At 37.2% G+C, this 72,089-nt stretch overlaps 1 protein-coding gene across 1 annotated transcript; it reads left to right on the top strand.

Annotated features, from left to right (window-relative positions):
- Nucleotides 1–16,086: 16,086 nt before the first annotated feature.
- Nucleotides 16,087–60,333, top strand: LOC113253470 (glutamate decarboxylase 1-like). The gene is made up of 16 exons (XM_048218578.1): nucleotides 16,087–16,188; nucleotides 17,431–17,584; nucleotides 33,100–33,216; nucleotides 33,843–34,085; nucleotides 36,543–36,633; nucleotides 39,449–39,561; nucleotides 40,089–40,204; nucleotides 41,773–41,852; nucleotides 44,809–44,863; nucleotides 45,380–45,496; nucleotides 46,654–46,718; nucleotides 46,821–46,899; nucleotides 50,862–51,011; nucleotides 56,160–56,267; nucleotides 58,107–58,196; nucleotides 60,160–60,333. The coding sequence occupies exons 1-16, from the start codon at nucleotides 16,087–16,089 to the stop codon at nucleotides 60,331–60,333; spliced, it is 1,854 nt and encodes a 617-aa protein (XP_048074535.1).
- The last annotated feature ends 11,756 nt before the right edge of the window (nucleotides 60,334–72,089 follow it).

The raw sequence follows: 72,089 nt of genomic DNA, 5'->3' as shown, positions 1-72,089 counted from the left end.
AAATGACACATTTGGTTACCTAGATGTTAACCCCCTCCCCTCATGGGACAGCATACCTACCTCATCCTGATGGTCAGGGTCGATTACCACGGTCAGGGTAGTGACTGCTTTCTTTGCAGTGGCCAGGTGGCAGCTGTAGTTTGAGGGCATCTTGCTAACATTCCTTGGTTAAGTATTCCCCCCCTGGGAGGTAAAACTTCCCACCCTGCACAGATAAGAGTTCCAGGGGAGGAAGCATAAAGTCTCCAAATGGCTTACTGGAAGCGATGATAGTCTGGCTACTTCTGCCTGTTTCAGAACTTTGTGTTCTGATTGGTGACATCATTTTGTAAGAGAATTGTTGACTTATAGTAGACACGTTCCCCCAAAGGAGAACATTAACCTCACAGGGTATAATCTCCTAGCTACCCATCAGCTGGACCTTGGACAGATTTTCCCCCGGCTCTCTCAGGCTAGAAGCTGATGGCTAATGCAGTGTGTGATTAGAGCGGCAGATCCCCTGGTGGCATGTGACTGCTGCCCCTCCTTTGCTATATAAAGTGGGTTCTTGGGTTTGACGAGATGTTATATGGAATTCCATGTCAACAGAGAAAACACTTAAGACAGTAGGGCTGATGGAGGCCCCGTGACTGAGAAGGAAAACCCTGTAATATATGTCTCTCCCAAACAAAACAAATCACTGCCCTTTTGAGGCTAGAAGAGGTCCAAACTGATCGACTGCCATAAAGAGATTTTTAAAGTTCTCTAAAAGTTCTGGGAATAGAATAAGGGAGATAGTCATGAAAAATAAAAATTATGAGACATTGTGATTGGTGAACTAAGTTCATGTAAAGAAGAATTAATCAATCGAGTTCGAAGATTCAGAGAAGTGGAGGTTTATGAGATGGGAACTTTAATTGGTTAGTACTCTTTTTATTTTAAAGATTTATTTATTTTATAGTGAGAGAGAAAGAGAAAGTGGAGGGGGAGGGAGAGAGGGAAAAGGGAGAGAGAGAATCTCAAGCAGATTCCCTGCTGAGTGCAGAGCCAAATGCAGGGCTTGATTCCACCACCCTGAGGTCATGACCTGAGCCAAAATCAAGAATGGGATACTCAGCTGACTGAGTCACCCAGACATCCGTGTCAGTACTCTTGGTGGAATGAATAATTATGTTGAGAAAATGAAGTCTCTTACATTTTCATACCTGACTTTGGGAATTCATCAATACTGAAGGTTCTAGAATGTAAACATACTTAATTCAGTGCCTGGCCAAGTAGCTGATGCCCCATACAAACCAGTCTCCTTTTTCTTGGCTGTTGCTGTGATAGGTTCTGTTAACAAATCCTGTATTGAGTAGATCCATTAACAAAAGTGATTATTCCCCAAAGTGGAAAGAATTCATTCTTAAGGTTAGAAATATGGTTTGGGGGAAGCTGGTAATGAGATAGGGCCAAGAAAGTCAAGCTTATTGAAATAGAAATTTCTTTTTGACTCAGGATTATATGCTGTGTTGACAAAGTCATTTTATCTTAAATTTGGTTTTGAACCTAAGTTTTTGTTTTCTAACGTTTTGGTCTGAACTGGAATTTCTAAGATCTATAGTAATTGTAGGTGCTGAGTACAATATGTTAGCATGAGTATCCACCTCACAAAGAATATAATTGTATCTCCAGAAAAATCTAAGAACTACGTAAAATAAATTTAAAAAACAAGAAAAAGATCAAGAACAAGACAAAAATGAAATCATTTTTTTCAGTTTCTTAATTTGAATGAGATGTGCACATTTGTGTCTTATTAAAAACTTGACTTATCCATTCATCAGTCAACGGACACTTGGGCTGTTTCCATAATTTTTGGCTATTGTAGATAGTGCTGATATTAACATCAGGGTGCATACATCCTTTTGAATTAGTATTTTTGTATTCTTGGTGTAAATACCTAGTAGTGCAATTGCTGGGTCATGGGGTAGTTCTTGTGATGAGCACTGGATGATGTATGGAAGTGGTGAGTCAGTGTATTGTACACCTGAAACTAATACTACATTGTATGTTAACTATACTGGAATTTAAGGAAAAACTTAAAAAAATTAAAAATTCATTTATTATATCTGTTAGAATAATAAGGTATTAAATATGTTTAATTAAATAATATATTTAAGCAGAAAGTATTGGGGAAAAAAGAAATGTAGGATTTCAGATAATACAAAATAAATGCTTTCAGGTTATGTATATTATAATTTTTAGAACGCATAAATTTAACTTTAAATGGTAAAATTTGAATAGTCAAGTCGCCATATTTTTTGTTTGTTGTTCAATTCAACATGGATGAAATTAAATAAAAATACTTGAAAATGTAAAGATCAGATAATACATTTATAAGATTTTATACCAAAAAGTAAACTTTAGAAATAAAATATTATAGTTTTTACATGTGGACTTTTTCTTCATTTAATTTGTGAAATTATACAAATAACTCATGCTTGTTTGTATAATTGAAAATTCCAGTTTTGACAAATACGGAAATACATAAAAATATGTAATCTCTCTCTAATTCTAGCTCATTGGAGTTAACTGTTTTCTATCTACAAGATTTTCTCTACCTTCATTAAAATGTACTCATTTTCCCTCGTCTTTCCCTTCTGTCCCCAAAAATGTATTTTATTAGAAATATTTAACCTGAACTTTATTTCATCCTTTCAGATATATGTATTTAATAAGCAGAGTGATGTGCTTGATGAATTTTTTAAAGTCATGCCTTTTAAAAACTGCATAGTATTCAATAATATGAAGCTACCACTATGTATTTAACCATTTCCAAACTGATGGAAAATTGGGCTGTTTCTCATTTCCTGCCACTAGAACAATTTATGATAAACACCTTTATAGATCGTGCAAAGTGGAAAGGCATTGCATATCTAGATATTCTTTTTTTTTTTTTAAGATTTTTATTTATTTATTTAACAGAGATAGAGACAGCCAGCGAGAGAGGGAACACAGCAGGGGAGTGGGAGAGGAAGAAACAGGCTCCGAGCAGAGGAGGCTGATGTGGGGCTCGATCCCATAACGCCGGGATCACGCCCTGAGCCGAAGGCAGACGCTTAACCGCTGTGCCACCCAGGCGCCCCCAATATCTAGATATTCTTAACTACAAATATTCCTTAGTACAAAGAGCAAAAGAACAGAGAGGCTTCATTTTGACTATTAATGCCAGACATGAACAAAAACAGTCTCTCACTTTGAGAATCCAAAAACATCTGCAGAACAGAAATAACTGTAGTAATTATGTACATTTTGAGTGCATAGGGTCAAGTCCTATGCTGGTTCCTAAAATCGTAAATATGGGTAATACCTAGAAAGAAAAATCTGTTTAATTCGAGATAAAAATTGTGGTAGGAAAAGAAAAACAAGAAAGGGCACACAATTTTATTCCACACCTGCTATTCCGCACCAAACACTCTCACTTACGTGAAGTTAGACTTCATGGTGACCTAGAGGGGATGGTATAGTCCGCATTTTGGAGATGGGAAAACACGGGATGTGAGTAATAGAGGTTAGGGTAAGAACCCAGTTCTGTCGGACTCCTGAGCCTTCCTCTTCCGCAGATTCCAAGACATCATTTGTAAAGGCTGATAAGGCCGTAGTTAAAGTTTGTGGTTTCACATTAAGATGGGATGAACATCCATCCCATGGCCCAGGACAGTTCTGATTTATACCTATCATAATTTTTAACAATATCCTTTCTATTCTCAGAGTGTTTAAATGAAAAATGGTCTATTTCCTTTACATAAGGAGGACCATCCCAGGTAAAATACCAAAGTGAGATGTAGGTCACTCAACTGGTGGGAGAGGGAAGAGAAGCCTCTGGATATGATCACAGGGGTAGAATAAGGGGGCTAAAAATGGAAGATAGATTCTGTTTTACTTTGGCAGATGTGGGCCTTGCCTGGGCCTCTAGTCAGGAAGGGCTCTTAGCTAAGCCCAAGAAGGACACATTTCTGATGTTGGTTCTGGAGTCTCTGGACTGAGGCTGTGTGAGGGTGGCTCTCAGGAGTCTAGCAAGAGGCTGACACGTTCACAGATGACAGTAAACAGCAGACATGCTTTGTGAGAGAAATAAAGGAAGCATGATTAGATTGCAGTGAAGAAAGAGACTTTGTAAGTCACAGGTACCAAAAGAGTTGGGAATTAAGATGGAATTTTCGTTGACTGTTAGTGGTTTGGCAGGATTTTGGAGTAAGGGGAAGGGATGGGATAGAGAACACTCATCTCCATTAAAGGGGGCACTTAGTTTCTAACACCTGCATCAAGAAATGAGTGTTATGAACAAACTGAAGATTTTACTAGGAGTGGATTAAAAAAGGATTTATCTTATTGTGGAGATCCTGGATCAATCATATCGCTTCTCCCTGAATTTGACTTCTCCAAGCCAACACATATCTTACCCTGGATTGAAAAACAGTACTGCTTGACTCACTGTAAATCTCACCACCTTATTTTATTTTACTTTATTTTATCTAATTTTATTTTATTTTATTTTAATTTTTTAAGTAGGCTCCATGCCCAGCATGGAGCCCAATGTGGGGCTTGAACTCAAGACCCTGAAATCAAGACCTGAGCTGAGATCAAGAGCTGGATGCTTATCCATCTGAGCCATCCCTCACCACCTCATTTAATTAATAATTTTATTAATGATTTCATTATGTTGTAAGAAAATTCCTGTATAACTTATACAACAATTTGATTTTCTGACTATACTGTAAGAGTTAAAGTATAATTTGACTATCAGATAGTCAAAAAATACTTTTGCCTTTTGTTCTGGTAAACAAAGTGAAAGAAACTGATCCTGCTGAATTAACTCCTTGAATTTTATTATGCATGGGCTTCCTACGTCTGATTCTAAGTACAACAGTGCCCTCTACATCCCATTCTCTGTACAGAATTCTAACAACATATAAGGATCAAGGATCAAAACCCTATTCTCAGATTTACAATTTATGTCCTCTGTAATAAGAAATAATAAGAAAATTTTAGTCATGTAATCTTTAATCCAAAATACATATTCTCAGTATTTTCTTTCAAAATAACAATATCTTCTGGTTTCCTAAGAAGACAGATGCCAGGTAGAGCTTATATTTTGTATTTATTTATTACTTATAATATTTTCAAAGCTGTATTTGAACTTCTGGAAATTTTGGAATTTCTTCCTTTAAAAATATGATCTCTAAAATTTTTCACTGCTGTGGAGTGAATAAGTCTTGGGACTAAAAGGCACAACATAAGGAATATGGTCCATGGTATTGGAGTAACATTGTGTGGTGACAGCTGGTAGCTACACTTGTGGTGAGCACAGTAAAGTATAAGAAGCTGAATCCGTACATTGTATGCCTGAAACGAGTATTACATTGTCTGCCAACTAACTCAGTTAAAAAAATTATGAAGTTTGTCACTGCTAAGAACTAATGGAACTGGATTTTCAGAAATTCGTGAAGTTGAAATTAGAATGTAAAAAACCAAAGATATCAACTCAGACTCTTTTCCTAGATGTAGTATTTCAACTTACTCTTTAGTTCTAACCTTTGGTGGATTAAGGGAAAGTGATTTTAATATTTGATCTGATAGTTCACTCGTTAAAAGAAAAAACAACAACCACCTGTTTTTAGCCTTTCAGTTGACAAGTCCCACGTTGGGTGGGAAGGAGATGAAGGGGACATAGGAGATGTAGACATATTTGTAAAGCTGTCTTCCAATTGTAACAACTTTGTTTTGTCTGATAAGGACACCAGTTTGACGCAGCAAGATATTTTGTTTGAAGCTTACTGTATGATAACCGAAGTGGTTGGTTCTATATGATGAAGGGTCTGAACTGCTAAAATGCCATTTGTTCAAATTTTATTTGAATAGTGACTAGTTTCGAGATATTAAAATTTCTAGTTGTGATTTATGTGAAGGTAACCAAGTGGGGGTAGGAGGAGAGAATGCGTAAAGAATTTGAATATCTCCCATGGATTTTGTAAAAGTTTGGAATTCAGATATTTTAGCAGTTGTTCAATTATCCTTTTTAGGGGGGGGGGTGAATAATTCGTAACTAGATTGTTAAAACCACATGTAAATGGTTTGACTGAGGTCTTTCGTTTGTATTGAATTAGTGAGTTTTAACTAAAATCTGGTACCATAACATAGGTAAAGCTAGGTAAATTTAGATAATCTAAGTAAACAATCAAATATCTAATACTTATTCTTGCTTTAATTATCCTCTATTTATGTTTACTTCAAAATAGTCTTTTATTCTTAAAAATAATGTTTGAGTGTAACAGCCAAATGGAAATTATTTGCCATTAGCCACACCTACTCACTGATAAGGTTGTAAGGACGGATCTGTTGCTCATCTGTAGACATTGTGCTTGACGTCAGCAAAGTGCCTAAGTAAAAGACATGGCTATTTCTATAAGACCCACAGTTTACATTTTAAGGAAAAGAAGCCTAAATTTAGTCCCAGCATTTTTAATACATGTTGAAATTGAAGGTTTATGAAAGTCAAACTACAATCCTTTCATGAAAACCAATAATTTATTCTATATTTTTCTAGGCTGATTAAAAAATTACAGCTATTCTCCAAAACAACCATAATCCACCATGTGGAAATTGAGAGTTTCAAGGGGAAGACTGATCTAGTATTCTCACTGCTGCGTAGAGGATGAAGTTGTTTGGGTACCAGAGAAACTAACAAGAAGGCAGATTCTGGTGTAAGAGAGGATGATGTATCATTTGACATCAAGTATTTCAGAGGAGATGCTTTATCTTTGGTAGAATAATTCAATGAGATTGATCTCATGACAAAATGTGTTGCTAACTTATTTATACTAAAGATATTGGCTATAAAATTTAAGCTAAAAAACTTGCTGGGTTGATATAGGTGACCTAATCAAACTATTCAAGTTTATTCTGTTCTATTATTCTCTCTCTCTCTTTTTTTTTTCTTGGAGACCAGGCTTCAAAAAATAATGGAATATAAAGCTAATTATAATTACAGGGTAACAATGCCAATTATATCTCTCAACTGGGAGACACTCTATTTCCTTTTCATTTGTTAAATTTTACAAAAGAACAAACTTGTATAGTTCAAACAATACTTGAATGAACAGTAATTGAATTTCATGCCCCATCAGCCAGTCAAATTTAAGGATATTCCCAATTATTGTCCCCGAGCACAAAGCATGGATTTCATTATATTCAACATAGAACAATGTCCTTTAGCGCTGTTAACCTGAGCTTTGAGAGACTGCATAAGGACAATTGCCTTTTAGAATTCAGCAAGCCTTCTGATGTTTCATCTAATAGTAGCCTCTGGTAGAATTAAACTCCACCCCAACATTCATCCTTCTGACACTGAAAAAGTTAAGATAAATGCCTGTGTATTTTCAGCATTAGCTGTAATTTGAAGATAAAATAGGCTCTAACTCTCTGACCTTCCAGACACCCGCTTGCACGCTTTCTGTCTCTCCACTCTGTGTGTGTGTGTGTTAGAGGTCACTTCAGCTTTGGTCTTCTTCTTGGTTCTCATGGTAAGAAAAATGATTATTGGGACACCTGGGTGGCTCCGTCAGTTAAGCGTCTGCCTTTGGCTCAGATCATGATTTCGGGGTCCTGGGATCGAGTCCCACATTGGGCTACTTGCTCCGCAGGGAGGCTGCTTCTCCCTCTCCCTCTGCCAGCCCCTTCCTCTGCTTCTGCTCTCTCTTTCTCTCTCTCTCTGTCAAATAAACAAATAAAATTTTTGAAAAAAGAAAAATGATTACCTTGGCTCTACAAACAGACTAATCTCTTCTTATAAGGACGCCAATCATGCTGGATTGGGGCCCACCCTAATGATCCCTTTTAACTTAATCCCTCTTTAAAGATCTGTTTCCAAATTCAACTCTAGCAGGGGTTAGGACTTTAACATGAGTTTTATGGAGACACAGTTCGACCCACAACACACTTCATTGGAGCTCTGTTTCCAGTAAAAGGGAAGAGGTGGGGGTCATAAGAGAAAGAGGGGGTTCATGAGAGTGAAGTCCCTGCAGGACGTAGGCTAGAACAGGGTGCTGAGGAGGGTCACCCATAGAGGAGCGACGTTGCTCTAGATACTAGGGATTGAAAAGTAGGTAGAGGCGAAGTCAAGCTTATGGAGAAATCGCAGTCTGATGGCTTTTATCTTTGTTGGGAGAGGAAGTATGGTAATAGTTGGGGTGAAGTTTTGCGGAAGATTTGCTGAGTGGGAGAGGGCAGAAAACAGTAACAAGAGGTTGAGACTCTTGGCAGGAAGTAAAACCATGAGCCATGGGCCTGATGCTGGCTGGGGAAGGAACGGAAGATGGGAAGACATTCAAGGGAAGGTATTGACAAGAGTGTTGAGGGCCTAGAGATCTCAGGATTTAGGATTAATTTGAAAAATAAAAACCTAAAGGATGATGTTTTCTCCTTACTTTTATTATTACCTAGATCTGTCCATGTTTTATCTTCTCCAAACATCGTTAAACTTTCTACATAAGAAAGTTGCTTGTTCTTTCATAGAGGTTAATATGATCACTCAGTACATCCTTTTATACCAGGTACAAATATAAATAAATGTTAGGCATGTTTACTCACTGTCTTATGATGTTTTGAAAGATGTTGCCCTTGGGTAAAAGAATATAATACTTATTTTGAAGGAATAGAACTGAGGGTTGACATGTCCGTGACTAATAGAATGAGGATTGTTGCCAAGAACAGATTGCACAGTATACCTCCAAGTGGAGAGCAGAAAAACACTTCTGGAAGAAATGTCTGGAAAAGAAAAGAATGGTGCGTGGGGGAGGGGGGTGGTCAATCTCACTTGCAAGGGCACCAAAGTAATTCAAATGAGAACTGATGAGTGATCACAATGATGTCTGCGTTATAAAGGGTCTATTTTAAATTTTCTGCCTATAGTTTAAAATGTTTAACTGTTTCCTATATGCAGTAATCATAAATCAGTACTGCACTATTATGAAAGTCTGTTAAAATTCATATACTTTAAAGCAGGAAAAGTAACAGGTGAATTTATTAAATATGTAAGTGTCAAATGATGAATTCTGTAAAAAAAAAAAAAAGGCTTTATTTTCCAAAAGTATAGCTAATGTGTCATGAGATACAAAAAAATCACCCTGATTATTCATCACTCCTACCAGCTTCCCCTATGGCTCACCGCTGCCTTTACATGTGATGTAAATTCACAAAACGCTGTAATGAAATATGGATCCTTCCGCAATCTATTTAGTAGCTCCACTCCTGCTTCAGCTGTTCTACAGTGAAAAAGACCAAATAAATTATTTTGATGATTTAAAATGGAATAAATGAATTGTGCACATTCATGCTCATTCCAGTCTTTCTCCCTCAAGGAGTGTCATTTCTTTTTTTTCAAATCGGTAGTGAACTGCACTGTTAGCTTTTACACAGTGAAAACCAAGCAGCCTGTAGCTCTGATCATTCTCAAAGAGCATCACTCATATTTTCCACGTTCCTTCAGATTCCTTCCTCCTGTCTTTTCTTTGCCACCCTTCTTCAGCCTTCCTTAGACACAAGGGTACCGCGAATCTGCTGACATGGACACAGGTGGAATGTGAGACTCCGAGTTAAGTAATTTTGGGAGCCAATGTTCGTTTTAAAAAGCGGATTTAGGATTTAGGCCCAGATCTGTCTGGACACAACCACATTTGCATTATGGTGGCTGGTTTGGGAGGGGGCTGCTTTGGGAAAGATGGAAAAAGCCAGGTAAAACTCGTCAATAAAAAGAGGATGACATAGGGACCCTCCTAACAGCTTCTTTGAGGGGAAGCGATTCTTACTGTCAGAGATTCAGTTCTGAGGCTAAGATAATTTTTTAATTCATTTTGAAGGAGTCTTAATGGAACACTTATTATGTGCTAGGCATATGCTGGAGGCCAGAAATACAGAATAAAACAAGCACCCTTCCTAACCCTGAAAAGATCATATTTAAGTTGGGGACATTATTAGGTTTGTGCTTTCTGGTTGGTATGACTCAATCAGTTATGTGATTGTTGTGGTTCGAAGGTCTCTTGGGAGAAGTGGGTAAAGTGCAAGTAATTCTAGGAGAGGTAGGGAGTTTTCACAAATATGATAAGATTATGATTTTGAAGTATGAGCAATTGGTTTGATATAAAAAAGGGAAAAGTCCAGGCAGAGGCACTAATATGAATAAACACGCACAAGGAGACGTTTAACTGCTCAAACATAATTTACATCTGCTCTAAATGGGTCAGATTTTTATTTCCCCCATGATTTTTCTCCAGAAAGAAACAACTAATCTTTATGTGGCTGTTTGGATACATTTTAAAAATCTTTAAGATGATTCTCTTTTGAAGAATTAAACGTAGCAGGAAGGGAAAACTGATGGGGGCGCTATAACAGACTGGTGGAAACTAATCTGGAATAAAATCAAGCTGATGAGTCCTCTTCTAGAATAAATTGTGATTTTATCAGTTAAGTATATAAAATACTATCCATGTATGGAAGTCTCTCCTAAATATAAGGAAAAAATGGTCACTAGTGCATTTACAACACAATCACTTAAATAATATTTACTACAATTATTTTGTATGTTTCATAATTAAACTTGGCTGTCAATAAAAGCCACAATTAATCTAAAAGCAATATGGGTGGGAAAGTCTAGATTCCATGATTGCCTGAGGTAGGTAATCAAAGAAAATCGGTGTAAATGTAAATGTCACTATTTGACTGATTAGAGTGTCTCTGGTTTATAGTAGCAGCAAGGAATTCTACATATTTGATGTTATCTATTTCAAAATTTTGAAAAATCAAAGAGCAAATCTATAGCTGTTTTTGCAAATCTATAGCTTGTTAGGAGGAAAATAACTGCTCCACTTTGCATAAACTCCAGGTTGGTTTCTCATCTGGAATGCTCATTGCTGCTTTCTGTGAAAGTGAGAATTTGCTCAGGAAGTTTGTCAACAGGATAGTGTCAGAGGACGAGACCTTTCCAATGGGAGGGTGTGGATGATGAGACAGAAGACTTGTGGCAGAATGAAAAAAGTAAAAACAAACAAAAACCCTATATTTTTTGGTAGCAAAGGGATAGTCATAATAATAATCATGGTAGGAGATTGGAAGCAATCTGTGCTCTCAGATCCGAAGAACTCCAATATGGAATGAAACAGGAAGACAAGTTCACCTTACATTTTTTTAAAGGATAATGATGTAATTCTTCAAAAATTAAAGAATTCATTGATTTGCATTGTAATAACTATTTCCTTTAACCTGTTTTTTAAAAAAGATTGATTTATTATTTAAGAGGGGTGGTGAAGGGCAGAGGGAGAGGGAGAGAGAGAATTTGAAGCAGATTCTCCAATGACCACAGAGCCTGATGTGGGGCTTATCCTAGAACCCTGAGATCATGACCTGCGTCAAAATCAAGAGTTAGATGCTTAACCTACTGAGACACCCAGGTGCCCCTTCTCTGACCTGTTTTTGAGAGCAGGGTATTTTCCCTGTTAATTTCTCTTCATCTTGTTCTGTAATGCATCTGATAAATTGAAGACACGTTTCCATTTAATTATCCCATTGCAGATTCCAGCTCAGTTTCATTGGGTGGAAATTTCTTGTCACCACTTGATATTGCCAAGCTTTTACATTTCTGCCAGTTTAGAGTACAACATTTTATCTTCTATGGGTTTTAACTTGCCCTTTGACTGATCATTAATGAGAATGAGTAATTTATCAATGCTATTGGTATTCAGGTTTTTGTTCTATGGATTATCTTTTCATATTTTATGCATTTTAATTAAACTTTTCTCTTTCATACTTAAGTCATTAATAAGTTCCATATTGTTATTTGTGTATTGTGTAAAAGATCTAACTTCTAAGTTTTCTATTTGAATTTGACTGTTTCAGCCTCATATTGTTGAATAGCCCATCCTTTCTCCACTGATATGCAGTGTTGCCTCAATGGTGCGTCAAATTTCCACGTATGTATGGGTCAGTTTCTTGTCTCCTTATTCTATCCCAATTGTTTGTGTATCTCCACATGAGTAAGATGCTTCTGTAATGTTGGCTTTATAATAACTATTTCTGCTAGGATAAATTCCCTTGTCTTTTTCTTCTTTAACATTGCCTCATCCATGTTGGATCCTTTGTTCTTCCTTACTAATTTTAGCATTAGCTGGTCAAGGTAAGATTTTATTTTTATTTTTATTTTTTGTAGAGTGGGCTTCATGCCCAGCATGGAGCCCAACACAGGGCTTGAGCTTACGACCTTGAGATCAAGACCTCAGTTGAGATTAAGAGTTGGACACTAAACCGACTGAGCCACCAAGGCACCCCTGGTCAAGTTAAGTTTTTGTTTTTGTTTTTTTTTTTTATAATTTTTATTTTGTTATATTAGTCACCATACAGTATATCCCCAGTTTTTGATGCAATGTTCCATGATTCATTACTTGCATATAACACCCAGTGCACCATGCAATATGTGCCCTCCTTAATACCCATCACCAGCCTATCCCAACCCCCCACCCCGCTTCCCTCAGAAGCCCTCAGTTTGTATAAAGAAAGGGGGAGGGGTAATCAGAAGGAGGAATGAAGCATGAGAGACTATGGACTCAAGTTAAGTTTTTGATGATAATTCCAGTGAATGTATAGATAAATTTGAGAAGAATTGCCATCACGAGACTAGGTCATCTTGTGCATGAGGCAAATAATTCTATTTATTTAGATCTTTCCTTATGCCTTCCAGTAAATGTTTATTATACTCTCTCTAGACTAATTGCATCATTTCATTAGATTTCTTCTTAGGTAGCATTTAATTTTGTTGCTATTATAAACGTCTTTTTTGAAAATATAATTCTTAGGAGTCATTTGTGGTATATAGGAACATAACTGATTCCTGTAGATTGATTTTAAATGCAATAAACTTGAATTCTTATTAGCTCTGATAGTTTTTCTATATATTTGATTGGATTTTCTGTATTGACAATGATACTGTCTGTGAGTAGTGTAAGTTTTAATCTTTAGAACTTATTTTTGTTTTACTATGTTTTCTAGGACCTAAGAAAACTTGGAACACAGTGAAAAAATTCATCCTAGAAACATCCGATTATTTTTTCCCCTTACTCTAAAGCCTATTTTATCTGATACTAATTTAACCACACAGTTTACTTGTAATTGTCCTCTCCTAGTTTTTCTTTTCCTACCTTTGACTGTTCATCTTTGGTATCCCTATACCTTTATGTGTGTTTCTTGTTAATAACACATATCTGGATTATGTTCTTTATCCAATTTGATTAACCACTGTCTTTTTTTAAAAAATAGTTTTATTGGGATATAATTCGTAGAACCATAAAATGCACCTGTTTAAGTTTACATTTCATTTTTTGTGGTGAATTTATAGAATTGTGTAAGCATCACCAAAATCTAGTTTTAGAGCATTTTCTTTTCCCCTGAAAGATCCCCTTCAGTTGTTATGGGTAGTGCTGCAATGTACGTTCACATACAAAGCTCGTGTGGACATACCTTTCATTTCTTTAGGAAAATGCCAAGCAGTACAGTTACGGGGTCTGATGGCAAGTTTATGTTTCACTTTTTGAGAATCTGCAAATTGTATTATGAAGTCACTGCACTGTGTTACATTCCCATCAGCAACATAGGAGGGGGTCTCATTTCTCTACATTCTCCAACATTTGTTGTTGTCTGTCTTTTTGGATACAGCCATTCAATTATTTGTGAAATAACATCTCATTGTGGTTTTAACTGGAAATTCTCAGATGACTCATGATACCAAACATCTTTTCATGTGTTTATTCACCATTCAAATACTTTTGGTGAAATGTCTATTCAAATATATCCCCCATTTAAAACATTGGGTTGTTGTCTTATTATTGAGTTGTTAGTGTTGTATGTTTTACAATAAGTCCTTTGTAAATGATATGATTTGCGAATATTTCCTCAGAGTAGGTGGCTTTTTTTTTTCTTCATCTTAATGGTGCCTTTTGAAGAATGTTGTACTTTTGATGTTATATATTCAAGAGCTCTTTGCCTAACCGAGATCACGCAGAAGGTCCCGGAAGGTCCTGTATTTTCCAGTGCCTCTCTTTGGCTGATGACTTTAGTCCATCTATTTTCATTTTTTTCCTGTCAGATTAGTTTTTAGATCTATCCTTTATCTTTTTTGTTCTTTAGTGTCACCTTGTCAGCAGTGAAAGGATTCGTGAGTTGGAAGGATGTTCGTAATATTATAAGAGAACAATAATATTCCCTATTGTTCTCTTACAAGTGGGCAGCACGGGTTTTTCAGAGGCCACATGACTGATACTGAAGGCAGAACAACATGTGAGGATCTGTTTCTCTTCTCTTAAGTCATCTTTAAGGAGATGGGCAGAAATGTGAAACAATGGCACCCTTAGTAGTTTTGGAAAATATAGTTATTTTCATATGAGTGTTTGTGTTAACATGGAAGAGGCTTGTTTTGTTTTCTCCAGTGACTTGTAACACTGCAGGGTACTGAGGCCAAGGTGTTTGAGAATTGCTGCACTGCTCGTGTCGTGCAGAGTGGGCTTTGTGTGTGTGTGTGTTTGTTTGAGTCCTGCTCACGACGACATGTTCTGTGGTATGAGGGCCCAGAGCTTCCTTCTCTTTCTGGAACATCGGCCGTGATCTCTTCCAACAGCGTCTTCCCCTTTCTCCTCATTCTAGTCTTCCAGCCTATTTGCTAGAAATATTTAAACCCTCACGTGCTGCCTTCTGTACCTCCCCATCTCTGTTGTAGTTTTCACTTCCGGGTCTCGGTAATACATCTCGAGTGATTTCTTCATGTCTGTTTTGAAATTTGTTAACTTGTCATTTGTTTTTTTTCAACATTTTTTCTTTGTTGAGGTGCAACTGACAAATTAAAAAAGTATATATTTAAGGTGTATGCGGGGTGGTTTGATATCCGTATACCTTGTGAAAGAATTACCACAGTCAAGCTAATCCATCCATCACCTCACATAGTTACCTTTTGTGTGTGTGTGGTGAGGATCGTTCATCATTAGCGGAGCTGTATCAAATATGTTGTTTAATTGTTCCACTTGATTTTAAATGACTGTAGATTCACTTCTAGGAATAATATTTGGTTCTTATGAAAATCTGGTTGTTTTGGTAGTGTTTTCTTTTGCCCATTTAAAAAAAAAAAAACTTCTATTGAGTGATTTTGACCCCTTTAAAAAACGTTAATAATTTAATTATTAAAATTCTCAAAATACAATCCTTTTATATATCATTTCTAGAGATTACCATTCACAGTGGGCTGTTCTTTCATATTTGTTGCAATTTGAGACTGGAACTCATCTTCTCTGGGACTTAATTTGGGAACACTGCATGGCTGGAGTGAGGACTTAACTTGGGGATACTGTGTGGCTCTGAGTGAGTCTATCTCCATCCTTAGGAGTTTTGCCTTTGCTTCTGCCAAGTCCTCTCCAGTTATATCCTTATCCAGGGATTACTATCCTATACGTTTTAGGCATTGTTATTCCTATCAAGTGAATTCAAACCCTAAGCTCGAACATAGTCAGGACTGTGGTTCTAAATTCTCAAAGAAGACTTTTTTCCCCCCACAAGAAGCCCAGGATGAGAAGGACATTTTGTCTTCTGAGCCTGATGGACAAATAGTTTCTAGTTCATCTTTTACTGAAGGCTTCTAAGGGTCTCAGGTTTCAATGATGGTCTCAGTTTTAACTTGCAGCCTTAAGAGGAGTCTATCCCTACCAGTGGGCGGACATATAAGCTCTTGGTTCCTGAGATGAGCAAAGGCCACATCCTCTAAACTTCCTTCCCAGTGATATGACATTGTCAGCTCATGTGCATGTCTGTATTCTTTCCAGACCTGCAAAAATTTCCCTAGTTCTTTGAAAGGGCTCATGAGACTCCAAAGGCCATAATTATGTAAGGCTTTTACTTAAAGGCAGAGAATGTGGTGTAATAAGAGAAAGAGAATGCAGCAAATATCTGAAGTCCTAGACATCTCAAGGGCAAGATGTCCAAGGGTCCTATTCACTCCTACATGGACTGCACCGTGTCTCCAGGTTGAACCCCAGAATCAATATGAGAAATCATGGCTTTGTGAAAGTTCAAAGAGAAGCTTTCAAGGAGGCCCTGCAAGTCATCAAGCCAAGCTTATCAAAGCAGGTAGGCCACCTGCAAAAGGTAGGTGAAGAAGCTGACTCTGAAAGGTACCAGGGAACCTAAAATAGGGCATCCTAAACAGTGCAATTAAATTCCACTGCCCTGATTGTGACTCAGAGTAAAAACCAGACATGCACACTTCTCTTGAGATAAGTGCAGAGCTTTTTCATTCTATCAGAATGAAAATAGATCTCCACAAGTTCTCTCTTTCCTTTGGTTACTGGAAGTTTCTCTTACTTTCATATGAGCTCAGTTATACAATTAAAGGTATGATTGTTGTATTTTATACAGAACTTGTAGGTGATTTTTAATAGGGGACTTTCCAAGTTGTCTTGATGTTACTTAAATCAATAGTCCTCCATTATTTTTAACAATGGGAGTGACCACAGTTCATTGGGTTTACTATAATCCCAGTGGGCTGCAACACTTTTTGGAATCTGTACACTTTTTTTTAAGGTTTTGTTTTTAAGTAATCTCTACACTCAATGTGGGGCTCGAACTCACAACCCTGAGATCAAGAGTTGCGTGCTCTACTGACAGAGCCAGCCAGCGCCCCTGAATCTACACTCTTTATTGTATGTCTAACCTTCTAAGGTTACTAGATCCTGTTTCTTATACTTTAGGCCACTGGCTAGATTGCTACTTAAAAGAACTGTTTGCCATCTTACCTCATCAATTTTATTAAACTTCTGTTAGTAGAACTTGTCTCAATTATGCCTATTTCTTTTCTTTTCTTTTCTTTTCTTTTCTTTTCTTTTCTTTTCTTTTCTTTCTTTTTTTTTTTTTTTTTTTGGTGTGTGTGTAGTGGTGGTGGTGGGGTGTCCTTGTAACTAGAACAGCTCCTTTGGTGCCCCAGCAGTCTCTTGCCTTCCCAGGCCACCACTGCTGACATTTGATTCATTGAGCACACTTTATAACAGGGAATTTAAAAATTAAAGTTTCAGTGAAAGCAAATAACATATTTTGATCTGTTTTTTTTCCTGTATGAAACAAATGTTTTTCTTCATTTATCTTGTTGGAATTAAAAATTCCATTAACAGAGATTCCTCTACATAAATATGGAAATAAAACCGATTTCTTGTTGAATAAGCGTAAGAGAGAACATACATGTAGGTAGGCCATAAAGACTATAGAGCCAAAATAAACTTCTACACAATTTATTTGGCAAAGCAGGTACAAAGTTCGCTTGGGAATGAGATAGCTATTTGTTTAGTTAATTGACCTCGTCCAAAAGAATAATAAAACTTCTTTTATCCTCCCAAGAAACTAATGGTTACACCTGACACTGTGCACCTAAAGATAGAGGAGCGAACGAATGGCAACATTTTTTCCTACACTTTCATTGTCATGCCCGAGCCTTACAATTGCCCAGTGAAGGAGGAAATCACCCCATTTCAGACCGCAGAGACCCCAAAAGGTTGAAGTGACCTGTGCTGGAACATGCAGTCAGTGGTGTAGTGTTATGACTCCCCTCCCTCCCTCCTTCCCTCCCTCCTTCCTTCCTTCTCTCCCTTCTTTCCTTCCTCCCTCCCTCCCTCCCTCCCTCCCTCCCTTCCTCCCTCCCTCCCTCCCATCCTTCTTCTTTTCTCTTTAAACAATAAGTTGGAGTTTATTTTTTTCACATCAAAGTAGCACACAGGGATGTAAGTTTGGTAAAATACTGCATTTGGCCACTCTTTCACTGTTTGGTTTTCTTTTATATCTTTTGTTCTCATTTTTATTCTATATAGTTAAGTTTATTCTAATTTTCTATACATGACTAAGCTTTTAAATTACTGCAACATGTTCAAGGCTCTCTCTCATTATTGGGAAAGTGGAATTTTCCCTAAGGGGAAATTATAATTAACTCGATTACCTTTTATACAGAAAATAAAAGAAAAGAATATAGAGTTATTTTTTAAGTCAGGTTTTTAAATAAACCTTTCCCATAATTGATTAACATAAGTAAGATGTTAAGTGTGCCTTGAGCTCTATATTATTTTTATAAATATTCAAAATTATTCTCTTTATAATTTTATCAGGAATTTTTTTGGTGCTCATTGATTCTTTATTCTATTCTATGTATTATATATAGATATCTACATATCCTAGGCCTTACATGCACATGTAATTTGGAATATGTCAAGAAGCGATTTTGAGTGATAAAGCTACAGCAGCAAATAAAGAAAAGCTCAGCTTTCAAAGAACATATACTTCCGGGGCGCCTGGGGGGCTCCGTCGGTTAAGCGTCTGCCTTCAGCTCAGGTCATGATCCCAGAGTCCTGGGACTGAGCCCTGCATTGGGTTCCCTGCTCAGCAGAGAGACTGCTTCTCCCTCCCCCTCTCCCTTGGCTGCTCCCCCTACTTGTGCTCATTCTCTCTCTCTCTCTCTCTGTCAAATAAATAAATAAAATCTTAAAAAAAAAACAACCTTATACGTCTTTGGGGGAGAGAGATAGTATACAATTAAATATATTTTAGGTACAATACTCTGCGGCAGTAACAAAGAGGAGCAAGTTACAGCTGTGCAACATAATAGAAATCTAGAGAAATTCTCAAGTTTTGCACAACATTGCTGCAAGCATGTTGGTTTATCCCTCTTAAGGGAAACTGCAATGGAGTCCAGTACCCTCTCTAATAATACCAATGGTCAAGTGCTTTTTCTTATTACCATACACACTTGCAACTCTGAGAACTCTGAAACACAAATCCGATAACGTCATTTCCACGAGAAACTCCACGATGGCTTCTTGTATCCTAGAATCCTCTTCTCAAGCTTTTCCCCCAAAGTACCTCAGTGAGTAAAGGATGCAGTGAAGGGTATGATAACCAAGGCTTGAATGATTGTTGAAGACTGTGAAAATATTTAAATCTTGTATTTTGATATAAATATACCAGCAGATTTACGCTCTATACATAACATGCTTACTTTAAAATAATATTTTGTTTAGAATTGCATAGTATAAGGAGAAAACTGTCATCTATTGATTTGTGGGTGCAATACTGGCAAATTTTGCCTATTAATTTTAGAAAATTGAATTGAAAATTGACATTTTCATTTCAGTTTAATTTTGATTCTCAGATTTTGTATTGCAATTTTGTATTAATCTTTGTTTATTAGCAAATTGAGTAACATTCATGATAAAGGAAGATATGTGTGACAAAATGCTCCTTTCAAATACCAAGATTTTACTTTATCCTCTTTTAGCTTTATAGCTGTTAGAAAAAAGACCTTCAAGATAATTTATATTCTTTAGCATAGCAGTGTTGTTTGAACTAGCTTAGTAATAAAAATAAAAAGAAGGAAGGGGTGTTGGAAGAATATTAAGAATATTGGAATAATTCACAGAAGGAAGCGTTCTAGAAAGTAGGGCCACTCTGTTGCTGGGTGAAGTGGGGAGATACTGGGACCCTGGCCAGCCAGAACTGAAGGAGTCACCAAAGGTTCTTGGTCTTGTCATGAGAAGGAATTCAAGGACAGACATGCAGCACAGTTGATGAATAACAGAAGTGGGAATGTTTATTAAAGTGAAAAGTGCACTCTTGAAACATGACAGCAGGTGAGCTTGAGAGCCAGCGAGCTGCATGCCCCGGGGGTTGGGTTTCTTTTATTGACAGTTGTTAGTGGGGAGTGGAATATTGATTACTTGGGGCAGGGAAACAGTTTCTGGTTTTTTCTTCCTAATTTGGTCAGGGGTTTCCTGTCATAGCCACTGCCATCCTGGGCCTGTCTGGTTTGTTCCCTCTTGTGGAGGGAGGCCAGGATAAGCCTTGGATTTTCTAATAGCTGGCCATGACTTCCTCATTGCTGACCCTCAGAGTATCTTGTTAGAACCTAATTGCTTACTCTAACAACTCTAGAGTCCCTCAAAAAACTGAACCAGAGGTGCTTGGACCATTTTGGGGAATGACTCAGTTTCTCCTGGATATGTCCCGTTGTATAAAGGAGGTATGCGTGTTATTAAACTTCTTTTCATTTTTCTCCTGTTAATCTGTCTTTTATTATGGGGGTCTCAGCCACAAACCTAGAAGGGTAGAGGGAAAATTATTTCTCTTCTCTGAGCGATGCATCAGTAGAGGTCGTTTGACTAAATCAATGCAGGCATGTAAGTAACACTCACTTGGCTGTGGTTTGTAGGATGAGAAGAAAACAAGAGCATAGAGAAGAAATTCAGTTACGAGATATCGTTGGCAACGTAGAAGATGAATGAGACAAATTTGTGATTAGAAGTTGACTCCTCAAAGTGCGCCTTGATTGCACATGCCGTAGGTGTCTGAGCTCTAGGTCGCGTCTCTAACACTTCATCTCTCCATATAGCCTAGTACTTAGTAATTAGCGCTTTGACATAATTTAGAGGGAAAAAATAAAAGACTGTATTTAGTATTTATCCCAAGATTTAAGAACATAGATTTTATATTTTTTTCGTTTGCAATAGGAAGGAAGGTATTCTTTCATTCTTTTTCAATAATAATACAAAATATGACGATGGTACTCTTGCCACTTGACTTTCTCTGGGTCAGGTGTATTTTTTGGCCCTCACAGCAGGCGAGTTGAGCTGAGCTGATAGACCTTGCTGAGGGTGTTTAATTTGTTTTAACACGAAATAGCCATCTACTAAGTTCTTTGCTGTGCACCAGATCGATACAGACAGAGCTGAGTAAGGCACAAAGGTGGATAAGACACAATGCTGGTTTACTTCAAGGAACTGATAATGTAGTCAATGACGTAAAATGCATGTAAATAAGTATAGTCCAAGATATTTCATAAGCACTTTAAGGTAAAAACAGAATAAAACTTAAAATACTCCATGTTAATACTGAGGAAACAAAATTATTTCCTCTTAAGGTATTAAGAAGGACAGAAGGGACATAGGAATAAATAGGACTCAAATAATAAAGGAAATTTGAGGAAGGCATGCAAATTTGAGTTAGCAGTTTTCACAGAGCTTAACCTTTAATTTATGAGAGTAACTTTCACAAGGAATAAATGTATTTTGGACAGATACACAAGACCCGATCATCTGGTGTATACAGAGCACACAGGAGGCTAAGTGAATGAGTGTGAATGGGTAGATAGAACTCTGCCTCACTCCCAAAAAACTGAAGAGACGAGAGATAATGTACTATGCTCTGCTCTTTCCTAGTTAAGCATCGCCATCTCTTTCAGTTTTAAAGTTTCCTAATATGACAGGAGTCCAACTAATATCTCATTTTCAAATGGTTTTCAATTGTGTAAATCTCTATCTTTCATCTTTGCTTTTATTAGCATAGCAGTGTCCAGTGATTATAATGAGAGAGCATTTTTTTCAACTATTCAAATGTCATTTATTTAAGAAGCAAAATTTTTGCATAATACACTACAAAAGATCAAATAGATAAATAATTCAAGGAATATTTATGAGTTTATTCATTTGTTTTGCTAGTCTTCCTTCTCAGTAGGTGAATTAATGTGCGAATTAAATATTCATGAGCCAATTTGTGTTATTGGTTTATTTTGTGATATCCAGATGTTATTTTTTTCCCTCTTGTATTCAGTAATGATCATTTGAGATTCAAATGCAAACACTAGGCATAGTTGTCATACCTATATATCATTAAAAATGAATAATAAGGCACCATAAGAAAAAGCATTTTACTTATTGCTTTCTTTTCAATAAGACAATACCATTGGAATCTTATTTTCTACTTAAGAATAATTTTGTATCTACAACATCTATGCTTATAAAGGCAGCATTTCATAACATGGTAGTTTTAAAACTTTTGGTCTCAGAATCCCTTTTTATGCTTAAAAATTACTGAAAATCTCAAAGAAAACCCAAAGAATTTGTTTTATCTGGGGTATAACTAATAATTTTGGCTGTATTAGAAATATTGTAAATTAAAATTGGTAAAGTTAAAAATATTTATCAACTTACTTTAAAATAATAGTTATATTAACTATCATACATATTAACATTAATATCTTTATTTTATAAAACTACTCCTCCTTTCCAAGACCAAAATAAAAACCATACCACCATTCACTTGTCAACCCACCAGAATGGTTTCTGTTCTCAATATTTCATTGACACTTGTTTGGCAAGGACAACCAATATTCTTTATACTGTCAAATCCAACAAGTACTCCTTGCCCTTACGTTCTTATATTACAGGTTTTCTCTGTTGCACCTGAGGAAAATAATTAAATAATTAAATAAATAAATAAATAAATAAATATATATATATGTGTGTGTGTGTGCGCGCACGCGCACATATGTGTGTGTATGTATATACATTATATATGTGTGTGTATATGTATATATATACACATATATCTATTTTTTGCTTTAAACAATGAATTGTTTTTTAAAACTTAAAATAAGAAAAATACCTTTACTCACGTATTTATCATTTTCAGCACTCTTCATTCTTTGTGTAGAGCCAAGTTTTTGAAAAATCTTTTCATCTTTTTTTTTACCCTGAAGAATATCCTTAATTAAGTATCTTGTAGTACTGTCAACAAAGTCCCATTTGTTTGTGATGGAGAATGTGACACAAAATTCTAGTTAGTGTCTAGTTAGTGTCTGCTTGGTTTCTTTCAGTACCTTAAAGAAGTCTTTTCTATTTGTTTATTTATTTATAACACAAGTAGAGGGAGGGGCAGAGGGAGAGAGAGAGAGAATCTCAAGCAGACTCCGCACTGAGTGCAGAGCCCACCAACACAGGCCTTGATCTCAGGACCCTGAGATCATGACCTGAGCTGAAACCAAGAGTCGAACCCTAACTGACTGAGCCACCCAGGCTCCTCTAAGGAAGTCTTTTCATTGCTGACAGTATTTCTGATGAGAAGTCTGGTCATTATTAACATTAGTCCCCTGTACATAATGAATCTTTTGTTGACTGCTATAAATTTTTTTAAAATAACTGCTTTCAGCAATTTGATATATGTATTCTGGTATGGCTTTCTTTCTGTTTATTCACCTTGGATTGTAGAGCATTCTGGGATCTGTGTGTTCATAACGTTGATCAAATTTGGACATTTTTTTAGCCATTATTCCTTCAAATATTTTTCTGCATCTCCTCTCTTTCTGAAACTCCAGCTAAGGATATATTAAAATGCATTATTTTGCTGCACATATCACTAGATTCTGGTCATATTTTTTCAGGATTTTTTATCCTTGTGCTTCAGTTTGGATAATTTTTATTGCCCTTTCTCCAAATTCATTAGTCTTATCTTTTTTTCCTGTAACCTCTAACCTTCTATTAGACCAAGCTAGTGAATTTTTCATTTCAGTTGTTTTTTTTCACCCCTAGAAATTCTATTTAATTTAGTTTATTGTTTCCATTTATCTTTTCATTATGTGCATGTCTTTGTCAAATCCTTGAATATATTTGTAGCAGATGTTTTTTGAAGTCCTTACCTGTTAATTTCAACATCTCTGTTGTTTCTGGTTCTATTTACTGATTTTTTTTCCTGGTTGCAAGTCACATTTTTTTTTCTACTTCTTTGTATATTTTATAATTTTTATGGGATGCTGGACATTGTGAATTTTTTGTTCCAGGCTGGGAGGGACTGATTGATTCCAGGTTATATAACCTGATAAACACTAATAACCCTTAGTTCTTAAAAATACCAAAAAAGTTGGTTGGTTTAATAGCCAGTTGTTCCATATATATTTCATTCAGTTATTGGATTAAGTTGTCTCTGAATAACAACAGTCATAATGAGATAGGTACTAGTTAGCTGTTTTATGGTTTACATAACTGGAATAACTCGAGGTATGCGTTGATTTTCCAAGGGTGCTATGAGTCAGTTAACGTAGATGTTATAGATCTGGTTCAGGCCAGATTATACTAAAACCTGTGAGATTCAACTTGGAATTATTTGTCCCTATTAGTCCATATTCTAAAATCATTCTTTGGGGCACCTGGCTGGCTCAGTTGGTTTCAGCTCAGGTCATGTGGGATTGAGCCCCACATTGGGCTCTGTACTCAGCAGGGAGTCTGCTTCACTCCCTCCCCCTTTGCCCCTCCACCTGTTCCCATACTCTCTCTCTCTCTCTCTAAAATAAATAAGCAAATCTTTAAAAAAAATCATTCTTCATAATTCAGGCTTGGAGAAAATGTGGAACTTCTGAGAAAAAATATGAATTACATGTGTCAACAAATAGAATGTGGAGTTATGAATGGCAGTTCAATCCCCTCAATGTAGACAGCCATTTAGGAAGGCTTCATCGAACTCAGGTGAGTGAAAGAAGTAATGTTGAAAGCAACGAATCAGTATTGCTTTACTTATTAATATTTTATGTTCAAGTAAAAGCATACATTATCTGAAAACAATTTCAAATTTTGATAACATCACAGGATCTATTTACTAAGTCACTAGATGGGCAAGAATAGTTAGTATGTTATGTTGTTTTAGCAAAATGAAGAGATTAAGGTTGGAAGATCTAGTTTTTGGTCAAAGATCTAGTTTTGGGGTCAAAACTCTGCCCTGACAGTTGCTACTTGTACTTTGTTGGGCAAACTCTCTTAAGTTTTCTGTAGGTTTCTACACTGTGGATATTGTGTTAGAATTATGTGTCTGTATAATGAATTATATATTTGTATAATGCAAATGGTGATCTACAAAAACAAAACAAAACTCTTTCTTTCAACTTTAAAGAGCAAGCTAATAAAAGAAAGATATCCTGTAGTTATCCGCAGGAAGTACAAAGAACAATATATCGTTTCGAGTATATTATATGATTGTGATCTTTTCTTCTTTCGGTATGTATAAACAGTAAGTTTACAAGTGCTTATGGGAAAATGAAGGTGAAATGAAAGATGAAAGAATCACATGAATGTAAAAGACCAGATAAAAGCATGAGTGATTTTCTCTGTACTTTGTGTATTTAGAATATCATGCTTCATGGTATTGTCAAAAACAATTTCTCAGAGATGAAAAGAAATTTTCCCAGAAGACATCAGTGACTTATGAAAACAGATGAAGTCAAACCCTACAAAGTAAACACGTATCAGTGTGTCTCTGGGTGTTTACAGAGTTATGTCTTTCTGTCCCACAAATTTAGCTGTTTACTCTATCTTTAAATTTGTCTTTCTCTTTGAACCCATATAATCAGAAATTATGTGGAAAGAAAGGCTGATAAATATGACCTAGGTGAAAGGAATGATGTAACCCTTCTTTGGATATTACAGTGTGACAACACATATAAATGTGTGAAACATTACATGATATTAAGCACTGTGAAAGTGTATAAGGAATTGAATTATACTTTTTCTCACCTTCAAAGTTTATACAATCTAAAGTCTCTAGAGTATCGACATAGGTAAGTTAAGAAAGAAGAAAATATTAGGTAACAATTTTCACAGTCTTCCATGCTTAACATGTTGTAATTCAAAAAATTTTTTATATCATGGTCCAAATATAATTTTTTCAACTTTAGTAGCTAATAAATGCACAAATGTGGGCAAGGCGCATAACCTTTGTGTGCCTCCCTTTCCTTATATGAAAATTAGTACCGCAGTCTCTGCGCATGGCCTGGATTATTAATGCTTCCCAATATCCGTCTCATCTTTGTATTAGTAATGGTAAATCTCCTCTTCTCTGCTCACCTCTTCCCTCCCTTCTATACAAAGTGTTAGCAGGGAAGATGTCCATCCAGCAGGAGACTATCATTTCTATGCTAACCTCCCAGCAGCTCTGTGTGGCCATGGCCGCTCTCTGGTCATGTGACTAAGTCCTTGCCAATAAGACGTGCACTAGTTCTAGATCACACCTCTAGCGATAGTCTAATTTCTCTTATTTCCCTTTCCCCCATCCCTTGGTTTAGAATTCAGATACAGTGCTAACAAGCTAGCTTTGTGGATGAAAAGTGTGTGAAAGCAACAGTTTTGACCCGAGCTGTCCAGTCAGTGGTTACCAGCCTCTTGTGGCTGTGCAGCACTTAAAATGTGGTTAGTGTGACTGAAGAGATGAATTTTTTATTTTATTTGGTTTTAATGAATTTAAATTTAAAAATTTATACTCTAGTTATCAAAGAACTCTTTAAAAAATTTTTTATTTATTTACTTGAAAGAGAGAGAGAGCACAAGCTGGGGGGTGGAGCAGAGGGAGAGGGAGAAGCAGAGCCTCCCACTGAGCAGGGAGCCGGAGGCAGGGCTTGTTCCCAGGAGCCCGAGATCATGACCCAAGCTGAAGGCAGCTGCTTAAAGGACTGAGCCACCCAGGGGCCCCTCAAAGAACTTTTAAGTATGTTTGAAAAACACATAAATTAATCTATTTTTTAATCTATTTTTTTTCAACTGAAGCTTTTATGAAATCTAAATATGGACCAAGTATTTCCCAACTAACATGTAATTAAACATCCACTTAACATCCAATCGAGATGCAATGCATGTTTGAATTATAATATTTTGGATATAGTGGGTTAAATTGAATGAATTTTTAAAGTTAATTTCACCTGTTTCTTTTTATTTTTTAAAATGTGATTAATAGAAAATTAAAAATTACATATGTCCTTTACGTATATTTCTCAAGAGAGCACTGGTCTAGTGGATTGGAGAGCCACAAGATAGAAGGAACCCTGGTCTTTGGATGACCTCACGGACAGAATAATACAACAGCCCCGAGCCATTTACCAGTTTAGACTTGTATGTAGGAGAGCAATAAATCTTCTAATTGGCTTAAGTCACTATTTTGGTTTCTGTTAAAGTAGCCATGTACTGTTTTAACTAATAAACTACTTCATAGAGTTTGGGAAGGACTAAATGAGTTAATTCTCATTTTTTTAGAACAGATCATGTCTCAGACCAAAGGCTCAATGCCTATAAATTATTATCATTATTATATCTCTCGTTTCAATGAAATTTTCTACCCCCTTATAATTCTATATCATTTTATGTATTTGTATAATATAGTGCCATCATCATGATCAATTCCATGCATTTTTTAAAAGATTTATTTATTTGAGAAAGAGTGAGTGAGAGAAGCAGAGGGAGGGGCAGAGAGAGAGAGAAGCAGACTTCCCACAGAGCAGGGAGCCCAACGTGGGCTCAAACCCAGGACTCCAGGATCATGGCCTGAGCAGAAGGCAGACCTTTAACCAACTAAGCCACCAGGCACCCCTCAAATTCATGTATTTAAATTAGAATTCACTTTGGAAAATTTCTCAGATGGCATATGTTCCTGTTCTATAAGCTGTTAATCTCACAGATGATAAACAGCTCTTGCTCAGAGTTTTACTAATACACTTACTATGTTCAACCACCATCCCTTCACCATTATTTCTACAACCATACGGAAACCACAGTCACGTCACTGCACACCTCAAGGCCTTCTCTGGTTTTCTTTTCCTCTAAGGATAAGCACCAAACACATTCACACGCTCTTCCCAGATCCCCAGGATTACGTCTCCCTGTTGGTTTTCTGGGCTGTTCTCTACCCTGATTTTCTCTTATTTCTTCAATTGACATCTCAACATCTTGTGGATTTGTTTGATTCTTCCTTGAATATGTTCTCTTCCTTCAACATGTGGTTAAATGATACTTATCCTCCATGTTTTAGCTCACATGTTGTTCTCTTTAGAGAGGCCTTCCATGTTCGTCTCCTGCTAAATGTTCGCAGAGCACCTTGATGGCACCTTCCTGTACCACCCTGTCCCATGTCTCTTCTAGAATCTATGATTATCATCCTTACTATAAATGTAGCACTTTTCCCATTATTAAAATATGACACTTTTCTCTCCATTACTCACTTTTCTGCCAAGTTATAACTTCTTTAAGGGCAATATTTAATGTATATTTTGTACTTCCCCTCCCACATCAAGACAGAACTTCTTTTGTTTTTCTTTAATGTAAGCTCTACACCCAACGTGGGGCTTAAATTCACAACTGCAAGATCAAGAGTCTCATGATCTACTGACTGAGCCAGCTGGGTGCCCCAAGACACAACTTCTAATAAATGCATTGAACTGACAAATAAACTATACAAAAATTGACCAATATTTGTTGTGATAATTCAGAGAAAAATAAAGATCACGTCAGCTTAGTGATGGAGATAAGAACATATTTATGGAGCTACTAAGATGTGAGTTGGACCTTCTAAGATAGAATTCAGGATAGGGTTAAGAGAGTAGATTCTAGAACCAGAATGGCTGGGATTGAATCTTGGGTCTGCCAATTAGTAGCTATGTGAGTCTTAGCAAATAACATGAATTCTCGGTGCCTTAGGTTCTTCATCTGTAAAATGGAGAAGGCAAACAGCAGTGTTATTTGTAAGGTTTCAGGGAGAATTCAATGAGTTAATACAAATTGAGCTTAGAAGACAGCTTGACACCTAAGAAATACTTGATAAATGTGTGTTAAATGTGACCTTTGAATTAGAAGAAAGGAAGAAGAAAGGCATTTAAAACAGATTAAATTTCACAAAATATAATGAGGGGAAGTAAGAAAAAGAATGAATGAACTTACTTTTGAGATGCAGAAAATTTCTGTAAATGAGGAGTAAGAGGTAGCATAAGGAAAGCGTCAGTAAAGGACTTTAACATATAGTGGTTGGCAAGTCAGTGCACACTTTTTGTCAGAGCAAGTGGCATTCTTAAAATTATTTTTTGTTTGTTTTTGTCTTTCAGGATTGCCAGAGAAAAGAGTGACATAAAGAATTACTGTTAGAAGACCTTAAGAAGCATTATCTCTTGATACCGCAAAGCCCTGAGTAAGTATTAGTACCATGCCCGCCTTATTGATGGCAGAACTGAGGTAAGGAGACATATGAAACAGAACAAGCTAATGACAATACCAAAATCATAGACCTTCTATGGAGATTCAACATATGAAAAATATTTAACACTGTACGAAATACAGCAAGGATCCAGGGAAAGAAATCTATAGGTGTTAATATTTCTGCCAATCATAAGAGGGGAGTATTGTCCTCTTTTTCCCCTTTGTAGTCCCATATAATGTCGTGTAATGTAAGAAAGCTTTCACATTCTTTGTAGAGACAAAGTGTGGGTTTTAATTTCCATTTCTATGTGTTTACAAACATATACAATTAGGATAAGGTGAAACAAACAACAACATTAATTTCCCCTTGGGCTGGGGAGGGTTCTGTGCTGAGCATGTCTACAAATACAAGCCTGATTGCCAGCAGTGAGGACATGAAAGGGAAAAAAATGAGTGACAACTAGAGTAATTTATGGCTCAAACCCATTTCCTCAGAATTGGGATTGAGTCTTGAATATTGATTGCTGGTGGTTATTATGTGTGAGAAAGGAAGGGGCGGGTGAGGAGCTTCCGGGATGAGCTTGGAATGTGAGGGACGATGCACTGCGCGAGCAGTGGGCATTTGTGGGTGGGCTTATTGACAGGGACAAGGGCGAGACTTGGAGTCATGAGAAGGGTTCGCAGTGGGCATTTGTGGGTGGGCTTATTGACAGGGACAAGGGCGAGACTTGGAGTCATGAGAAGGGTTCGCAGTGGGCATTTGTGGGTGGGCTTATTGACAGGGACAAGGGCGAGACTTGGAGTCATGAGAAGGGTTCGCAGTGGGCATTTGTGGGTGGGCTTATTGACAGGGACAAGGGCGAGACTTGGAGTCATGAGAAGGGTTCATCTTTGCAGGATGAAGATAATGGGACAATCTTCCTTAATGGATGTCACGACACTATTAGAGCAAAGTAGCTCTGCAGAGCATTGAAAGAAATGGAAAGACAGCTGGGGACTCCTTGGGTTTATTTTTTCTATTTTCCCACATCTAGTCCACTTCTACCATCATCAGTCAATTCCACTGGAAAGCAATGAAAGGGGGAAATGGTTTTCAAATCATCAAATGTGTATACTTTTGTTTGTTACAGGCTCTAAGTGGACTCCTTAATGAGGAAAAAGTTGCAGTAACTGTCTCAAATTGGGTTGGAAGTTGTAAATGGCTTTTGATAAACCACAATGTTTTTTCCATTATTATTAGAATATATTAAGAGTTACTTAATCATTTTATAAATAGCACACAATAGCCTAGGATAGAGGATAATGTATTCCAGGTGATTTTCTTATGTGAATCATCAGTGTTTTCTTACTCTTTCATTAACATGCTCAAACTTGCTTAATAAAGAAAAATAATGTTGATCAGCACGTTATTCAATAGTTGTAAATCTCAAGGGATAAGTGGACATTTGATTAATTCTGGAGAAAATGTGTACTTGGAAATGAGGCTCAGAAGTGATGACCATTATGTATTTTTGGATTATTTAAAATGTTAAAGTTTTCAGGCATCTGGGTGGTTCAGTCGGTTAAGCGGCTGCCTTCAGCTCAGGTCGTGATCTTGGGGTCCTGGGATCGACTCTCGCATCGGGCTCCCTGCTTGGCGGGGCGCCTGCTTCTCCCTTTCCCTCTGCCTCTCTCCCCTGCTTGTGCGCTCTCTTTCTCTCTCTCAAATAAATAAATAAAATCTTTAAAAAAACCTAAAATGTTAAGGTTTTCAATCCAAAGGCAAAAAGTAATACCTGTGTTACAAGTGTGTGACCTGTATCATTAACATGCCTGTGCATTTTTTCATTTCTATCCTAGAATGTTAAGTACTTAACACTTCACCCTGCTGATAAAAGTTGTAATTGTCACAAGGGAAGGTGAAGCCATTCCTTTTTTGACATGAAATCATACTTTTAAAAAGCCGTAATGTTTAAACACAAATACATTGCAATCGTCTTTTATTTAATTCTCTAAACAAATAAAAGCATTGTCTCCCTGCCCTTTTTACAAATAATGAAATTGCTTCATATTTCTGTGCCATCAATAAAAAGGGCTTGAAGAGAGTCTATGTTATAAGTTACAGCAGGTCAAACCTTTCATGTTCAGGTTCTTTTCCATCACATAAAAGCACGCTCTGGCCCCAGGTAGTCTTTGAAAGCAGATAGTATTTTTTCACAGAACATGGATGTCAAGGAGTGTGGATATAGCCTGACAAGTAAGTGGAAATTTTGTGAGAAGTGGGAATTCAGTGGCAATTATTATTAACTGAAAGAGTGGGATTTTGAGTGTTACTTGTCAAAAAGTGCAGACTGTAGAACAAGTCTTATTTTATATGATTATTAATCACATATATTAATCATATATCACATATTTTGACAAAAACATATTAGCAGTCTTTGTCTTACTTACATATTTAAAACAGTCATTTTGTTATTAAATATAAATTTAATATAGTTTTATGTTGTAGGTTCAATGTGTAGTTGCACTATTAATGGAGGATAATTCTTATGCCAATATATCAACTCTTGGTTTTTATATCATTTCTTTATAAACATTTCTTTATAAACATTATAAACATTCTTTATAAACATAAACATATTCTCTATAAACGTAGATTTTTTTAAAATTTCACTTTTTCTTGTAATTGTTTCCACTATTTATTTTTTTTATAAGATTTTATTTATTTATTTGTCAGAGAGCAAGCAAGAGAGAGCACAAGCGGGGGGCGCGGCAGGCAGAGGGAGAAGCAGGCTCCCTGCCCAGCAGGGAGCCCGATGTGGGACTCGATTCCAGAACCCTGGGATCATGACCTGAGCCGAAGGCAGATGCTTAAGTGACTGAGCCACCCAGGCGCCCCTCCACTAATTATTTAAAAGGAGTTATGCTTCTAAAACTTTAGTTACTTTAGAATTTATTTATGTTATTATTATTCATTCTGTAGAGCACTGAAACTTTAAAAAGCAATTTTCCTCTAGAAAAAAAATTTTATAAAGAATTAACCTAATATATGTCTGTCTACAGGGTCATTATGTAATATGGAAATTTGTTTTTAAGTACACTGCATGCTTTACAAATCATCTCATATTTCTGTAATTTCTGTCTTACACAGTTTTTTCATACATCAGGTTTTTATTCTTTATGGAGAAAGCTCTAATAGAACATTTTTATCTGTCATACATAAACACTTTAAACTGCTTAAACACTGTATCAAAACTAAACCAAATTGATTTTGCTACAGTCTGAAAAAAATGCAATCTGAAATATATAGGGATTGGTTTATTTTATTTTAAGAAAAATCTATTAAAACTGGAAGCATTTAATACCACTAAGCTTATAAAATCAAAACTACAAAATTTAGCTAGAAATTATTTTCTGATTACTTCCTATTTTTCTGTCTCGCTGTAGGCAAACACCTTGATATTATGAATTATAGTTTATACTTCCTTTTCCCCCCCACATTGCCCAGAACATTAAAAGATACTTAAGAATGACTTGTTTGCTGGATTGGTTGTTTGGCTTAATATTTTTATTGAAGAGGACCTCAGGATGTACTAATTTTTAAAGGATAACTTAATGGTCTTTGGATTCAAACATCTGTCTATAAATCCTAGTTCTACCATATAAGCTATTTTTGTTAATAATAATAGCATCTATATCATAACCCTGTGTCATGAGGATTGAATAGAACAATACATGTGAGATTTTAGAATTATTTAGAATTATTTAGATTTAGGATTATTACTATTACTTAACTTCCTTAAGTTTGTTTCTTTATCTGCATACTGGGGAAAATGGGATTATGTTGTAGGCTTATTGTGAGGATTAAAATGTGTGCAAGGCACTTAGAGCTCTTAATATATAGTGGACATTATTACGCATTGTTAAATGTTAATGACGGGATCTTATTATGAAGTAGGCATTGTTTTTTATAATTAAACATGAAAGGTCTTAATTACTAAATTCTTAATCCTGTACACTAAGCTAATATGAAACTAACAACCACAAGTTGTATCATTTGTTCTCTATCTGGTTATAAAAGAGCCTTACATAATTTCAGTAGTAGTAATGCTTCGCTCCAGTTTATACCTACCCACCAGAGATCACCTGTGGATGTAAATCAGAATTTCAATGATTATGAATTTCTTGAAAGCATCTATTTACAGATAAAAGCACTACATGCATATTATCAGCATGCTTAAATAATCACAAAATATTTCCTTTTTTAACTTAGATAAGGAAGAGATGAGAAAAAGTTCTGGTCATACTTTTCAGTCAACTGAGAAAAATGTGATAAAAGGTGCTCAGACTGAGACTGTAACGACTAATTTATCAAACGCTTATGCTTCAGGTATGGATGTCAGTAACATGTTGTCTCATTCTTTCCTTCTTTTTTGTCATCTACTTACTGAAGCAATTGTAATTTCCTAAAGATCTGATGTTTAACTGTTTTTTGTTTTTTTGTTTTTGAGAGAGAGAGAGAGCGCGCGCATACAGGGAGGGACAGAGGGAGAGGGAGAGAGAATCGCATGCAGGCTCCATGCCCAGCCCGGAGCCTGACTCAGGGCTGGATCTCACAACGCTGAGATCATGACCTGAGCTGAAAGCAAGAATCAGCCGCTTAACCAACTGAGACAGCCAGGCGACCCTTGATGCTTTAATTTACTTATAAACGTACAACTACCAGCTCATTTTTTGACAAGGCAATATAATAAGGTCCACCTGGGGGATCTTGAAGGTTCGGTTACTCCAATGGCGTTAATCTAAAATGGCTTTGTGTGTGTGTGTGAGAAAATTGTTATCCAGTGGGACTTTCAATGAAGATTATAAGTAAGGTTTGGACACATGCTACTTGTTGTTTGACATGGCCTTTTAATATCTTTAATTTCCAATGATCAAAACTCTATCCCCATGGTGATTTTCTTTGGTTCTCTAGTTACTGATCTGGCTGTTTTATCTGTTTTTTTTCCCCTCTAGATTTGTTGCCATCCAAGGATAGTAAAGATTTAACAAAATGTTTTTTGCTACAAGTGGTAAATATTCTTCTGAATTACATCAAAAAAACTTTTGATGTTAAGAGTAAAATACTGGACTTTCATCATCCTCATCAACTTCTTGAAGGTTTGGATGGGTTAGACTTAGAACTGTCTGACCACCCTGAATCTTTGGAGCAATTACTTGTTGACTGCACAGATACCTTAAAATATGGTGTTAAAACAGGTGATTTTCAAATCGATGTGTTTGAACTGGAGATGTAATGAGTAGTCTTAAGTTTATGTGTATGTTGAAACTGGTCCAGTTTTACTCATTTTTATTTAAACTATTTGTCTAGTTTATTTTCAAATTGGTGTTATCATATATGAATTGTTTATTAATTAACAAAGAAAGGTAAAAATAGTTTTGTTTGGGAAGTTATATCCAATGGCAACTAAATGTACCATTTTAACTTATTTTCACTTACCTATTTCATTTGGTCATATTCATTTTTGATGCTCAATTGATTATCCTTTTACACCAATAAAATATATAGATAATATATATGTATATATTTAATAAAATATATATATAAAATAAAATATAGAGATAAAATATATATGTATAATTATGTATATATACATCCCATATTTTAGAAATTGTGTTTTCTGATTAACTTTATTGTAACTTTATTCTTAACCACTTAAAGCAATGATACTTTCAGGAGCTAATACTGTTTGAATAGGCTCTATGGACCCTTTTCTCTAAAATCTTAGATGTATACTAAATAATGTATCGGAAACAACATAATCTTTGGAAAGAGGCACACTTAAAATAGTGTATTTTTGACATCCCAGAAATTTTATGCATCACAAATATTTAATCTTCAAACCAAACTGATCAACCATGCCAACAAACAAAAATGACTTATATTTAAGAATGCTCATTTCTACATCAATTTTAATAATAAAAAACAAAACAAAAGTATACTCATTTTGACATTTACCTTATATAAACTGGATATCCTTTGAGAGGATACTATGCAATGTTACCATTTAAAGTCCCAGGAAAGTCATGGGGAATTTCTCACAGAATTTTAATCCTTCTAAAAAGACATACCACAAAATAATATGCGCTATATGATTTCAATTATATTTAACTATATTTTAAACTCTGTGTGAAAGTGTATATATGTATACAACACATATAAAACTACCTATTTATAAAAATACATTCTTAAGTTATACCTTCCAAATGTATTTATTATAAGTATTTGGATAGCTATGTAGATAATTTCTCTACATATACGTATAAAAATTCCTGTTCTGTATGTATCGTTTTCTATTCTATGCACTTGTATAACATATAGTATATGTACAACTAGAAAAATATTATTGAATAAGGCAAAAAGAAAGCCTCATAGGATTCTGAAATAAAAGGCATGTTTTAAGACTAAGGTCAACCATATAAAGTAAATGTGAAGTGGAAATAAATTTTAGTTAGAAATAAAAATAGAGAAAAAATTGCCCTGAAAAACAGCAGGGCAATTGGGAAGCACTCTGACAGATGTAAATCAAGTTCTTTTTCCTTCCCTTATTCGGCATCGCAAGTGTAGATGAATCCCTAGGGGCCCATTCCCTGCGTTTATTTCCCAGTATCAAGCACGGAGGGAAAAAGCAAAGATGCTGAGCAAGCGAAAAGTAAATAATAGAAAGAAACACTCCGTGATGCAGCCACAACTTCCAGGCATTCCGTTCCTTCCAATTTAATGAACATTTACTGAGCACCTACGCATTAAAAACCATGCAGATGCTGTGGGAGGAGGGGCGCTGCAGGTGGGGGAGAGTGACCGGAGAGAAAAGGTTTGCAGAGAGCTGGGAGGCAAGTCATCCTTGAGCTCTGTTGTCAAACAAGTGTCAAGCGGCTAAGGAGGCATTAATTTAAACTGAGTTGGATATAGAATGTTCAATGTGGCAACTAATGCTTGGTGATTCTTTATTAATATAAAACTTCAAAATATCATTGTGAATATCAGTCCAAAATATCAGTCCAAAAAACGTGGAAGCGGTTTTGAGAAAAAATGATTGAATTTGGTTTAGGTGGTCCCTTCCTCACTCACTGAGGTGGTTTCATGCATTCCGGCCTGGGTCTTTCTACTTTCCACCCAGGATGGGTTCCTCCCCCCAAGCTTATGAGCTCTTTCTCAGCTCGGTGACTTCTCCCAAGCTGTTCCTCCTACCCATGATGCGTCTCCTCCTACCCATGATGCGTCTCCTCCACCCTCTGTCTGGAAGCTAACTTCAGATCTTACCTGAAAGATCACTTCCTCCAAGAAGCCTTCTCTAAAGATTGTCCCTGCTCCCCTGACCACCTTAGGCCCCCCAGGAATGGTCTTATAACATCCCGATCTTTTCCTTTGTGGTGCTTTTCACAATTGCAGTTGAACAGATTGGTGTTTGCCTCCACTGGTCAGTAAGACCCGCACAGCGGTGGCTCCGTTCAGCTTGTTAACTACCGTGTCCCCCCATGTTAAGCACTGCCCCTGCCTGTGAGAGCTCTCAGTAGTGCTTATTGGATGAAATAATTAGTTTATGTGTGCGTGATCCCTGAATACCTGTTCACTGAGAAACTGCTAGAAAATTGAACCGCTTTTTAGCCTTGTATTTTTATTTTGGCTCATTTATAGTTTTGTCTGTTTTCTAGGACACCCTCGCTTTTTTAACCAGCTCTCCAGTGGCCTAGATGTCGTCGGACTTGCCGGGGAATGGTTGACCGCCACTGCCAATACCAACATGTGAGTGTCCTTCTGGGCCAAGGAACGTGAGCCTCAGAGACATGCGTAAGCAAGAGTGAAGGTGTAGATTGTGTATTTTTGCTGGATACGATGCTTGCCGTATCAAAAGCAAATAGCCCGTACCCTGCGAGAAATGCAGAGAAGCTGCTCCATGTTCCCTGGGTAAGGCTGTTTGAGGTTTATCCAGTCCTCTGGCCAGTCTCCAAAAACTGGCAGGATCTGAATTCCTTGGTGAGGAGTAGAGGTCAGTTGATCAGTCCGGGTTACTAGTGTGCAGACTGTGAGTCCGGTTCTAGGGTTGGAATCACTTAAACACTACCCCAGAGAGCCCCCAGCATCCCATAGCCCAAAACACACACGAGTGTGTGGGAAGCTGCCCGAATACAAATTAGAACCTGAATCTGATCAAAGGTGAAGAAAGTAAACTTCTAAAGGAAATCTAAATCCAACTCCAATGTGACTCTTTAAAAATTTGACCTTTGCCACAGCAGAACCATTGGTCATATACAAATTAGATCTGCTGCCGCCGTGTTTTGAAGTAAAGTTAATTTTAGGGCAATATTTTTCAAGGTTGAAAGGACAGGGAAATGATTGGGTATGAAATTGAAAGGAACAGTCTGTGTCAAATGTTAATATAATTTAACTAGCAATCAAAAGAGAGAGCTGGTAGGAATTTAAACTTTAAAACCAAGAACTAAATGTTTATGAGGAGAGACTGCTTTGCGATGTGGAAAAAGTAAGGTTTACTTTAACTGTTTAGTGATCATTGGGGTTTTAATGATGCATGGCTCCTGGTAGGATCGGCATTTTATAGGTATAAAGTGCAAACATCAATGGCTTACACAAGCTACTGCTATTTTTAATTTTCACTGCTTGATTATGAACTTTGAAATATGCACAGAGTAATATGTTACTAAAAACACCTTATCTTTGGAGAGAATATGTTTCTTTGCTATATAAATGATTACATAAGACTTTATTTATAAATCTTACTCCATTGTTTAGAATCCCATGGTTATTAGACTTAATCATTCTCTATTGAGGCAAATACAGGAGAAGAGTAGAAAGAACACATGGGCAATGCAGAGAGAAGGGATTTCAGAGACTCTTCTTTACCTTCAGTTTCTTCCTTGTTAATGAACGGAGATCTCTTACCATACTCTGAGATCATAGAAACATGCGAGGTGGAAATAAGGAGAACCAAACTCCAGTCCTAATTCTACCCTGTACAGTGCTGGGAAGTTAAATGAGTCTCTGTTGTCTGAAAATAATGATGCCTACTCCATGGCACGGAGATAGCATCGGAGAGGTAATGTGGGTAGAGGTGGAAGCTGGCACAGCACGTGCTGGCAGAAATGAGCCGGTTGAAATACCAGTGTATGAGGCTTGCTTCCTTTGTTTTTCTTAGAACTAGAGTCTTAATTCTCAGAGGCAATGGGTTTCCTTACTGGGTCTCTGTGCGGGGCCCCTGGCAAGAGCTTATGCGTGACGACTTTATTAGGCCACGCCACCCTGAAGAACAGGGTTGAGGACAGATGAAGGGAGTCAGGACAGGGCAGAGAGCAACATGAGGGAGGTGATAAACCTGCTTATACCACTAGTATGAGCAGAAGCGAACGGTCCATCGTCTGGGAGGCAGTGCCCTCCCGTAAACGGGTGCTTCAGAGGGCGGTCTATCTGCAGGGAACAAGGGGACAGAACTGATTTGCCACCAGCTCTCTTATGGCCAAAGGACTGCACCATGGGATGTTAACTCCCCCATGGTTGGGCATTCTTGGGACTCCCAGAAGATTCCATGGCTTGTCATGCCTGGATGCAAAAGGCGACCCCTCCCCCAGGCTGGAGGTTAGCGCCTGCCTTGTAGGTGGGAGGCGAATCTCTGCTGGGTTGTGAGTGTGTCTGAGTGAAAGTGGTCACAGCAGTGGCTGGGCCTGAATTATGTCCAGAGGCTTTCGAGACAGAGCAATGTGAGAGCATCTCGAGTGGCACGTGAATGGTGTCCGGTATTGCTGTCTCTATGTAACAACACTTACAGCAGTCTTTAAAAGGGTTTTGAGGACAAATAAAAGAATTTCTTAAAAATAACTGAACCAACTGTTTGATTTCAGAACGCACGGTAAGTACTTCATTGCGTACTGTATACGGTATGTAGAGACAAAACTTACAGACTTCTTTTTCATCTTAGCTGCTTCGTTTTGTGGAAGGGACTCTGATCTCACAGAGTGACTCAGAGGAGAGTCCCCATTGCCACGCTCTCCGAATTCTTGTTCAGGAATCCTATGCTGCCCTTGCCTTTCACCGTCTACTTGCTTCGAGCGGTTACTGAAAATATAGGAGTTTTTAGCCTGTTTTTGGTGTGCTCGTCCAAAGTACAATTTTTAGGTAGAAAATCATTATCAATCGATTTTGGGAAAAGGCTTTTTCTACCTGTTTCATGTTCTGCCCAATATCATCTGTAGCTCTAGATCTCTCTCTAACTTGCCCCATAGAGATATAAAACGGCATTTTCTGGCCGTAAGAGTATTGTGTATGCGCTGAGGGCTAGGGGTTGCTTTCAAAATTCCTTTTGGTGGGAAAGAAATTCCCAGTTACTGCACAAAACAATGGAGTCCATGATACTCTCTTTGTAGATCTTTGTAGAACTAATATACTCTTAATCTGGAAGGGGTGATTTACAGCATGTAAGTTTTAACTATTTCTTCTACAGTTTTCTGTAGAATACCAAAAAATGTGTATAACCTTATTTAGCACATGATTTTATTTATCCTTTTCCATTTTATATGATTCACAGTAGAAATCTATGTATGTAATATAGGTTTACCTATGAAATAGCTCCAGTATTTACTGTCATGGAAACAATTCTTCTTAAGAAAATGTATGAAATTATTGGCTGGCGAGAAACAGAAGCAGATGGAATATTTGCACCTGGTAAGAAAAAGCAAGAAATCATTTCTCCCAAATAAAATATATACTAGGAGGCACTCAAAATATATTTCAATGAGTGCTATTATTTTTAAGAGATAAATGTTCATGAGCTATTGTGTTATTTATAATTGTAAACAAAATTTCCATAAATCTAAAAGTTATGAATTGTGGTGTTTGACATTTCTCTCAACACTTTCAAGGAAAGACATTTTAAAAATAATGTTGTTGCGGGACGCCTGGGTGGCTCAGTCGGTTAAGCATCTGCCTTCGTCTCAGGGTCCTGGGATCGAGTATCGCATCGGGCTCCTTGCTCAGTGGGGAGCCTGCTTCTCCCTCAGCCTCCACACCCCCAATTGTGCTCTCTCTGTCTCTAATAAATAAATAAAATCTTTAAATAAGGAAAGCAAAGGAAAGGAAAAAGTTGGTGATTTGGCACTGTTTTAGTTTCAGAAAGCTCTCAAATTGTCATGATTTCAATAAACATTTCTGATGTTTGAAATTACGTTAACGTTACTATTTCTCTTGCACAGGTGGAAGTATATCCAACCTCTATGGTATATTAGTAGCCCGTTATAAGCAATATCCAGAGATAAAAAGACAAGGCATGACCGCACTCCCGTGCATCGTGTTATTTGTTTCTGAACAAGTAAGTATCAAGTCTAGATTTTTCCAACTTTTAAGAGTCTTCTGGGATCAACTGTAAAGTAATTGGAAGTCAGAGAATATTAGCTTCACTATAACAATATATAGGTTCAGTAATCTCTGTGTCTGGGTCTTCATATTGATATTGGAAAGAGAAAAAACAACTTTCCAGTCAATATAAGCTCTAGAGATTAGCAATACAGATAATTCAGGATTAAAATTTAATTTCAGAATATGAGAAACTAACAAAAAACGGGATTATAAATATAAAGCATTGTGCTATCTTTACCAAAAAAACAAGCTATAAAAATTATAAAGACTTAATGATTCTCTTTATCATTGAAGGTATAGAAGAATGTGATTGATGTTTTATTTTTCCAGTGAGGATCAAAGGAATCAGTTAAAGAGAAAGGCTTATTTTTATAGACTAGGTCCTCAGCCAAATGTGTCTGATATTGACAGTGTATCCACTGATGTCTTTTTGTTTTAGTCTTCCAATCTTGTGCACAGCATCAACCCTACTTTTTAAAAAAATCAATTCGTCCCTTTAATAAATCTGGTCACATTTTTCTTTTCCACCTCAGCAACATTTGTGATATTAAAATGTAATAGTCATCACAGTTCGAGAATTCCATGTAAAAAGTGCCTGGAAACACAGGGTTTTCTTTGAAATGTCTCTGTGTTTGTGATATGCTTCTCTGACCAAACTCAAATTGGTATTATATACAGGCATTTTATCAAGTTGGAGACTACTGCTGCATAATTAATGTCATTTACTGTAAAACTTAAGATGCTGCTTTACAAATGTCATTTTCATTATCTGACATATAATTTTTGCACAGAGTGAGTAAATATGCTGAATTTCCATAATGTAGATTAAAAAATTCATTTCCTATTTAATTGGTGCATTCTCCATTGAAATGAAGCAGAGTTAAGGTTTTAAATTTCTGCATTTTTTTTTTCTTTCATGTATCTGGTCCTTTCCTGGCAACTAAAAATAACCAGGTCCAAGTTTAGATCTTGAGCCGCTAATACCTCCATCTTACTGATATTATTTACAGCAGGCAGAATGATACAAGGAAATAGTTATCTAGGAGGCAAGAAATCAAAGTTGGTGTCAAAGTCAAAATTAAGAATTGCAGGCATCAGAAAATCAATGCATTTCTCCAAGCCTCACGCCTTAAAAAAATATATATATATGTGTGTGTGTGTGTGTGTGTGTGTGTGTGTGTGTCTGTAATGCAGGAGTTACAAATGTCTGAGAATGTTAGGATTTTATCACCGGAGAATATTATTACTAGATTTATAAGTGACACGACTTTCTGCGCATATGGAGCACTAGAATGTTCAAACTCCCACTGCATGTGAAGAGTTGTGTGATGCTTAAAAGAGGCGTCACAGCCTCCTTCATCTGAACAGATGTCACGATGAAGGTCTGGAAATATGCCTTGAGACCTGTATGGGTGTGTATACCCATTCTAATCTTTGTGTTTGTGCCCCCAAATGCACTAGTGTAAATGATCATGGAATGCAGAGAAATGAATGCCTTTCCTATTTTCATTTTTGCCCAAGGGTCATTATTCAGTAAAAAAAGCTGCAGCAATCCTTGGTATTGGAACTGACAATGTAATTGAAGTAAAATGTGATGAAAGGTATGTTTCTAACATATTCTCAAAAATCGTTATTATCATTATGCTTCGTAGATTAAAATCCTATGTCCTATTCCAATTTTTAGCAAGAATACTCTCCCAGTTTCAATAAATTTTAACTGCCATTAGTATGAGAGAAGCGCCAAAATTATCCTATCCTATTCTTAAAATTTCTTTACTAAATTTGGTCTTATATGAGTGGGACTGTCAACGTATATTCCCGATTTTAAATATATTGAATTCTTTGCAGTATAACTACACACGAAAATAGGATAATATTTGTAGAAAAAATTCAACTGCTTTAGCAATCTACAAGGGGAAAATATGTTTCCATTTTCCTTGAATACGCTTCCGAAGTAAATGATATGACAAATATTACATATATTCTGAGGATCATTTTATGCACATCAATTCTGTGTGTATTCTGTAACTTGCTTTCATAGTTTTTTTGGTTTTATAATATGTTTTAGAAATCTTATCCCATGAATTCAGGCAGACTTTATTCTTTTTTAATTACTTCTGAGTTTTCCATTTTATGAATGTCACAGAATTTCATAAATCTTATTTTAAAAGACACTTAAGGGTTTCTCCCTAGATGTTAGTGTTTAAGAACAATGATTAAATGAATATAATTGTATAAAAATATTTGAGAGTCTGTGTTTGAAAATCTCTCATGAATTCCTAGAAACAATAATTGATTCAAAGAATGTCTAGATTTACAATTCCATAAATATTTTTTATTTTCGAACATTTTTAAGTTAATTGATGCTTTTATCTACAATGCTAACCCTGAATATTATCAGTATTTTTATCATTGAAAATTCTCACCAGCCAATTCTATATTACCGTGATTTGTCTGTTCATGTTCTTTGCCCATTTTTTATTGGTTGTTTATTTGTTATTGGCTGGTAAGGAATCTTTATGTATTTAGAAATTCTGAAATATATAGTAAATGAATATAAAATATCTTGCAAATGTGTTTTATAAGTTTATTTTTCAGTAATTTATCACAAGTTGTTTGATTTTCTTTATATATTCTGGGTACATTTCCTGAGAATCACCCCCACCCAAGATACTTTATATCTTTTTTTATTATTATGAATGGGATATTCTATTATTTATTCACAACAGTTAGTTTTTTAAAATAGGAACATGATTTACTCTTGTAAGCACCCAGTTGCTCAACATTCTTATTTTTAAAAGCTTTTTAACACATAATTTTAGATATTCCTGGTACACAGCCATACGTACTCCCATTAGGCTTTATTCCTCTTTTCTTTTTTCTTCCCCTTCCTTCCTTCCTTCCTTCCTTCCTTCCTTCCTTCCTTCCTTCCTTCTCTCTTCCTTCCTTCCTCCCTTCCTTCTCTCTTTCTTCCTCCCTTCCTCCCTTCCTTCCTTCCTTCTTTCTCTCTTCCTTCCTCCCTCCCTTCCTTCCCTCCTTCCTCCCTTCCCTCCTTCCTTCCTCCCTCCCTTCCTTCCTTCCTTCCTTCCTTCCTTCCTTCCTTCCTTCCCTCCTTCCTTCCTCCCTCCCTTCCTTCCTTCTTTCTCTCTTCCTTCCCTCCTTCCTTCCTTCCCTCCTTCCTCCCTTCCTTCCTTCCTTCCTTCCTTCCTTCCTTCCTTCCTTCCTTCCTTCCTATCATATGTTTAAATAATAGATAATTTCTTCAGAAAAAAATGCTATGATACTGATGGTAGTGAACATCCTTATCTTACTCCCGATGTTAGCAGGAATGCTTCTAGTGAATCATCAGTAAGCATGCTGGGTTTCAGTCTGATACTCTGATCGAGTAGAAACGTATTGACTTTTTTTCTCTCACATATTTGCTGTAAACGAATGTGAAGGCCATCTGAAATTTGCCACCCTTTTCCCTCCCTCCCCAATTGGATACCTGATTTTTATACTTCGATGTCGAGGCTTTTACTTTTTTTTTTTTGTTTTTATTTAAATTCATGTTAGTTAACATACAGTGTAGTGGTAGTTTCAGGGTACACTACAGTGATTCTACACGTCCATATATCACCCGGTGCTCATCACAAGTGCCCTCCTTCATCCCCAGGCCCTATTTCCCCCATCCCCACCCACCTCCCCTCTGGTAACCACCTGTTCGTTCTCTAGAGTTGAAAGTCTGTTTCATAGTTTGCCTCTCTCCCCATTTGCTCATTTGTTTTTTTCCCTAAATTCCACATATGAGTGAAGTCAAGTGGCATTTGTCTTTCTCTGACTGACTGACTTTGCTTAGCATAATACCCTCTAGCTCCGTCCATGTCATTGCAAATGGCGGGATTTCATTCTTCTTTATGTCCGAGTAGTAGTCCATTGTGTATATATACCATATCTTCTTTTTTTTCCCCCCCAGACTTTGGGTTAAGTTTAGGGTTACAGCCAGGGTTAGGGTGACAGTATGTGCCAGAGAAGAGGTTTTTATTTTAAATTGAAGTTTAGGGACACCTGGGTGGCTCAGTCAGTTAATCATCTATCTACCTTCGGCTCAGGTCATGATCCCAGGATCCTGGGATCGAGCCCCACATCGGTCTTCCTGCTCAGTGGGGAGCCTGCTTCTCCCTCTGCCTACCGTTCCCCCTGCTTGTGTGCTCTCTCTCTCTGATAAATAAACAAATAAATAAATAGATAAATAAATAAATATCTTTAAAAAATAAAATAACATAAATTGAAGTTTAATCACTTGAAAGAAAGAAAAATTATCATTCTGTGTCTTTCTTAGAAAGTGCAAGTAATGCAAATTTTAAGATGACTGAATAGCACACTAAACATTCTTTAATTCAACATGATACTTACTATTAGTTCTTGGGAACTGAATGTTTACCCAGTATCTGTTTACAGACATACAAATGCCTTTGGGAGACACTAAAAACTATTTTTTTTTAAACTTCTCATTGGTAGAATTGGTATGTGTATTCGAATGCTCATAAAAAATCAATGTGTATTTGTATTTTTAAGGGGAAAGATGATTCCAGCTGAGTTAGAGAAAAACATATTACAAGCTAAAACAAAGGTATGTTCTATAGCTCCATACTTAACATGTAAATTCATTTTTGTTTTCTTTACCTATTTTCATTAGTGGAAAACAACTGGTAAGGTAATTGCAAAGAGAAATAAAATAATCCCTAAATGTGGGAAATTCCTTATAAAATTAAAGTGAAATAATTAAGTTAACATTGCAGTATTTCTCTCATAATTTTCTGTCAGATATCCCATGAAAAGTTATCAGGACATGGACTACATAAAGGAATTTGGTCATCTCCATTTTTCTGGTGTTATTTTACAAAAATAAATTTGGAGAGAAATGTAATAACTGAAACTCAGAGGCAGTGATATGAGTTCCTCTTATGGTTACACTACTTCCTCCAGTCCTGGAGGTACCTCAGAATATTTGAAATTATTAGGTACTTAGTGTTCGTGTCCAAGTCATCCAGCTTCCTGATGCCCAGGAGTGCAGTGGTGAAGTGACAGGACTATTTCCGTGCGCCTCCCAAGGCTGTGCTCACGTCTCAGCTTGTGTCATCCCCAGGGCCAGACTCCTTTCTGTGTCACAGCCACAGCCGGCACCACAGTGTTCGGGGCCTTCGACCCTCTCCACGCCATCGCCGATATTTGTGAGACACACAGACTCTGGATGCACGTGGACGTAAGTCACCTCCTTTCGTCTGACTCATAACTTCCCTTTTAAAAAATGTGTCCTATGAGCCGTCCTTAGAACCACTTCATTGGCATTGTAGGCCAGAGTAAAGTTTCTCTGGAAACTGATTTTTTTTAAAAGATTTTATTTATTTATTTATGTGACAGAGAGACAGCCAGAGAGAGAGGGAACACAGCAGGGGAGTGGGAGAGGAAGAAGCAGGCTCATAGCGGAGGAGCCCGATGTGGGACTCGATCCCGGAACGCCAGGATCACTCCCTGAGCCGAAGGCAGACGCTTAACAACTGCGCTACCCAGGCGCCCCTGGAAACTAATTTTTGTAATGAATAAAATAGACTTAATATCTTAGCCTGGAAAGAACTACAAATGTATCGATTGTTTTACAAAAACCTCTCTTCAACCAACAATTTAGAAAATCAGTTTGAAGAAATAGTTAAACCTGATTTTATTTATTTATTTTTATTTATTTGAGAGAGAGAGCACTCTTGTGTGAGCAGGGGCAGGGACGGAGGGAGAGGAAGAGAATCTCAAGCTGACTCAACGCTGAATGTGGAGCCCGATGTGGGGCTCAATCGCAGGACCCTGAGATCATGACCTGAGCCAAAATCAAGAGTTGGGTGCTTAACCAACTGAGCCACCCAGATGCCCCTTAAACATGATTTTAAATCAAAAGAAGATTTAACTTATTACTCTATTAACATTTTTAAATTAGTACCTATAAAGGAAATCACAGTTTTTGATGCTTTTAATTTAATACGATGACTTTGGGCAAAACTTTCTTCAGCTTTGGTAAGAGTTAGACAAATTTAAAGTTATACAATATGGTAGAGATGTTAATTTTTCTGTGGTATTGCCAAATTTGATGCCAACTTTTTTTTCTTTCTCTGGAAATTATACAGAAGTTGTTTGAATTAATTAGAAACCTAAAAACTTTACTGTGTCACGAATAGGCAATGAGAATTCGTAGGAGGAAATTTTAAAATGCATTGTTCTTACAAGTAGTATAATGATAGCCAAGTTTATAATTATCTAACATCGCAATTAAAGCTTCATCAACTTTTGAAATAAATTTAACATGGGAAAAAGTCGCCAATGCTATTTAAAAAGAAAGCATTAATAGAAGAACACACACCTTCTGTGCCGTAGGCAGCCTGGGGAGGTGGATTGCTGCTGTCCAGAAACCACGCCCATAAACTCAGTGGCATTGAGAGGTGAGACCTGCGCGGTTACTGGCGAGAGCAAAACAATCTGCCTCGGCTTCTCTTCTCTTGCATTAAACTCTGAGCACTAATTGGAGCTGTTTTACCACCCAGGGCGAACTCTGTGACCTGGAATCCACATAAACTCATGGGTGTCCCCCTTCAGTGCTCTGCCATCCTGATCCGGGAAAAAGTAAATGATTTCTATTTTTAAGTAGTGCTATGACGGATGTCTTGGTAAAGACTAGCTTCATTGTGAATGTTTAAAACCAAAATACTGATGGCCTCATTGAATTAGCACAGTACAGCACAATTTGCCCTCCTAAACTGGTTTTTCCCCCTTGATCTTTAAGTAGCAGCACTAGGTCATTGAGGTGTCACAGAACCAAATGACTGTAAGCACAGGTGATAACGAAGTGTGTGGGTAAGATCTGGGATGACGCAATGGGCAGTGAGAGGTCTATAGAAAACCTCATCATTCATGTCCCACTTCTTAAAAAACACCACGAACAAACAAAATGTCTCTTAGGGATCAGATTTGGCCCACTGGCCCATTTGTTACATTCAGAGTGGAGGGCCAAAAATGTCGCTCATTTTCAACGTAGACAACTGTGAGTGACTGCAATATATTTTTAGCGTAGAAAGCACAAATTTATGGGTTGTATGAAATTATTATCTGCTTCTACGTTTGTGTATTTTGTCTCCATCAATAGTAAATGCAGCACTACACAAGGAGATAAGCCCATGATCTCCTCCAAGGAGGGAGACAATGATAAAGTTCAACCTAGGAATTCTTATCTCCATGTCGTTATCATAAATGCAAATGCATTTTATGCAGTATCATTTATAGCTTTGTTTTTTCTCTTACTCATCAGCAATCCAAAGAGTTTGGATGTAAAAATAAAGTGTCTGTGTTCTTATTACAAACTGCCTTAACTGGCACTCCTCATTTACTCTTTTTTTACAAATTTAATGTATTTTTAAATAGTATTTATATTCCAGTGTGGTGAACATACAGTGAAATACTAGTTTCAGGTGTACAATATAGTGATGCAACACTTCCCTACAGCAGCCGGTGCTCACCACAAGTGCCCTCCTTAATCCCCATCACCTATTTCACCCATCCCCTCAACCCGCCTCCCCTCTGGTAACCGTCAGTTTGTTCTCTACAGTTAAGACCGTGTTTCTTGGTTTGCCTCCCTCTCTCAGCCATAAAAAAGAATGAAATCTTGTCATTTGCAACAACGTGGGTGGAGCTAGATGGTATCTTGCTTAAGCAAAATAAGTCAGAGAAAGATAAATACCGTATGATCTCACTCATATGTGGAATTTAAGAAACTCACTCTTGAGTACTCAATGCCCACTTTGTCTCTTCTGAAAGAGTCTTTATTCTCTCTTAGCCTAGGCCTTTCTCAGCAACGCAGGCTGGAACTTTTAGCTCTGCTTCAGACTGTTGAGTTGGCCACATGGCAGCCATATTCCTTCAATATCCCATCAATAAAAGGGCAGCTGCCTTGTATTTGAAGCCTGCAGGTTAATAGGCTACTCCTTCCTGTCCACCCCAGTGTGTCCAATACCCGGATATTATAGTTTGACTACATTTGTTTTCTCCAAGAAGCTTCTGAGTTTGTTCCCTCTTCCTGTTGCTAACAAGTCTGTCCTCAACGTTCAGATTTCTGATTCCTTTATGTTTAGGACTCAAAAATGAATGTTTTGCAGTCTTCCCTGATTTCTTTACCCATACTGACTATGCTGAAATAGTACATTTTTTTTCTGTTATCACATATCATGTGTTCCTCAAAGAAGTTAAGCTTTTGTTTTCCTGTTTTATACTTCTTTTTTGTCTTTTCCTAAAGACGGATGGTCAATGGAGGGAGAACAGAATCCGCAAACTACTAAAGCTTTCACTATTTTTAAGGTCATCTCTGGAAAATAAGCCTGCTGTGGTGTAGCCTTAAATTAAGAGGAACATTTGATTCTTATCTATTAAACCATCTGAAAGCCTAAGTTTGCACATTAGACCATTTTGACTCATGCCTTAATGAGCAGTTAAAGCCAAGTATATTCAGTATTTAATGAATGTATTTTCTGATGCTGAAAAGGCACGTATAGGCACTATGTAAGTATATATATTTTGCTATAACTGTACATAAAATACAATTAAGCTAATTTTAAATCTTTTTTTTAATTGTTTAAGGGAAAGGAAATGCCGTGTGTTTTTGAAAGAAAGTGCTAATCATGTCAGTCTCTTTCATCCAGAACGGCTTTTTCATAATGAAAAATTGAAACCCATTCAGTGACTTCTCATTGCTTTTAGGATGGGGATTTAAATCCCTGACATGGCCTACAGGGCCTGGGAGGTACAGCCCATACCCTTGTCGGCTCTCCCATTCATCTTGTGCTTCCTTTTGCTTTCTGCCCTGGATATCCCTTGACCTGCCCTTGCTTCCAAGGAGTCATGCAGCTCATCCCCTATGACCTTGGCAGGAGTCTGACTCCACTTTGTCTCCCACACCCTCCCCTAGCATCTTTCTAGTTTAGCTCCTACTGAAGTCGAAAATGACTTTTACCCAGAAGCCTTCCTAGACCTTCAGACTAAGTGAAATCCTGGATCCTTAGAGCAGAATATTCCAACACTGTGAAACTCCTTCATAGCATTTATCCTGGGTACAATTTCACATTCACATATGCCATATTTTGTTTAGTGTCCACCCCACCCAACCTCCAGCAGCCCAGGTCGTAAGTCAGGGGGCAGAGCTTTTCCACCCTTGCTCGCCACAAATCCACTGCCCCGGCACAGCGGGTGACAGATTGGGGCCAATAGACTAATGGGAGCTTAATCGTCACATGAGAAGAGTAGATAAAACCTATACTGACTCTACCGTTTTGAAGTATTTCAGATAGTCTCCAGCTCTTGTCCAACATAACATTAAAAGGGAGTTTGAAGTAAACTAAAAAGAAAATACTTACATGTATAAAGAGGACCCCTAACATATGGGTAGATATGTAAGGCGCTCTTTTCAAGGTCTCATTTCTTTTCCTTTTCCCCTAAACACTTCCGTTCTTACCACCACATTGTGCCCCTTTGCCTAGCTCCACAAATCTATCCTAAAAAAGAAAGCAGTGTGAGATTTTTCCTTTGAAGTTGGGTTTCCACAAACTCCAAGACAAACCGCCCTTCTGTCAGATCCCAGATTGATCACTGGTTACGTGAGCTTGAAAACTGCTTAACATATTAATCTGCTTCCTCAGTCTACAGAAACGATACAACAGGAGTACCTCCGCTGTGAGTTTTCTGTGACGCTCCGATGATGCCATTTGTGAAGCGGCCAGTTGCTAATAAACACATAATAAATAGATGGTTATTTGCTTCTCGTACAAAAGTTCTGCTTGGTGCAAATGTCAACGGCACTCGTCAGCGCGCGTGGATTTAGCCTTGGTTGTGCTCTCTCTGCACACACCCTTCGAGAAAAGCCTCTCTGTAACTGGGTGACGGGAAACATTTCTTTTCTCTAGTGATTACTTCTTAACCATCCAAAGCAAACGTTTCTCCATTCTTTCGACACCTTTTATGGGAGAAGCACAAAATTAAATGAACGGATTACTTTATTCTCTACCTACTGTGACTCTCAGAGCCCTTTGCTGCCTGGCACCCAAACGGCTGATTCATGGGATGGCTCAGTTCAAGTGAGCGAGGGCCTCAGTTCTCAGTAACTTCAATACGTCGTAGCAAGAGCAGCAAAACTTCAAGGACTTTGAGAAAAGTTAAAGAAAAATAGAGAAATCGTGTTAAGCCAATGACACCATCTGTTGTTCCAGATAAACTCAAAGAACAACTGGATATACTAAAATCCTAGAAAAATAACCTATTTTTTATATAAGATAAACAAAATTCTCTTTAAAAGTTCATGTACTGAGTCACATACAGAATTGCTGAATCACTAGATTGTACACCCAAAACTAATATACCGCTGTATGTTAACTATACCGGAATTAAAATACAAAACTTCATAAAATTTTAAAAAATAACATAAATGAAGGTAACCAAAAAAAAGTGCATGTAAAGTAGAAATGCTGAGTTAATTGAAATAAATAATGGTGGTTTCTTATTGAAATGTATATAACCTGCATGTAGATATATTATTCCTTCTTTAGGGTCTTCTGGAAGCATGTAACCAGATGCGAGCTGGATATCTTTTCCAGCCAGATAAACCCTACAATGTGGACTTTGACACTGGGGATAAAACTATTCAGTGTGGCCGACATGTTGATATCTTTAAGCTCTGGTTAATGTGGAAAGCAAAGGTAGGAATTTGCCGTCCCTTTTATTAGGTCCTCTTCATTTGGGTAAAGAGTATAGACTATTCCATTTTTTTAGAGTTCTATTTGGGTGTCTTTTCCAAAGTTTTAGTCTCATTATTTTCCTAAACATCTCTCAAGAAAACCGCAATATTTCTAATTACCGATGACAAGCCTGGCTTCTCAGGTCTAGATTCCAGCTGAGGTGGAAAAAAATTTGGCATGTTCCACCGCTACTATTTACTCTACCAAACTGTAGGAATAAAAATCTGTTAAGAATATAAACTTGTCTGCAACTTTTTAAAAAACTGTTTTTTTCCCTCCTACTCATTGGAATTGTTAATAGCCAAGTAGACTTGAAGTCAGTGTAGATTCTCAGACGTGCACCCTTATGTATCACATGGACGTGCAATCTACCTTGGGCTCAAGGGCAGCAGATGGTCTCCCCAAAGATATGACAACAGCAGGACAAGTTCTGTACCCTTCGCCTGCCCCTTATTTGTAAGTTTTAACTTAAATAATTGGTGTGCTTTGAGAAACTGTCTCTATGACTCCATTCCCAGTCCTCTATAGAAAGATGAGCATTGGGTTCTGTGCAGATGAAAGCGTTGACATGAACTAACACTATCTGTAATGTATTACCGACCCTGCTATATAATTTGAAGTCTTTTTCGTTGCTGTTGTTGTTAGAAATCTGTTACCACAAAACCAGAGACATCACTTTTCATGGAGTCACCCAGCAACAACCTGATACAGAGTCAACACTCTGTTACAAGAATATCACTTACTCAGGAAGACAGTCAGCCATCAGTTCATCTTGGAGTTTCACTGATAATTTTCGCTGTTCAAAGATAGGCACTCTCTAAGTTCTTTTCCTGAAGATTTTTAAATATCCAGGAAATTTTGTTAAACTTGCTTTAAAAAATATTCCAAGTTCAAATTTTTGCAAACACAAAGCTCAAAATTTTGTGTAGATCTCTCAGACACCAATAATCCAGATATCCCTCGGTCTCATTCTGTATAGATTTTATTTAGGTAGATACTCTCATGGACCTCCTGGATTCTGTAAGAGGTTGCTAGTTCTGCCAAAGCTTAGCTGTCAGCCACGGCATATGCCTTGACTTACCTTAAATGACTATATACACCTAGATACTACAGGTTCATCCTTGAACTCGCATGTGCTCAATCTGTATCAAAACATTGATAAAAGAAATCATATGTATAGGGGATTATGAAAAGGATCATACAGTTCATCTATTCTTTTATACAATAAAGGAGTGGCATGTAACCTTTTTAATGCAATCCACAATAAGAAATACATTTTATGTTGTGGCCCAGTAATACATACACACACACACATAATTAAAACAAAAGTTTCAGGAAAACACCTTCTAATATGAAATTCTCTATATGAAATTCTCTATGTTATACGCAACTAACGAATCATCGAACCTTGCATCAGAAACCAGGGATGTACTGTATGGTGACTAACATAATGTAATAAAAAAAACATTAAAAAAAAGACTAAAAAAATGAAATTCTCTAATATTTTCTATTCTACTCTTTCTCTTTGAAAGAAAAGCTGGTATGACCCGCTTAACTGGTTCTATTACCCGCTAATGGCCTATGACCTGAAGTTCGAAAGGTACAGATAAACACAATATGTTTGGCCTCGATTAAGCCAGACCATCAGAGAATTGGGTACTTGGGCCACCTTGTTTGGCCTTTTATAAAACAGATGTGACCAATGAATATTTAGTATCTATATTTACGTACTTCATCCTTCCTGTAAACATAAGGTTTTTGAATCAGAGGAAGATCAACTATTTATTTAGAGAATATCTCAGTGTCAGTTTCCCATACCCTGGTTCCCCCTCAAGGCAACATGGTGACGCCATGTCACATCACCCTATGTGTGCAAAGGAGATTTCTACCACAGGAGAGGGACCCTGCAATTGGGCAACCTTGTACATGAGCTGGCACATCCACTCTGAGAGAGAGGGAGGGAAGGAGAGAGAGCTCATGTTTACACCTGAATGCTAAAGAATCTTCTTTCGGTGGAGAAAAGGAAGTCTCTATCCCATTCCAACCCAGAAAGAAATCACTTCACTCCTGGGGAGGTAAGAAAGATGTTATTACTCTTTCAATGGGCATAGATGATTACATAAAAACTCAGTATACACTGGAATGGAAATGCTTTTCCAATTAAAAAAACACGTCTCACACTGGAAATCAAGTTCAGGAAATATCCGTGGCAGGTTTGAAAGGGAGGAGTTGACCTGCAAGTTTGAAAAATTCTGTTTTGTCCTCCTTTGCTCTAATTACACAATGAATACTTCACTGATGGTAGAAAGATGAGCCATTGTTAATGAAATTCATATTTCTTACAAATAAAATCAATTACATAAAATACTGTGATAGGTTATAAAAATAAGGAGAAAATCATATAATAATAGAAGATGCTACAAACATTGACTATATATGCAAAAGCAAATATAACCCGAAATCTTCCTTTTACATGGATTTTTCTACATGGGTTGGACTGGTTTTGGATTCATAAGAGGAATCTGTTTTGGCAATGAGAATGCTATAGGGAGTTTAATTGTCCAAAACCCCATCTGCTTCTCTTAAATTCATAATTACATTTGCCCCTGGGCTGTTTCCCAAAGTTTTCTCCCAGCCAGTGACTGAGCATGTCAGGGATTCTAAGGCATTCCCCTTCCCAAGAGGCCTAAGGCTCTTCTGACAGCTGACTTGGTGTGAGGCCTCCCCAGTGGCCTTTCTGAATTTTCCTCAGACTTCATGGTAGCCTGGGGAGTTCCACCCCACTTAGCCCTCCCTTTCCCCTTCACTTAGGGTCCGACTTCTTCACATACTTCTCGCAACCTAACCAGCTCTTACTGTTGTCTTCCACCCAGCTACTTCCACTACTAAAATCCTGTCACCTTTAATCTCATCGTGATGTCTGCTTTTTGGAGAACATGGGCTAACAGGGGCCAATAAAGCTTAAACTAGAAGTGCCGTTGTCTTTAATATTCAACCTTAGTAGATTTTTTTCACAGAGCTTAAAGATGCATTTGCAATATGGACACATTGCTTGATATTTTTAAATGCCAGGTCAATATGCATAAATGCCACCTAAAGTTCTGTGTGGAAAATTCCTGGAGAGTAGTAAACTCTATGGTAGTCACTTCAATGATCCTTGGCCTCATTTCTTCAGAATCAAAAGTAGGAACATTCTTCATCAATAAATTTCTATTAACTTTTCTGCAAGCTTTTCTCCTTCCCTTTTAAACTATTTATAGCTTCCCCTGAACCAGATTGCCCTCAAAGAAAAATTTCTGGCATAATATCAGATGATAACGTGGTTACCAAAGAAATCAGTCCACTGATATTGAATCATTCCTACCCGTAAGCATTTCAAATACTAACAATACCTTTTCCAAATGAATGTTCAAAATTGTGAGAGTTGTTGGTTCTAACCACATATTCATGTAATTAAATTTTTTACATATATTATATATGTGTATATATAAAATATATATATTCTAAATATCACACAAAATATACATGTATACTTCCTGTGGAGAAAGACATTGAAGGCATTGAAAAGGATAACGAGTGAAGGAAACAAATTCTGTTGAGAACACATTCTGGTTTGAGCATAAAGTGTGGTCTCCTAGGGCTCTTAGCATCCACGCTTGCTCAGTTGTGTTCACCTGTACTTGTGTTCAGGGTCACGGAGCTCCCACATATCACAGGGCCAGTGGAATTCTGTGCTCATTGAGCATTGCAAATGCTGTGTGGGGATAGGGTGGCAAGACACGGGTGTTGCCTGTATCTCCTTGGCTCACATGCATAATCCATTGTCTCATTAGGGACACTTTACTTACTTTACTTACAAACAGGAGTCCAAGGCAAAATTTTAAAGAATTTCAAGACAACGATGGCAGAGAATTAAGCACGAAACCCTTCTGCGTATAGAGCCTGTGTGACCACGCAGGTCGTATGCCCAGGAAGCCAGCTCTAATTACAGAGGATTACATGTTGAGAATTCACTAGTACCACTTCATATGGCTGTAAAGCCTAGAGTAACTGTGAGTGCGTACCCGCAACTTGGGTTATAGGTATATGGGCAGACACAGAGATCAGTTAGGAAGCAATTTCAGTAATGAGGGAGAGAGTGACTGGGCCAGCAGAGTGGCAGTGGACTGGTTAAGATATATGAGGTTTTAATTACATTTTGAAAGTAAACCTAATGAAATTTACCAAAATATTAGATGTGAACTAGGAGAAAAAGCAGAAGATCAAGGATAGGAGAGCCCTAACGTTTTGGGCTTTAGCAACTAGAGGATCAGACTGATACATTATTGACAGTGGAAAGACTGTGGGAGAAATAAGTTTGTGTAGAAAGATCAGGAGTTGAGTCTTGGACATGTCATTTTGAGATGTTCATTAGTCATCTCAGTGGAGATTTGAATAAGCAGTTGAATATATAAGTCTGAGATTCAGAGAGAAGGTCTTAGATGAAAACATTTGTGGGAGAGTCACTCCCTGTATAGTGTTGAGTACCACGAGATGAGCAGAAATCACCAAAAGGGAAAGAAGGTGGGTGGAGACACAGACTGGACAATGCTTCTGTGCCTCGGTTGCCCACCTTATAGGGTTCTTCTAAAAGTACATTAAACCAAGTGTATAAAGTACTGAACTACATGCCTGTGACGTAGCAGAAGCTCAACAGTTGTTAATTTTTAAATACGTTCTGCCGGCAAGTATGCCACGGGCTTTATTTGTAGTATTTCTCCCACTCCTCATAACATCACATGTCATTTTTAAGAATTTGCTTGACATACAAGACAGATGAAAATACATGTCAAAATATTTAGCAAACGTGTAGATTTAGGCACTGAAGTATGGAAGGCTGAGTAATTGGCCTTAAGTTCACAGACAGTAGGGATTCAGAGTGGGATGAGGATCTGGAAATAAAATGAAGTGATAATGGAGAATACCTACTAGTAGTAAGATAATGATCACATTATTTATCTAAATAAGTACATTTAAATAATTTTAATCAATTTCAGGAACTTTTTCAATGTAATTTAAAGGAACTTACTTTTGAATCGAATTTTTTTATTTTTTATTTTTTTATTATAGGGAACCCGTGGCTTTGAGGCACAGATCAACAGATATATGGAACTTGCAACATACTTCTATAAGATTTTGAAGAAAAAAGATAACTTTAAGCTTGTGTTTGATGCAGAGGTAAGGATGTCTTTTTTTTTTTTTTCAGTGGATTTATACTTTGCTGAGTATTCTTACCTGAATCTTACCTGAGGTAATTTAAAAAGTAAACTTAACAATTATCACAAATATTTTATCTTATCTAAATGCAAATCATTTAGATTTTAAAACCGGTTTCATTTAAATTTTATGTCTCATAAGTCAAGGGTCCAAGAGACTTTTATTTGATGAGTATATTCAATATTTTCATTTTTAAGGCAAAACTATTTGGTTATAATTGCTTTTTTGATTTCTCTGGCACAGAATAGGAGTAATTTAATGGTTTCTAGCTTTTTTCTTATATGTTATAATATGTAGCTGGGTTTCTGGACAGTAGATCATAGGAGAAAGTGGACTTCAAATTATGATAATCTTTGGTAGATCATTATTAAGCCACTAAGTAGATATTAATGAAAAATTGAGATTTTTGCCAGCATTATGTCCATTTTCCTCTTCAAGGCCCACTCAACCATCCAATGGCATGAAGCCATGCTAATAAGAACAACTGTTAGGAAAAAAATGTGCTTTGTCTGTTTTCGAAATTGTCTTCCTCTGACTACATTATTATCTTAATTTTTGTGACTCTCTTGCAATCTTAAGTAGAAACTAGAAGTAAAGAAATCTGTTTTTTAAATTTTTAAATTTTTTATATTTATTTATATTTTTATATATATTGTATATATTTATTTATTATTATTTATTTATTTTTTTAGAGAGAGAGAGAGGAGGGGAAGGGGCAGAGGAAGAGAGAGAATCTTAAGCAGGCTCCACACCCAGTGTGGAGCCCCACATTGGGCTGGATCTCACAACCCAGAGATCAAGACCTCAGATGAAATCAAAGAGTCAGACGCTTAACCAACTGAGTCACCCAGGCCCCCAAAAGTCTCTTTGTTTTTAATTATACATCCTCTATTTGTTTATTTTCCCCTCCAAAATGAACTTAAATTTAAGGAAAGTTCTCTTACATTTTTTATCTATGTGAAAGACATCCAGTCACTGAAACCAGAAAACTTGAATTCATCTTGAAAGGCTAGCAGAGGTTAATTATCTGTTAAAAATCTGTTGAAGATTCTGGAAACATAACCCTCCCATCTGTACCCACAGCCACTGCTTTAGCGAAGTACTCTCCATTTTCTCTGACTTACTATCATAGCCTACTATTCTAATATCTTTTTTTTAAAGATTTTATTTATTTATTAGACAGAGATAGAGACAGCCAGCGAGAGAGGGAACACAAGCAGAGGGAGTGGCAGAGGAAGAAGCAGGCTCATAGCAGAGGAGCCTGATGTGGGGCTCGATCCCACAACGCCGGGATCACGCCCTGAGCCGAAGGCAGACACTTAACCGCTGAGCCACCCAGGCGCCCCTCTAATATCTGATATTCTTCTCTCTTCACTTGTTCTCTCCTCTAATCCATTGTCTATATTTCAACCCAAATGACCTTTCTCAAATATGAAACTGGAACTAGCATTATTGCTTAAAATATTTTGAGGAATGGTCATGGAATGGGTGGCTGAAGATCTTTGAGGGAACTGATAGATCACAGCACATCAAGAATGACCTGCACAGATAGGGAAATCATCAAGAATTGTGGTAGGAGAGGTTTTCGAGAAAGACAGCAAGAGCCTGTGCCAGACTGGGCACTCTGTGAGGACAGCGACCATTTCTGTTGTCTCTGTGTCTAATGTCTGACATATATTCGGTCCTTAAATAACCATTTTAAAATTAATTAACAATGAAATTCATTAAAATACCTCTGAAATACCTAAGGAATTAGGCAAGGTTTTAAGGATACTTGTAAAATTTTTATGTTTGATTTAGCCTGAGTTCACCAATGTCTGCTTCTGGTATTTTCCACCAAGACTTAAACGTATCCCAAAAGGTTTTGAAAGAGATCAGGAACTCCAAAAGGTAAATGTACGTGTGTGTGTGTGTGTGTGTGTGTGTGTGTGTGTGTGTTATTTTTAATTTTAATATTGCCTTTTAAATAATGTGTCTGGTTAGTTTGATTGGCTTATACATGGTGGTCATGTGGTCCCAAGCCATTAATTTAATACTTCTCTAGAGATGAGCTCAGTCTCAACGTGTCAGTCATTTTGCAAATTAATCCAGTCATAATTTATATAATTGGAAAATATTTACTGAGTGCTTAATATGCAATATGCTGAGTTTCCTACTCTTTGCCTAATCCGTTCATCAACTAATGCATAGCAGGTGTTCCAATAAGAGTTAGAGGTATAAAATGAATTAGACAGAATCCCAGTCCTAAATTGGCTAAGAAAGATTAGTAGGGGAGAAGACAAGAATATAAATAATCACAATTCCTAACAGCAATAGAAGAGGTAGTTGGAGAAGTGTTACAAAATTTGAAATACTTATCAAAAGATCATCTGAGCAAGAATGTGAGATTTTATTAGAGGACAATGAACAATAATACTGAAAAAAAGTCCAAATGAATATCAAAGAAGGGGGATATTTCATCTTTACCTTAAGGATCTATGTTAAAATAAAGAGGATCACCACGGTTTTACGTAATTTATCACATAGACCTACTGTAAGTTCTTAACTAACCTTAAGCACGCATCACAAATACACATTTTACTTTGAGTTATGCCAACATCCTAACCACTTATGCTGGGTAATGTAAGGTACCCTAGCGTACGCCGAACACAGACTCTCTGATATCAGTGTTGAAGAGCTTCAACTTTTTCTATCATCAAAATTTCACTGGGCTTGTAAGTCCTAAGCAAAAATAAAGATTGTTTTGTTTTGCTTTTTGCTTCTCCTACTACCACTTGTTTAAATACTTTATGGTTTGGGGCAAGTTTTAAGTGAAACTTCTCATAGTTTATTCTAAATCTGTAAGTGTGGTCTGCCACGAGGGCAGCTACTACCAGCTGAGAGCAGTGAGGCACGTACTTACACAGACTTGTAAGCTGGCCACTGAGGGATATACAGCTCATTTACCAGACAGCTGCCCCTCTTAGGGCCATGTTCCTGGATGGCAGGCAAGGGGAAGACCATGAAACAGTTCCTTAAAATATTGCAGGCAGTAACGAATATCTATTATTTTATGATCTTCTTGATTAACTAAAATATTAAATAGGGAAGGACACTACATGAAATGTCCAACTACAAAGGAGATAAATACATATGTATTGACTTCTTTATATAAGACTTATGGGGAAGTTAAGCCATGGATAGCATCTGCAGCATTTTAAAAGTGAACTGTGCAGAAGCAGAAGCTTCGAGAAGAGGAGCAGGTTGAAGAGTTCTAGAATGCCCTCCTCTGGCTTTCCCAAGCGTCAGTGACACTTTGTCCTATAATAATAACCCAAGAATGTACTAATGTGATCCAGTCTCACCTGTGTGCTGTCGTTGGCAGAGCCATACAGGACCATTATACAGACGGAATTTGGTTCTGTGAAATTTACAAAGAAACTGTGTTTTGCTGCAAAACAGTGACCTTGTAGAAAAACTCAAGATGGAGTACAATAATTCAAATAATGAAAGTTGTAATACCAAAATATGCTATTTTTCCATTTCCTATTTCCTCTCACCTCTTTCTCAGATACTTCTATTTGAATTGCCATATAAATATAAGCAAAATGTCATACAACCTTCCTTAATGCATTCTAGCACATGTATATTATTTTATGCATTTGGTCATTGTGAATCATGAAGTAACGAGAGTATGAATATGCTGGGTGTATTTCTTTTTTCCTGTACGAAACCTCTTCTTAAAAATTATCCCTGATAGTTTTAAATTGCCTGCTATTTACTTCAAACTAATGATAGTTACATAGCCATCTCGAATGTGGGAGAGCGTATACTTGTAAAATTACCTTTTAATAATATTTACATTTACACACAGATTGCTCCGAAGATTAAAGCACAGATGGTGGAGGAAGGCACAGCCATGATAAGCTTCCAGCCATGTGGGGACAAAGTAAATTTTTTTCGAATGGTTTTTTCTAACCCTGCCACAAGACAAGCAGATGTTGATTATCTTATTGATGAAATTGAAAGGCTTGGAAAGGATTTATGAGACTTCAATATGAGCTTGAATACAAGTGTGAACAGCAACTTAAAAAAATCTGTTGCTGAAGGTAACAAGAGAGGAATGCTGTAAGTGGTATCCTCTCTTTTAGAACTTACGATTCTCTTTTATCCTTCGCTATCTAAGATGATGAAAGGGAAGCTGGTTCACTGAAGATAAATAAGTTCAAGTTCGTTCATGTATTTGTTGTTTTCATTAATTTGATCAAAATTATTGAAAATCTGTAAATTTCGGCTACTTTTCTTGGTATGTTCAGAGTACACCAGTGAGTCAGAAAGACAAAAATCCCTGTGTTAGACTATTTTTGTAAAGGAAGAAGTTCCACTGTGGGCATTCAGTAACTTGGCATATAGTTACATGTTGGGATTAACTGAATAAAGACTTCCTGAGTTGAAATCATATTCAGTATCACATGGTAGTATTCTGTCCCCGTAAAGAATAAAGCCCTACACCGCATGGTTCTCTTCTTCAAACAGATCAGATGAATAAAGTATTCTGTGTTTTGGAGCAGAGAGTCAGGAATGACAGGGGCTGACGTATCTCCCTTTCGAGCCTTGCCTTTTTATTTAGAAGGGACTGTGGGTCTAGCATGTTTCTATGCAATACTTTAATTCATTTTTTTCTACAACACCATTTTTAATGTCTCTATAAAGATCAGCTGCAGTGACATCTACAGTTCTCCCGAAGCGTCCCAGCCACATTTTATAAAGTGGAATCAGGCAGCTCCATATTGTCGATATCATTAGCGGTTTTCAGCTCCACTTTGGAGATGGTAACAGCTAACATTAATTGAGCACTTACTGTATATCAGCTTGCACAGTCTCATTTAGTTCTCTATTAATGCTGTGATTTAAGTGATGTATTATCTCCATTTCATGAATGAGAAGATGAAGATTTAAAGAGTTTAAATAATGTGCTTAACATCATGCTGCTGATAAATAATGAAACCTAAATTTGAAGCTACGTAGGTTTCTTCTCAAGTGTGCATGACCAAGAAGCTGCCAAATACCTTGCTGCAATTAACATTCACTACCCCCCAGGTGAGCTGTTGGTCAAATCACTTGACTTTAAGCAGTTCTCTTTGCTCTTCTCTGAAACAGGAATAATAAAGATGCCCATGCTACAGGTTTTTGTTAGAATACAATAGTTTTGTTAAATATTTTTTAAAATTGTGTCAGCTTTTTCTTTTACAATGTATACACGTATCAAGCCATCATGATGTACACTTTGAATATCTTACAATTTTGTCAATTATATCACAATCAAGCTGGAAAAATAAAAAGATATTTTTTTTAATATAGGAAAAAATCAAATGATTCTGTAACTTCAGAAGAAGCTGAAAACTGAAAACTTGCTTTCACACGCTGGGAAAAGTAGAGGGAAATATAGGGTTAAATCTAGAGAAAAATATAAAGAGGGAAAAAATTTAACATAGTGTATATGTAATTTCTTCTTTACTTTCCCCCAATAGACAAAGAAGAAGCTAGAAGAGACCTATAGCATTGACTGTGTATAGGCTTGGTGCATAATTAATGTTAGTGTTGCATATTTCATTTTTTAGTATGCCAAATAGAACCAGAGACCTAAAAATATATACTAAGTAAAAATAAAGTTCCATAACACTGGATTTATCTTTATTAATCATTCAGGGTTACCATCAACTACTGTCACGTCTCGTTACTACAGAGGACGTTGTACCCTTCTGTTTTCCAAGCTGTGTTGCATTCATTCAAGTTAAATGTGTAAGAACTTCTATATTTTAGAAAGAAAAACACACAAATTGGGATAGAGATTCTTTTCAATTGTTTTTCTACCAAATAAATAAGACATTACAGATCGAAAGTTTTCCTCAGAGGAAACATGAAATTGATTATGCTACAGACTTTGATAGGCTGTGTCTTTGTGAGGTATAGGGAATGGCAGTTTAATTATCTAAGTGCAAGGTATCCCTTGGTAAGAATCACTGCTCTAGACAGGAGCGTTTGTTCCAAATGTGATCGGATTTGTCAGGCTTAGAAACATAAATCTGTTTCTTCCCTCTGCATTATGCATGATTGCCTATCATTACATTAAGGTTATCAAAGAGAAGATTAAACGTTTCCTTTTCAAAAGTGCACCTCAAGTTCCTTTGTCCCTATACTCACAATTGTCGGTACTGGTTTTATTTCTTAATAAATACTTGGATATAAGAGCATAGTAAATCATAGTACTACTTCAGTATCATATGCAGAGTGTGTGGGTTATATAAACAAGTTAGAACAGTGCTTTCTTCTACTATCTATGAATTAAGCAAATATTTTTTGTAGCTTTTTTAGAAATCTACAATCTGGAGTTTTTCAGTAGTGCCCCATTAATAGCAACTAACCTAATAAGAATTGTTCTACTATTTTGAGGTATGCAAAACTTTCAATTATTTGGATACCTCTCTGGCACAGTGTTAAAAATTTGTGACATTTAAATTAAAGGATAACATTCATTAACCTATGTCACCCCTTACCTCCTTGACCTTGGATTTATTTTTTATTTCCTGGTCAGTCAAAATTATCAGCCACAGAACACTTAGTCACTTCTCCCATGGCTATGTTCTCTCAAACAAGCGTCTGGCATTAGCCTTGAATTACATGAAATTGCCTTCCATAACTTACAGACATTCTGTAGAAAGGCCCCCTTCTTGCTGCTAAGAGATTTAGCTTAACATGAAATCCTTAAAAGAATATTACCAAGTTGATTTTTTTGAGCTTTTACCAAACACAATATAATATGTTTTTAATAACACAACGAACGTCATTCATTTAACCGACAGAGATGACTACCAGAGAGACTATCTCCAGAATTCAGGCGACAGCGCGGCAGACCAAAAAAAGAAGCTAATGTAGTTCTTAAAATTATATATTCGAATCAAAGTGCTGCTGTAGAATCCTGCACGACGTAGAGGCACGTACTCTGAGAGCAGTTTCAAGGGTGCATTAGAGGCGGGGCAAGCCTTGCGCTCCGAACCCTAGTTTTAGAGGTTACTGCAGTAAGCCAAGGAAGGACAAGGGTCTAGCAGTGCCAACCAATAGGGAATTAAGAGCCATTTAGGAAGTAAAATTACCAAAATGTATGGGGAAGAGAAAAGTTGAAAGAGCCTGCAGTTAAGTTTCTAGCTTGAGAGACAGCTGAGATCTTAGAAGCACAGGACTCCGAAAGGGGGAGCCTTATTAGCACAATGTCATTGGTCTATTCAGCTTGCTCACAGTAAATAAACGGAATTTACGAATTTAGAGGGTTTCGCGCTCTAGAAAATATCACATAAACTATGTAACTGTCGGAGTATAAAGTGGAGATGTTTCATGATTGAATAAGCTCCGTTTGTGTAATTACCGTAGAATCACACATGACTTAGAGACTTTATATGTTAATGCAGGTCCCAGAGCATCCTGAACCAGCACGAGACACTCTGGGAAACCACTGGATAATTCCACACCCCTTCCTACTCTGTGCTTCTTAATTACCTCTGTCCTCAAGATTCTTAGTAAGGCTTCGTACTAGACAAGATCTCTGGTTCGATTGAGTCTGATGTGACAGTTGGATTCCTTGTATTATCTCAGTGATTACCTGACCTAGGGGATTGAGAACAAATATTTGAAGACTCTGGTCTAGTTAACTCTTAAATATTTCCAGTGCAGCCCTCAGATGTGGGCCTGGAACAGGGAAAAGCCACTGAGGCCCTAGATTAATTATAAACAATCTTTTGCTGAAGCACGTTACTCTATATCCTTGCATTCTGCAGTTTTCTGTCTGGCTTTGCCTCAGCTCACTTGGTCCTTTAACTCCCTTTGATTGAAGGGTCAAGGTTTGGGGCTTTTTTTCCCTTCCCCCCTCAAATGTCTGACTTTAACATTAGTCCTCTATCTAGGTCACAGCTTTCGATGTTTATTCTGACCACCCAGTCCCTTGCTTTTCCTCATGGGCTCTTTGTCAGACCCTTAACCGCCAGCCCACACCAAGGGTCAGAAATACCAACCCCCAAGTGTGTGTGCTCTACTCGGCACCTTCCTCGTTTGCTTTCATTGGAATGGGACCCAGTTCTTTCCATCGAAAGTGTACCTATCCTGCAAGGTTCAACCCAAGGTACCTCCTTCTGAGTCTTGTTCCTCGTCCAAACTCTCCAGTATGGAATGTGAGTACAAATTCAACAAAAATTTTGTAAGAATATTGGAATTGATTCCTCCAGTCTCATGTGAGATATCTTATCTCTAGGTCTCCATTATAGTTTTCCTTCTTACAAATATAGCAGTTGATGGACATTAAATCTTTCTCATCTTCACTCTCACATGGAATGTCCTTTCAACCTGGGAAACAATTTTGCAAGAAGCTTCCGTGATACAGTGATGATAGCAGCTATGCTGATGTTATTTATACTATATACAGGAGTAATAGATGTCCCATTAAGCCATATCCATATACTCCCAAATTAGCGAACTGTTTATAAAGAACATGGATATGCCTTCAATTCTGCACCTCATTGGATATTTCACAGTCTTATCATCTCTCAACTTCCACTCAATATTCTGAAATGTCCTGTTAAAAATAACTTAATTTTCTTGAAAAAGTAATTTTGAGGGATGCTTGGGTGGCTCCGTCGGTTAAGCATCTGCCTTCAGTTCAGGTCATGATCCCAGGGTCCTGGGATCAAGTTCCACATGGGGCTCCTTGCTCGCGGGGAGCCTGCTTCTCCTTCTGCCTTCCATTGCCCCTGCTTGTGCGCTCTTTCTTTCTGACAAATAAATACAATCTTAAAAAAAAAAAAGTAATTTTGGCATATCTATTTGCAAACCTTGCCATGTTTTTAATTATAAATAATTATATTAGCTTTGGTCAATAAATTCTAGCAGAACCTTAGGCTACAGTTCCTTGAAAGGCCATGAATATTTTTGCTGTTTTTACTTTGATAAAAACAAATAATCAAACTGGATTCTACAACTGCCTAAGTTTAAATCACTGGTGAACTGTGTTATGAAAGTCCTATGGGACCACATCAAAATAAATAGTTTTTGTACAGCAAAGGAAACCATCAACAAAACAAAAAGGCAACCTACTGAATGGGAGAAGATATTTGCAAATGATCTATCTGATAAGGAGTTACTCTTCAAAACATATAAAGAACGAAGACAACTCAACACCAAAAAAAACAATCCAATTAAAAACTGGGCAGAGGACCTGAACAGACATTTTTCCAAAGAAGACATACAGATGGCCAGCAGACACATAAAAAGATGCTCAACATTGCTCATTGTCAGGGAAATCAAATCAAAACCACAATGAGAGATCACCTTACCTGTCAGAATGGCTAAAATAAAAAAGGTAAGCAACAACAAGTGTTGGCAAGGATGTGGAGGAAAAGGAACCCTTGTACATTGTTGGTGGGGATGTGAATTGGTACAGACACTGTGGAAAACTGTATGGAGGTTACTTAGAAAAGGTAAAAATAGAAATATCATATGATCCAATAATTCCACTATTGGGTATTTACCCAAAGAAACTGAAAACACTAGTTTCAAAAGATATATGCACCCCTATATCTACTGCAGCATATTTACAATAGCCAAGATAAGGAAGCAACCTAAGGGTCCCCAGTAGATGAATGGATAAGGAAGATGTGGTGTATAATCACAGCGGAATATTATGTTGTCATAAAAAAGATGAGATTGTGCCATTTGAGACAACACGGATGGACCTAGAGCGTATTATGCTAAGTGAAATAAGCCAGACTGAGAAAGGCAAATATCATGTGATTTCACTCACATGTGGAATCTAAACAAAGCACTAAATGAGTAAAACAAAAAAGAATATAAATACAGAGAATAAACTGAGAGTTGCCAGAGAGAATGAGGCTAAGGGTTGGGCAAAGTTCATGAAGGGCAGTCAGAGGTACAGGCTTCCAGCTAGGGAATGAGTAAGTCACGGGAATAAACAGCACAGCATACGGAATATAGTCAATGGTATCGTAATAGCGAGAGAGGACATATGGGACAGATGGTAGCTGCACTTGTGGTGAACAGAGCATAACATGAACGTATGGAATCACTAAGCTCTACACCTGACACTAATGCAACATTGTGATTCAACTCTATGCAAATAAAAATAACAAATGTGAACGTTTGTTGAGAATGTGATAATAGGTAATAATAAGACCTAATCTTTGATAGCCGTTTTCCAGTTTAAAATCACGTTGGCATAATTTATTTTAGCTGATTGTTTTCTAAAGAATGCAGGTCACAAACTGTGAAAATACAGAGTACAACCAAGAGGTTAAGAACATGGAAGCTAGAACCAGGCTGCCCGGGATCAAATCCTAGCTCTGTCCCTTACGAGCAGGGCAAATCAGGCTAGTTCCCTGCTGTATTCACTTCCGCATCTCTCTACTAAATACTAGCAGTGCTTCCTCACAGGTTGTGTGAGAATTACATGAATTACCCTGCATATGTTACATTCTTTTTAAACAGTGCCTGGAACGTACTAAGCCCCCAGTACATGTTATTATTAATGCCACAAAACAAGCTTTACGAGTGTTTTTGTTTATTTGTTTGTTTTGTCTTTTAGGTACGTTTCAAACTCATAATTCTGTTTCAAAACTCGGATTCTTTCTAGTTTGCCGTGCTGCTTTTCCATGTGCAAAACTCGTGTGAAAGGCATGACGTGGAACAGAGAGCCTGGATTGGGCCTGGAAGCCTCGGTAAGAATTTGGCAGATGGCAGCATCAAGAAAGGTGTGATCTGCAACTGTTGAAAGAGGAAAGAAGAAAAATGTAAAGATGTAAAGATTATGAATCTGTTACTTAAGTGAAAGGTATTTCAAATAATTCAACAACACCCCCAAAATGGAAACCTTTTCAATTGTACTGTGGTGCTATGATTTTATTTCCTAGGTGCCAAGAACACCACTTTCTGATAAAATGACCAGACTTTATCAGAAAATGTAACATTAATCTAGATGGAAGAGGTATAGCCTTATCTGGGGAAGAAATTTTATGCAGAATTTCAGCCCTGCGTTTACCAATATAGAGAGATATGTGAGATATTTATGAGAGACTCGGGGATTATTTTTTTCTCATTTACCAATTTAAAATTTTTATTTCTTTTAAAAAAAATTCTATTTGAATTCTAGTTAGTTAACATACAGTGCAATATTGGTTTTAGAATTCAGTGATTCATCACTTACCTGCAACACCCAGGGTTCAGCACAACAGGTGCCCTCCTTAATACCCATCCCCCATCTAGCCCCTCCGCCATCCATCCCCCACCATTAACCCTCAGTTTGTTCTCTATCATTAGGAGTCTCTTATGGTTTGCGTCCCTTTCCCTCTTTTCTTTTTCTCCTTCCCATATGTTCACCTCTTTTGTTTCTTAAATATACCACATCTTCTTTATCCTTTCATCAGTGGACATTTGGGCTCTTTCCATTGTTTGGCTATTGTGGACATTGCTGCTATAAACATTGGGGTGTGTCTACCTCTTCAAATCAGTGTGTTTGTATCCTTTGGGTAAATATCTAGTAGTGCAATTGCTGGATCATAGGGGAGCTCTATTTTCAACTTTTCGAGGAAGCTCCATACTGGTTTCCAGAATGGCTGCAGCACCATTCTGGAATTCCCACCAACAGTGTAAGAGGGTTGCCCTTTCTCTGCATCCTCGCCAGCACCTGTTGTTTGTCGTGTTGTTAATTTTAGCTATTCTGAAATGGGTGAGGTGCTGTCTCATCATAGTTTTGATTTGTATTTCCCTGATGAGGAGTGATGTTGAGCATCTTTTCACGTGAGACTCAGGGATTTTTGAGACAGCAAGCAACACACTTGGACCAAAACAATCAATGATACATTTGCCGAGGTTGGTCTTGTATCCCAGGCAGACCATATAATCTTGGCTACAGAGACCTCGTGTGTCTTTGGAGCTTGTACTTGGAACTGACCCATGATTTCAGATTTTCTCTTGGCAACCCTGCAGTCCTGTCTGGGAGCATTTTACCACTGCAGTCCCTTGGGAATATTTCATGCCACAGTTAATCTTTCACAGATAGTAAACACAGTATTTCCAAGTCTCAGCTCCCTTATTCCCATTTGTGAAATCATTTAAAGGTAAATAGAAATAGAAGTGAAGCCATATCCAAATTATCCTTGGCTTAGTCAAGAGCCAGAGGTATGACATGATTCAGAGTTTACGTTAATTCCCTTTGCCCTGATCACATATCTCAGGAAATAAGTGGTATAATTAAAAGTGCAACAGCCTCATTCAACACGTTAACTTTAGCATGTGTACTCTATTCCAGTGATTTATGGATAATTTTGAAAATCAACGTTACTCAGCCCCTCTCAAATCCTATGGATTGATTTTTGTATAATTTTAGCAAATGCATTCCGTAGCTGTGTGATAAGTTAAAATTTCCTTGGAACAGATGACTTATTAGTTCTGGATTTTTGCTACAATAACTGTATTGAAAAGTTAAATGCCCCCAGGAAATAGGATCACACAAATGTGAAATGCCAAATATATAGGGTTGTTTTATAGCTTTGTTAAATGTGGTCTCTACTTCTTCCTTGATTTCCAAAGTGAAGAACATTTCTGTGATTTTGTTTTTCTCTTATGTGAGAAGAATAATTTTATATCATTTTTCTTTTCATTTTATGCTGACCTTTCATCTCCAACTCCAAGACCATGAAAGATAGAGACTTCTGGTTAAATATTGTGAGACAGGACTCAGGCTAGGACAAATTTTCTTTCTGCTTTAATTTGTTCTGGGGGTGGTCTTAGGGGTAGAAATATTATGCTGCTATGGAGGAATGGCTGACATGCTGTACTCTAGGCTCTGTTCATTCCATTCCGTGTGGCTTTCTCTGTCTAGCATTGGCAAGGTTCATGCCCTCACCCTGACATGACTTCAGTTATTGGTAGTCCATAATTCTGTAGTCTTGTATCCATTCAACACTTACACAGACCCCTTGGGACTTGGAAAATTTCCACGGCTTTCCCCACACCACATCAGGGATGCTGGACTCCCTAGGAGAATTGAAACATAACAAGATGTGCCACAACTTTTGTTTTTTGGCCCTTTCCCTAAACCTGTTTGGGACTTTTATGCTCTCTGCATTACCATCCTACTTGTGTAAGATAAGAATGTAGCCTGACTGTGTAACTCTCAGAGATTGTTCTGGGAATGAAGAATAGAGCAGGCATGCTGGAAAACACAGACTTTTTTGTACAAAGTGACACATAGACTCACCATAAGACCTAGCAAATTCCACTCTTAGGTATCTATCTTACAGGCATAAAAACTTACATTCTTATAAATCCTGCATGCAAATGTTTATTTAGAACAGCTTTACTTCTTTATTTCACCAAAAAAACTAGAAACCACCCAAATTCCCTTCAACCAGTAGTTGGACAAACCGTGGTACATACCCCATGGTACTCTTGGCAAGAAAGAGGAACAGACTCTTGATTCTGTTAATGACACCGATGACTCTCAAATCCATTTTGCTAAGTGAAAGAAGTTGCATATGAATTATAGAAAAAGGCAGAATTATGGAGACAAAAGATCAGATGAGTGGTTCCCAGAAGCTGGAAGCTGGGGGAGGGGTTGTTTCTAAAGGGGCAGCATGAGGGAATTTGGGGGTGATGGAATTATTTTGTGTCATGACGATGGCGGTGGATACATCATTCCATGCCTTTGTCAAAACCCACAGAACTGTGTACCACAAAAAGTAAAATTTAAAAGAGCCTATATTTCACGAGAGCCACATGAAAAATTTCTGCTTTGGCAGAAGATCTGAACATCTACTTTGACAGATGATCTGAAGTCTGAAAATAACAGTGAGTCACCAGAATTTGGGAGAAATCGGAGTTGAATAGGATCCCATATAGTGGGCTTCTCAGTGATTCTGCTTGGGCAAAGGAAAATAGAGAAGTTTATATCAAGTTTCTCTCCTTAATTTCAAATGACTGATCCCTGAACCCTCAGTGGGTCTTTTGCATTTGTTGCCATGACAACAGAGCTGTGGTACAAGAGCCATGGACTATGGGTCTTTGGAAATTACATGTTTGATAGGAGGATGTAACTAATAAAAAATGATAGCGCAACATACTTCTCTCTGGCTCAGTCTGGTTCTCTTCAGATGCAAGCTGTCTTCCTAACCACCCCAGGAGTTTTTACGATCTCAAAGCCTGCTGAATCATTTGCCCTTGATCCAGTGAGCCTCACAGGCTGTGGTTTCTTGAGACCACAGATTCCCACAGTCTTCACTGAAGAAGCTACTCTTGTGCCCAGTACACAGTTTTTACCTGTTTGATAGTTTTCCTGAAGCTTGTTCATCAGCAGCAGAAGAGAAACTCCTTGCTCAACTGACCTGTGGAGCCAGTCGGCTGAGTGATGACTTCTCGCTCTGTCTTTAGTTATCTCCCCACTGCAGGTGTTGATGATGCACAGGAAATTTTCTCCCCGATGATGTCTCATTTAATAATAGATGCTTCTTATATCTGATTAGACGATTAGCTCTACAAGGACAGGGACTACCTCTTGAATCCCATTTTGTAACCAGCGCTCATGACATAAATGGGGAGAACACAATATGTGGTTACCGACTGCATAGACCGAATACATTACGTTGAAAAGCTATGCTTGGCAAACTGGCTCTCTCACTGGACAGCAACCTCTTCTGGGTCAGGGATGATGTCCTCTTCTCGTCCTGGAAAATAATGGGAATACACGGAAGCCTAGTATATCAATGAGTGCCATGTACTCAGATGGACATAGGAAATGCTTCAGGGTTTTGGTAATACTATAGTATGATGGAATTTGGAGTTATTTTCTAAATTTCTTTATACAACATGTGTCATTTCTCATCCCCTGTTCACAGTAGAGAAATGCTAGAGGAGTGTAGGATAATTTAATGCATGGAGCATATATGACATCAATTATGGGTATATAAAAATTGCATAAAATCAGGAGTTAATTCTTTCATTAACGGCAGATGGCCCTAAACAAGTCATGTAATATCCTGAATTCCCACAGTCTTCCAAGGTTTTAGGTGTGTGTATCATAGGGAAGCAAAATCAGAATTTGTAAATATAATGACTTTATCTGATTATTTGCCACACATTATCTTGCCAAGGTTGTTATGGCATTCTAATCCTTAAGCAGGTTTCTACAGTGCACTCTCAGAGAAAGATTACTGGGCTGGAATTCAGTGCTTTGGGTGTTTGAACCTTAATACGTATTGTTTCTTGTAGTTCTTTTACTCCAGGTCATGACCCCTGCACATTGGTCCAATCCAGTGGTTCTCCAGGGGAGCTTTTTAAAATAATAAAAATGCATGGATTTACCCCAGACAAATTAAATCAGCATTTCTGAGGTTGCGATCAGAATATTGGCGGTCGTGGTGGTTCTTGTTGCTGTGTTAAAGCAACCCTAGTGATTCTAAAATGCAGTCAAAGTTGAATCCCTGGTTTATAAGCCAATAAAGTTAAATAGAAAAGTCTGACCTCACTGGGTTCAATCCCCAGCACAGCCAACAAGAGATCGGCTAGTTGGTTAAGAGAATGAATTTACACCTTTATCGTACCCAGTATCTTGCTGTACCTCAACATTTGGTGAAAGATCAAATATTTACTTTGAGCCTAAATAAAGTATCTGATTGACCAAAAGAGCTCATTTATCTAAGCATTTAATATGTTAATACTATGATCTATGATGTTTGGATATAGGTTCTA

Source organism: Ursus arctos, unplaced genomic scaffold (assembly GCF_023065955.2).
Source record: "Ursus arctos isolate Adak ecotype North America unplaced genomic scaffold, UrsArc2.0 scaffold_17, whole genome shotgun sequence".
NCBI classification, from domain to species: domain Eukaryota; kingdom Metazoa; phylum Chordata; class Mammalia; order Carnivora; family Ursidae; genus Ursus; species Ursus arctos.
The sequence above is the reverse complement of the archived record's forward strand: the minus strand, read 5'-3'. Positions and strand labels throughout refer to the sequence as shown.

Bases quoted from the DNA above. Each gene is read 5' to 3' on its own strand.
- LOC113253470 (XM_048218578.1), top strand. From the start codon at position 16,087: ATGAGAAATCATGGCTTTGTGAAAGTTCAAAGAGAAGCTTTCAAGGAG. The intron at 34,086-36,542 runs GTGATTTTCAAA...TCTGTTTTCTAG, and splicing joins AAAATATGGTGTTAAAACAG to GACACCCTCGCTTTTTTAAC. The intron at 51,012-56,159 runs GTAGGAATTTGC...TTTTTATTATAG, and splicing joins GGTTAATGTGGAAAGCAAAG to GGAACCCGTGGCTTTGAGGC.